Source organism: Lolium perenne, chromosome 6 (assembly GCF_019359855.2).
Source record: "Lolium perenne isolate Kyuss_39 chromosome 6, Kyuss_2.0, whole genome shotgun sequence".
Taxonomy (NCBI): Eukaryota; Viridiplantae; Streptophyta; class Magnoliopsida; order Poales; family Poaceae; genus Lolium; species Lolium perenne.
This window is the reverse complement of record NC_067249.2, coordinates 146,601,384-146,673,472: the sequence shown is the minus strand read 5'-3', so window position 1 is coordinate 146,673,472 and position 72,089 is coordinate 146,601,384. Positions and strand designations below refer to the sequence as shown.

Genomic DNA, 72,089 nt, shown 5'->3' with positions numbered 1-72,089 from the left:
AACGGGGAGAAGGACGTCGTCATCAACACCGAACGTGTGACCGAGTACGGAGGTGCTGCCCGATTGTGGCACCGTCAAGATCTTCTATGCGCTTTTGAAAGCGGCAAGTGATCGTCTACCGCAGCAACGAGAGCCTCCTCTCGTAGGCTTTGGAACTCTTCAAGGGTTAGTCTTGTTCATCCCCTCGTTGCTACCATCTTCTAGATTGCATCTTGGCTTGGATTGCGTTCTCGCGGTAGGAAATTTTTTGTTTTCTATGCTACGTATCCCTACAAATACGTCGGACCTGCAACGCGACAGATGGTGCAACTTTGGCAAGCGGTTTGGGACAGAGTCGCAAAAGCTATCGACGGCACAGAGCCAATGACTACAGCCGCCACAGCTGAAGAGTTGCGAGCATACCAATATAGACTCGCCCGTGCTGGACGAGAACTCGAAAAACAAAACGCTGAGCTTGATAGGAGGAGAGTCGCAGCTTCCGAGTCAAGCAGGCGAAGAGCTGAGCTGAGTCGACAATCAGGTACTTCGGGAGGAAATAGTCACAGAGCAGCTCGCAATAGGGCAAGGTCTCGGTTGCAGCATATACCTGAAGCTGAGAGGGAGAACCTAGTCCAAAACCTCGACATGTCCTTTATGTCGATAGATACAAGGGGGAATATTATTCCAAAGACACCAGAAGCTGGATATATGGTGACCCAGGCTTTCATCCTGGCGTCCAGGCCACCTCCCGGAGATCCAAGAAAAGCATTGTACAATATGGCCATGGCAGGAGTTGGAGCCATGGAAACAACGTTTGCGGGTACAAGCACGCCTCCTGAAGGCACTTCAAGGCAAAATAGTCCACGACCTACAGTAGTAGTGCAAGATCCTCCGAGAACGAGTGGTGCAAGAGATACAGTGACACAGGCAAGGGTCGACAGAGCGCGGCAAGAAAGAAGGGAACGTCGACATTCACCAGAGGTTGATGGGGAAGATATGTGCGGGCTCCCTTGTTTCACTCGAAGAGTTCGCAAAATGTGGGTTCCATCTGGTTTCAAGTTACCCGACAACTATAAAAAGTTCGATGGCCTGCAAGATCCCGAAGATTGGCTAGTTGACTACCTGGAGACAGTAAAACTAACGGGAGGAACCAAAACAACTGCCATGCAGAGCATCCAGGTGCATCTAAGTGGAGCAGCACGGTCATGGATAAAGATGTTACCACCTGGATCTATTGACAGCTGGGAAACCTTTGAGGACATGTTCGTGAAAAATTTCTTATCTACATGCAAGAAACCTGCGTGAATAGAGCAGCTACGAGCTTGTAGACAGAAGTATGACGAGTCGATGAGGACCTACATCCAGAGGTGGAACATTATCAAAAATTCGGCAGAGAACATATCTGATGAGCGGGCGATAGATGCGTTTATTGCTGGGATCCAAAGAAAGGATCTAGTCGAGGATTTGGGAAGAACTAATCCGAAAACAATAGCAACACTCATGGAAATAGCGAACCGCTGGGCAGATGGAGAGGATGCTGTTCACAACAAACGGCATAGGTCGCCTGAGGATGAGCGCAATCGAAACTTTCAAAATAGACGACGATTTTCTCGCCAGTTCTCAGATTATGACGCTCCCGGCCAAATATCGGCTGGTTTCCGAGGAAATAGCGGAGGTAATAGTCGGGATGATTAACAGAAAAGTGGTGAGCAGCGTAACGATTACAAGGATAGCTCCCGCCCCAACAGGCAAAATAATGGACCGAGGTTCCAAAGGGTCAAGAGAGGAGGATGATACAATATGATCAAGAAGAGTGAAGAGTTTAAGCTTGGGGATGCCCCCGTGGTTCATCCCTGCATATTTTAAGAAGACCCAAGCGTCTAAGCTTGGGGATGCCCAAGGCATCCCTTCTTCATCGACAACTTATCAGGTCACCTCTAGTGAAACTATATTTTTATTCCGTCACATCTTATGTGCTTTGCTTGGAGCGTCTGTTTGTTTTTGTTTTTGTTTTTGTTTGAATAAAATCGGATCCTAGCATTCTTTGTTTGGGAGAGAGACACGCTCCGCTGTTTCGTATGAACACATGTGTTCTTAGCTTTATTTTTAATGTTCATTGCGAAAGTTGGACTATTTCATTCATTGCTATATGGTTGGAAACGGAAAATGCCGCATGTGGTAAATGGTATAATGTCTTGAATAATTTGATACTTGGCAATTGTTGTGCTCATATAGATCATGTTTAAGCTCTTGCATCATGTACCTTGTACCTATTAATGAATAACTACATAGAGCTTGTTAAAATTTGGTTTGCATGATTGATCTCTAGAGTCTAGATATTTTCTGGTTAAGGTGTTTGAACAACAAGGAGACAATGTAAAGTCTTATAATAGTTACAATATGTTCATATGTGAGCTTTGTTGCACCTTTTATACTTGAGTTTGCTTCAAACAACCTTGCTAGCCTAGCCTTGTATTGAGAGGAATTCTTCTCGTGCATCCAAATCCTTGAGCCAAATACTATGCCATTTGTGTCCACCATACCTACCTACCACATGGTATTTCCCCGCCATTCCAAAGTACATTACTTGAGTGCTACCTTTAAATTTCTATTCTTTGCCTTTACAATATATAGCTCATGGGACAAATAGCCTTAAAAACTATTGTGGTGAAGAATATGTACTTATGTGTCTTATTTCTTAATAAGTTGCTTGTTGAGCGGTAACCATGTTTCTGGGGACGCCATCAACTTTTACCTTTGTTGAATATCATGTGAGTTGCTATGCATGTTCGTCTTGTCTGAAGTAAGGGCGATTTTCATGATCAAATGGTTTGAGTATGCATACTGTTAGAGAAGAACATTGGGCCGCTAACTAAAGCCATGATTCATGGTGGAAGTTTCAGTTTGGACAATTAATCCTCAATCTCTTATGAGAAAATTAACTGTTGTTGAATGCTTATGCATTAAAGAGGAGTCCATTATCTGCTGTCTATGTTGTCCCGGTATGGATGTCTAAGTTGAGAATAATCAAAAGCGAGAAATCCAATGCGAGCTTTCTCCTTAGACCTTTGTACAGGCGGCACAGAGGTACCCCTTTGTGACACTTGGTTGAAACATATGCTATGCAATGATAATCTGTGTTAATCCAAGCTAATTAGGACAAGGTGCGAGCACTATTAATATACTATGCATGAGGCTTGCAACTTATAAGATATGTTATACATAACACATATGCTTTATTACTACCGTTGACAAAATTGTTTCTTGTTTTCAAAATGAAAAGCTCTAGCACAAATATAGTAATCCATGCTTCCCTCTGCGAAGGGCCTATCTTTTACTTTATTGTTGAGTCAGTTTACCTATTCTTTCTATCTTAGAAGCAAACACTTGTATCAACTGTGTGCATTGATTCTTACATGTTTACCTATTGCACCTGTTATATTACTTTGTGTTGACAATTATCCATGAGATATACATGTTGAAGTTGAAAGCAACCGCTGAAACTTATATCTTCCTTTGTGTTGCTTCAATGCCTTTACTAAGAATTTATTGCTTTATGAGTAACTCTTATGCAAGTCTTATTGATGCTTGTCTGGAAAGTATTATTCATGAAAAGTCTTTGCTATATGATTCATTTGTTTACTCATTATCTTCATCATTGCTTCGAATCGCTGCATTCATATCATATGCTTACAATAGTATGATCAAGATTATGATAGCATGTCACTTCAGAAATTATCTTTGTTACCGTTTACCTACTCGAGGGCGAGTAGGAACTAAGCTTGGGGATGCTTGATACGTCCCAAACGTATCTATAATTTCTTATGTTCCATGCTACTTTTATGATGATACTCACATGTTTTATACACACTTTATGTCATTATTATGCATTTTCCGGCACTAACCTATTGACGAGATGCCGAAGAGCCAGTTGCTGTTTTCTGCTATTTTTTGTTTCAGAAATCCTAGTAAGGAAATATTCTCGGAATTGGACGAAATCAACGCCCAGGGTCCTATTTTTCCACGAAGCTTCCAGAAGTCCGAAGAGGAAACGAAGTGGGGCCACGGGGCGACGACACGCCAGGGCGGCGCGGCCTGGGCCCTGGTCGCGCGGCCCTGTTGTGTGGGTCCCCCGTGACGCCCCTGACCTACCCTTTCGCCTACATATAGTCTTCGTCGTGAAACCCCCAGTACCGAGAGCCACGATACGGAAAACCTTCCAGAGACGCAGCCGCCGCCAATCCCATCTCGGGGGATTCAGGAGATCGCCTCCGGCACCCTGCTGGAGAGGGGAATCATCTCCCGGAGGTCTCTTCATCGCCATGATCGCCTCCGGATTGATGTGTGAGTAGTCCACCCCTGGACTATGGGTCCATAGCAGTAGCTAGATGGTCGTCTTCTCCTCATTGTGCTATCATGTTAGATCTTGTGAGCTGCCTATCATGATCAAGATCATCTATTTGTAATGCTACATGTTGTGTTTGTTGGGATCCGATGAATATTGAATACCATGTCAAGTTGATTATCAATCTATCATATATGTTATTTATGTTCTTGCATGCTCTCCGTTGCTAGTAGAGGCTCTGGCCAAGTTGATACTTGTGACTCCAAGAGGGAGTATTTATGCTCGATAGTGGGTTCATGCCTCCATTAAATGCGGGACGATGTGAGAAAGTTCTAAGGTTGTGGATGTGTTGTTGCCACTAGGGATAAAACATCGATGCTTTGTCTAAGGATATTTGTGTTGATTACATTACGCACCATACTTAATGCAATTGTCTGTTGTTTACAACTTAATACCGGAAGGGGTTCGGATGATAACCTGAAGGTGGACTTTTTAGGCATAGATGCATGCTGGATAGCGGTCTATGTACTTTGTTGTAATGCCCTGATTAAATCACATAGTACTCATCATGATATATGTATGTGCATTGTTATGCCTTCTTTATTTGTCAATTGCCCAACTGTAATTTGTTCACCCAACATCTGTTTATATTATGGGAGAGACACCACTAGTGAACTGTGGACCCCGGTCCTATTCTTTACATCTGAAATACAATCTACTGCAATTGTTCTTCGCAAACAATCATCATCATCCACACAATACATCTAATCCTTTGTTTACAGCAAGCCGGTGAGATTGACAACCTCACTGTTACGTTGGGGCAAAGTACTGTGATTGTGTTGTGCAGGTTCCACGTTGGCGCCGGAATCCCTGGTGTTGCGCCGCACTACACTCCGCCACCAACAACCTTCAACGTGCTTCTTGGCTCCTACTGGTTCGATAAACCTTGGTTTCTTTCTGAGGGAAAACTTACTGCTGTGCACATCACACCTTCCTCTTGGGGTTCCCAACGGACGTGTGTCTCACGCGCATCAACCACCCACAGCAAGTCCCTCGACCAGGGCAATCAGCTTTGATCTTACCAGCGGTGATCGCAGGATTCGACGTTTCACGAGTATAGATGGAGGCAGCAGTTTAAACCTCATGTATGCAGATACATTGAGGAAGATGAATATATCTTTGGCAAACTTGAAACCAACCGACACACGTTTCCATGGTATCACACCGGACAAGCCAAGTTATCCACTGGGAAAGATCAATCTCGACGTTCAGTTTGGAACCCGATAGAATTACAGAATAGAGAGGCTGGAGTTCGAAGTCGTGGATTTCCCATCACAGTACCATGCTCTATTGGGACGACCCGCATATGCCAGATTTATGGCGGTACCACACTACACATACTTGTTGTGGAGACTCCCTGGACCCAAAGGTCCAATCACAGTAAAAGGCAGTTTCGCGCTAGTAGATAAGTGCGACAAGGATTTTCATCGACTGACCTTTGGGATGCAAGCAGAGTATATGGCGTCAAGGCTAACAACTGATTATGACTTGTTGCCTGATGGAGGGAGGCCGCTAAAGGAGCCAACCTTTGACACAACCAAAAACTCAAAGGAAGTGCAGATTCACCCGACAGATCCCAAGAAGACGATAGCTATCGCAACAAATATGGATATCGCATAGGAAAGCGCGCTCACCGAGTTCCTCCGTGAGCGCTGGGAAATCTTTGCATGATGTCCAGCAGACATGCCAGGAGTACCCAAGGAACTTGCCGAGCACCCTCTAAATTTGGATCCAATGGCTAGACCAATCAAACAACCTTTGCGGCGTTTTTCGGAACCAAACCACAAAGCTATGCTGTCGGAAATTAATCGACTCAGAGAAGCTGGATTTATCAAGGACTTACACACAGAGGCCACGTGGGTAGCTAACCCAGTGCTGGTCCTGAAGAAAAACACAGAGGTCCTTCGCATGTGCGTCGACTTCACGTGTCTCAATAAACATTGTCCAAAGGATTACTTTCCCCTCCAAAGGGTCGATCAAATTATCGACTCCACGACAGGCTGTGAACGTCTTTCCTTCCTGGACGCATATTCTGGTTACAACCAGATCCGATTAAAAGAAGAAGATGAGGTCAAAACAGCTTTTATAACACCCTATGGCGTGTTCTGCTACAGAACAATGCCTTTCGGGTTAAAAAAACGCGGGAGCAACATATCAACGGATGATGCAGAAGTGCCTGGCCACACAGATTGGCAAGAACGTTCAAGTGTACATTGACGATGTCGTCATAACAACAAAGAAGGAGTAAACTTTGATCGAGGATCTCAAGGAAACTTTCGACAATCTCGATAAATTTTGCCTCAAGCTGAACCCGACGAAATGCTCTTTTGGCGTCCCTGCGGGAGAACTTCTCGGGTTTTTGGTGTCAGCAAGAGGGATCGAGGCTAATCCGGAGAAAATTCAAGCAATCGTGACGATGCGGAACCCAACAAAGCTCAAGGAAATACAACAGTTAACTGGGCGAGTCGCAGCTTTGAGCAGATTCGTCGCCAGGCTGGGAGAAAAGGCGTTGTCGTTCTACGCCTTGATCAAGCAGGGAGAAAAGTTTGAGTGGAACGAAGAAGCAGACAGAGCTTTTGAGGACCTCAAGCGCACAATCTCGACACCACCAATATTGGTGGCGCCCAAGGAAAAGGAACCTCTTATGTTGTATATCGCGGCCACACCTCAGGTGGTTAGCACAGTACCTGTGGTTGAGAGAGAAGAAGAAGAAGGAAAACTCCATGGAGTCCAGCGGCCGGTATACTTCATCAGAGAAGTTCTATCGCCTACGTTGGGTCGGGCGTAGATGCAAACGCCGCCTATATTGTAGGTGACGTTGCAAGAGTTGTTTCGTCGAAGGGAAAAGATACGTTTCCACAAGCCCCAATGAGGATGGGACCTGAGGAAACATTCACAGAGGGTGACAAAGATAGAGATGTGGAGGATGGAGTTTGGGGTTAGCTGATGCAGCTGAATCCCATAAACGAAAAGCAATCCATGAAGGAATTCGTGGATAGGAGCAGAAAGACCGCGGATGAGATGGTTAACGAATGTTACCCGGTAGCCCATTGGCGATTTTGGAGTGCTCTCATCACCGGGGAAGATGAGGGAGTCCTTCTGCACCAGTCCAAGCTTCTTCAAGCTTTTCTTGTCTTGGCTGGAGAGCTTGGACCTCTCCCATCCATGGATCTGACCGTCCTCCATCGCAGCGTCTGTGCCGGCGGCGGTGTGTTTCGACAGCTTCGCGCGTGGAGACATTGAATGTATTCTTGAGCTAAAGGATAGGGCTAGGTATGTGAGGGTGCGCGACGACAATGGCGGTGGAAGAGAGAGATTGGAGATTTGAGCGGCGCAGCGAAGGGGATTTCTGAGGAGGAAGGTCATTTATAGCGAGCCAACGAATCGCCGCGCCGTTGGATGCAGAAGAAATGGATCAAGGACCTTACACGTGTCTCCAGGGGTAAAACAATATTTTTACTTGGAGGTAACTAAACAGGCGCCACAGTGCGCGTGCCAGAAAAAACGGAGGACATGTGTCCCCCACTTGCGTAACGTGTCAAATACCACAGAGTTTCGGGCCCACAAGTCAGTGCCAGGACAGAACTCGAGTCTTCCCGATACATTGATCGTGGCCATCGTCAGCGCTGATGTCACTTTAAGAAAAAACTTCGACTGCGGTGCTTCGAGGATTGGCGACAGAGGAGTATTAGTGATAATTTCGGGAGCCTTTGATCAAATACAAGTTTTTGTTTAAATGCTCGGGGGCTACTTTTTAAAGAGTTTTGATAAAGGAGTTGATTCAGAAGTACAAACATTAGTCTACAACCATCATCAACAACAACGTCATTGAAAGAGAACTTCGAGTAGTTTCATCAAAGATATCGACAGGGAAATTTCGAGTATTTCAACAAAGAAAAGGCGAGAGCCTATGATCAAATACAAGCATTTGTTAACATGCTCGGGGGCTACTCTTATCAGAAGTATTGTTTATACTTCTGATAAGAGGGTAACACGGATGATAAAATATAGAGTTGTTCCACAGTAAAGCAAGTTGAGCCTACAGCCAAGTATAAATACTCGACTGTAGCCTTGGGGGCTACTCCCATCGGGAGCGCTGGTCGTGCACCCGATAAAGATGGGAGAATTAGAAGAGATGACAATATAGCGACAAAGGTGCTAAAAAGGTGAGCCTACAACCAAGTACAAGCACTTAGTTGTAGCCTCGGGGGCTACTCCCATCGGGAACGCTGTTCGCGTACCCGATGAAATTAAAGAAGTCATGGTGAGCATATTTTGAGTTATAAAATAACTCTTCATGTACTCCCATCGGGAAGACAAGATAAAAATATACAAGTTATCCGTTGTCTCGAATAAATGTGCTATTCCAGCAGCCGAAAAAGGCACTTGACAATATATTCTCAGAGCGCCTGATACGTCTCCAACGTATCTATAATTTCTTATGTTCCATGCTAGTTTTATGACAATACCTACATGTTTTATTCATACTTTATAATGTTTTTATGCATTTTCTGGGACTAACCTATTAACAAGATGCCACAGTGCCAGTTCCTGTTTTCTGCTATTTTTGATTTCAGAAAAGCTAGTTTACAAATATTCTCGGAATTGGACGAAACAAAAGCCCACGGCCCTATTTTCCACGGAGTGTTCCAGAAGACCGAAGAAGAGTCGAGGAAGGCCAGCAGGGAGCCCACACCATAGGGCGGCGCGGCAGTGGGGCCCCCCGCGCCGACATGTGGGGAGGGAGCCAGGCTCCCTCGAAGCTGCCCCTTCGCCTATTTATTCCTTCATCCCCGAAAACCCTAACACGGAGAGCCAAAATACCAGAACAGTTCCAGAGACGCCGCCGCCGTCAACCCTATCTCGGGGGATTCAGAAGATCTCCTCCGACACCCTGCCAGAGAGGGGAATCATCACCGGAGGGCTCTACATCACCATGCCCACCTCCGGACTGATGCGTGAGTAGTTCATCCTTGGACTACGGGTCCATAGCAGTAGCTAGATGGTTGTCTTCTCCTATTGTGCCATCATGTTTAGATCTTGTGAGCTGCCTATCATGATCAAGATCATCTATTTGTAATGCTACATGTTGTGTTTGTTGGGATCCGATGAATATGGAATACTATGTCAAGTTGATTATTGATCTATCATATATGTGTTGTTTATGATCTTGCATGCTCTCTGTTGCTAGTAGAGGCTCTGGCCAAGTTGATACTTGTAACTCCAAGAGGGGGTATTTATGCTAGATAGTGGGTTCATGTCTCCATTGAATCTGGGGGAGTGACAGCAACCCCTAAGGTTGTGGATGTGCTGTTGCCACTAGGGATAAAACATCAATGTTTTGTCTAAGGATATTTGTATTGTTTACATTACGCACAGTACTTAATGCAATTGTCTGTTGTTTGCAACTTAATATTGGAAGGGGTGCGGATGCTAAGCCGAAGGTGGACTTTTTAGGCATAGATGCATGCTGGATGGCAGTCTATGTTCTTTGTCGTAATGCCCTAAGTAAATCTCATAGTAGTCATCATGATATGTATGTGCATTGTTATGCCCTCTCTATTTGTCAATTGCCCAACTGTAATTTGTTTACCCAACATGTTATTTATCTTATTGGAGAGACACCACTAGTGAACTGTGGACCCCGGTCCATTCTTTTACATCTAAAATACAACCTACTGCAATCGTTGTTCTCTTTTGTTTTCTGCAAGCAAACATCATTTTCCACACCATACGTTTAATCCTTTGTTTTCAGCAAGCCGGTGAGATTGACAACCTCACTGTTAAGTTGGGGCAAAGTAGTTTGATTGTGTTGTGTAGGTTCCATGTTGGCACCGGAATCCCTGCTGTTGCGCCGCACTACACTCCTTCACCAACAACCTTCACGTGATCTTCATCTCCTACTGGTTCGATAACCTTGGTTTCTTACTGAGGGAAAACTCGCTGCTGTACTCATCATACCTTCCTCTTGGGGTTCCCAACAGGCGTGTGCTTTACCGTCAAAAGCAGCTACTTTTCTGGCGCCGTTGCCGGGGAGATCAAGACACGCTGCAAGAAGAGTCTCTCACACCCAATCTCTTTACTTTGTTTATTGTCTTGCTTTATTTTATTTTTTGTCTTGTTTGCTTTGTTTATATCAAAAACACAAAAAAATTAGTTACTTGTTTTACTTTATTTAATTCGGTTTTGCTTTATTATTGCTAAAATGAGTAGTCCAGAAGTTGAAGTTCGTTCGTTTAAGCAACAAGGGGGACAAAGTTTTAAAGATGCTTGGTATAGAATTAGTGATGCTTATCATAGGTGCACTAAGAAACACTCCACTATTATCCTCCTTAGGAACTTTTATGTTGGTATCTCTAGCTGGAATAGGTATGTTCTTGATACTCTTACACGGGGTAATTTCCTAGGTACTCCTGCTTTAGAAGCTAGTTGCATCATTGAGAGTCTAGTTGGAATACCACCTGTTAATGAAGCTAAAATTGAAATCTCTCTTGAGGATGTCATGAAAAAGTTGGAGGCCATAGAGAAAAATCTTCCAAGTGTTGAGACTAAATTGGGAATATTACTTGATAATACTGATAAACTTGATAAATCCCTAGGAGGAATTAATGAAAGAATTGCTTTCTTAGAAACTTGTGCTATCCATGATAATCAAACCCATAGGATTGGTGAACTTGAAGAAGCTATGGGAACCTTGGGTTCAACTTTTTCTTCTCTTAAATTTAAGGAGAAAGCTTATGTGGGTAAGGAGCAAAAGTTCATCTATGTCCCTAAGATGCCTAAGCCAAAGAATCATTTATGAGCTTAAAATTGATAAAACCCTTAGTACCACTATGGGAAATTTAGATAATGAAGCATCTAAGATACCTTTTGCGACAAGTTGTGTTTTTAAGGAAAATTATGATGTTGATGTTTCTTCTCTTGATGTTACTTGATTATCACTTTCTGCGCTAGCTGAAAGGCGTTAAAGAAAAGCGCTTATGGGAGACAACCCATTATTTTATTTCTGCAATTTTTGTTTTATATTTGAGTCAAGGTGCTTCTTACTACTGTAGCAATACCTTTGTATCTTTACTTTATTGCATTGTTGTGCCAAGTAAAGTCTTTGATAGAAAGTTGATACTAGATTTGGATTTCTGCGCAGAAACAGATTTTTAGCTGTCACGAATTTGAGTTTTTCTCTCTGTAGAAAACTCGTAAAATCCTGAAACAATTCATGAGTAATCCTCAGATATGTACGCAACTTTCGTTCAACTAGAGCTTTTCCATATGAGCATGTTAAGTGCCTCGAAAAAATTCGTCTTTACGGACTGTTCTGTTTTGACAGATTCTGCCTTTTATTTCGCATTGCCTCATTTACTGTGTTTGAGTGGATTTCTTTGCTCCATTAAATTTCAGTAGCCTTCGGTAATGTCCAGAAGTGTTGGGAATGATTGTGTCCTTGCTGAACATGTGAATTTTTTATTATGCACTAACCCTCTAATGAGATTGCTTTGAGTTTGGTGTGAAGGAAGTTTTCAAGGATCAAGAGAGGAGGATGATATAATATGATCAAGAAGAGTGAAAAGTTTAAGCTTGGGGATGCCCCCGTGGTTCATCCCTGCATATTTCAAGAAGACTCAAGCGTCTAAGCTTGGGGATGCCCAAGGGATCCCCTTCTTCATCAACAACTTATCAGGTCACCTCTAGTGAAACTATATTTTAATTCTGTCACATCTTATGTGCTTTACTTGGAGCGTCTGTGTGCTTTTATTTTCGTTTGTTATTTTAAGTTTTCTTAACAAATCTGATCCTAACATGCTTGTGTGGGAGAGAGACACGCTCCGCTTTTTCATTTGAACACTTGTGTTCTTCATTTTATTTTTCATGTTCATGGCGAAAGCTGAAAGCCGCAGCACTTATTGATATTTTGTTGGAAACAGAAAATGCTTCATGTGGTAATTGGTATATTGTCTTGAATAATTTGATACTTGGCAATTGTTTTGAGCTCTCAAGTAGATCATGTTTAAGCTCTTGCATCATGTAGTTTAAACCTATTAGTGGAGAACTACCATAGAGCTTGTTGAAATCTGGTTTGCATGATTGGTCTCTCTAAGGTCTAGATATTTTCTGGTAAAAGTGTTTGAGCAACAAGGAAGACAGTGTAGAGTCTTATAATGCTTGCAGTATGTTCTTATGTAAGTTTTGATGTACCGATTTATACTTGTGTTTGCTTCAAACAACCTTGCTAGCCAAAGCCTTGTACTGAGAGGGAATGCTTCTCGTGCATCCAAAACCTTGAGCCAAAACCTATGCCATTTGTGTCCACCATAACTACCTACTATGTGGTATTTTTCTGCCATTCCAAGTAAATACTTCATGTGCTACCTTTAAACAATTCAAAACTTTATTACTCCTTATTTGTGTCAATATTTTATAGCTCATGAGGAAGTATGTGGTGTTTTATCTTTCAATCTTATTGGGCAGACTTTCACCAATGGACTAGTGGCATATACATCCGCTTATCCAATAATTTTGCAAAAAGAGCTGGCAACGGGGTGCCCAGCCCCAATTAATTAACTTTCATTAATAATTCTCTTCACATGTTTTGCCATGATTTATCAGTAAGCAACTTAATTTTGCAATAGACACTCCTCCATGGTATGTGAAATGTTGGAAGGCACCCGAGGATTCGGTTAGCCATGGATTGTGAAAGCAAAAGGTTGGGAGGAGTGTCGTCTATAAATAAAACTGAAATACATGTGTAAACAAAAGAGAAGAGGGATGATCTACCTTGCTAGTAGAGATAACGTCCTTCATGGGAGACGCTCTTTGAAAGTCTGTTTGACAAGGGGGTTAGAGTGCCCACTACCATTCGTTGACAACAACAAACACCTCTCAAAACGTTATTTTTATGCTCTCTATATGATATCAAAACTTAAAAAGCTCTAGCACATGATTTAATCCCTGCTTCCCTCTGCGAAGGGCCTTTCTTTTACTTTATGTTGAGTCAGTTTACCTACTTCTTTCTATCTTAGAAGCAAACACTTGTGTTAACTATGTGCACTGATTCTTACATGCTTACTTATTGCATTTATTATATTACTTTGTGTTGACAATTATCCATGAGATATGCATGTTGAAAGTTGAAAGCAATTGCTGAACTTAAATCTTCCTTTGTGTTGCTTCAAAACCTCTTATTAAGAATCTATTGCTTTATGAGTTAACTCTTATGCAAGACTTTTTGATACTTGTCTTGAAAGTACTATTCATGAAATTTTTTTGCTATATGATTCAGTTGTTTAGTCATTATCTTTTTGTTAGCAAACTATAGACCATTGCTTTGAGTCACTTCATTCATCTCATATGCTTTACAATAGTATTGATCAAGATTATGTTGGTAGCATGTCACTTCAGAAATTATTCTTTTTATCGTTTACCTACTCGAGGACGAGTAGGAACTAAGCTTGGGGATGCTTGATACGTCTCCAACGTATCTATAATTTCTTATGTTCCATGCTAGTTTTATGACAATACCTACATGTATTATTCATACTTTATAATGTTTTTATGCATTTTCTGGGACTAACCTATTAACAAGATGCCACTGTGCTAGTTCCTGTTTTCTGCTGTTTTTGATTTCAGAAAAGCTAGTTTACAAATATTCTCGGAATTGGACGAAACAAAAGCCCACGGCCCTATTTTCCACGGAGTGTTCCAGAAGACCGAAGAAGAGTCGAGGATGGCCAGCAGGGAGCCCACACCATAGGGCGGCACGGCAGTGGGGCCCCCCGCGCCGACATGTGGGGAGGGAGCCCCCTGGCTCCCCCCGACGCTGCCCCTTCGCCTATTTATTCCTTCGTCCCTGAAAACGGTAACACGGAGAGCCAAAATACCAGAACAGTTCCAGAGATGCCGCCGTCGTCAACCCTATCTCGAGGGTTCAGAAGATCTCCTTCGGCACCCTACCGGAGAGGGGAATCATCACCGGAGGGCTCTACATCACCATGCCCACCTCCGGACTGATGCGTGAGTAGTTCATCCTTGGACTACGGGTCCATAGCAGTAGCTAGGTGGTTGTCTTCTCCTATTGTGCCATCATGTTTAGATCTTGTGAGCTGCCTATCATGATCAAAATCATCTATTTATAATGCTACATGTTGTGTTCGTAGGATCCGATGAATATGGAATACTATGTCAAGTTGATTATTGATCTATCATATATGTGTTGTTTATGATCTTGCATGCTCTCCGTTGCTAGTAGAGGCTCTGGCCAAGTTGATACTTGTAACTCCAAGAGGGGGTATTTATGCTAGATAGTGGGTTCATGTCTCCATTGAATGCGGGAGTGACAAAGAACCCCTAAGGTTGTGGATGTGCTGTTGCCACTAGGGATAAAACATCAATGCTTTGTCTAAGGATATTTGTATTGTTTACATTACGCACAGTACTTAATGTAATTGTCTGTTGTTTGCAACTTAATACTGGAAGGGGTGCGGATGCTAACCCGAAGGTGGACTTTTTAGGCATAGATGCATGCTGGATGGCGGTCTATGTTCTTTGTCGTAATGCCCTAAGTAAATCTCATAGTAGTCATCATGATATGTATGTGCATTGTTATGCCCTCTCTATTTGTCAATTGCCCAACTGTAATTTGTTTACCCAACATGTTATTTATCTTATTGGAGAGACACCACTAGTGAACTGTGGACCCCGGTCCATTCTTTTACATCTGAAATACAACCTACTGCAATCATTGTTCTCTTTTGTTTTCTGCAAGCAAACATCATTTTTCCACACCATACGTTTAATCCTTTGTTTTCAGCAAGCCGGTGAGATTGACAACCTCACTGTTAAGTTGGGGCAAAGTAGTTTGATTGTGTTGTGCAGGTTCCACGTTGGCGCCGGAATCCCTGGTGTTGCGCCGCACTACACTCCTTCACCAACAACCTTCACGTGATCTTCATCTCCTACTGGTTCGATAACCTTGGTTTCTTACTGAGGGAAAACTCGCTGATGTACTCATCATACCTTCCTCTTGGGGTTCCCAACGGACGTGTGCTTTACCGTCACAAGCAGCGCCTCAGTCGCGATGTAATCTCTGAATGCCGCAATACTTTGCGAAGGTAAGACCCCACGATCCGTCCTGCGTGGCGTGGCATCGCCTCTGAATGCGCTCTGCTACTTTTTTCCGTATCAACAGATACGAAGAAAAATCCTAACGGACGCGTTAGGTACCCGATAAAACATAACTGGAATTTGGCATTTGGTAAGACCTTAAGCGGCACATGTCGAATTATGCCAGTATCCCGAGATCATGTCCAGGGACGTGATCTTGAAGTAGGTTTTTGCGGGATTGCCACAAGAGCAGTTAACTGGTACCTGATCCATCAGATGAACCAGCCCCAACTACTGCTATCCCTGTACAATATACGACTGTTTTATGAAAGTTATTTATTGACTCGAAGAAATCATATGATAATTGTAAAGATGGAGATTTTCCCTGATTCTTCGATTCAAGCAAAATCTCGGGGGCTACTGACATAGGCATCCCAATGTGCCTGCCGAAGATAGTACCCGGGGTTTACTGAAGGCCCATGACCCGAAGTTTATAAAGCCCGAAAGCCCAGTTACGAGATAGTTGGGAAAGATAGAGTTGTATTAGGAATAATGATTTCTAACTATTACGGGACGAACTCAAAGAGTCTCCCGGACTTTGTAACTTGTACATCACGAAACCCTCGGCTCCGCCTCCTATATAAGGGGGAGTCGAGGGAGAAAGAAGGGATCGATTTCATTGTCAACACAACCCTAGTTTCTTAGAAGTCGAGTACTTTTCCGGCTGAACCTTCGAGATCTACTTGCCCTTTACTTTCCTGAAAATCCTAGTCTACAATCTGTAGGCATTGACAAATCAATACCTTGTCAAGCGGGTTTGCTAACAAGCGAGCCTTCAAAGGTAAGTTTATTCCTGCCGCATTCGATATGCACCTACTTTATTTATGTGGTTATGTTATATGTATTGATTCTATCATGTTACATTATTTATTTTATCAATGTGTTGTTGAACTTGTTTCATTAATTATTTTTGGTCATGTGATTTGTTGATCTATTCGATTAATTTTGTTTCCGTCCCGATTAATTTTGTTTCCGTCTCAAATCTACTTTTGTTTCCATTCCAAATCTGCGGTCTCATATATCCTGTTCCAAATCTGAGGTCTCATATATTCGTATTCGAATCCGTAACCGGTCATTATTCAATCCGCTCCTAATCTATCAAAAAAATATTACACAAAACATGGTAACGATAAAATCACATGCCTAATAACAAGTACAATGCCAACTGAAAATTTCCATTATCTGAATAGACGGTGGCAACTTCACAGGAAAATATAACTAGTAGCAATACTAGAGCAGCGACATAACTTTGCGAAGGTTGCAGCGATACTCCAACGGAGTAATTATACAATATCAAGCTTGTGCAGCCCAGATCGAGCTTGCAAGAACGGTCATGGAGTTTTCCTGTTTCTAGACTACCAGCATCATACTACAGATGAATACAGATGATGTATCAGGCCAATGTGGTATATCTATGTGCACGCTCGTTTTGTACAAAATGCTACACTGAGGCTCCTCGGCAGCTTGCCCTGCCTCCACAGTGTCAGTTTACCATGGTGCCAGCCGCTGCTTGGCCTAGGCTGATTTTGCACGGTGAATGCTACCTGTGATAACTAGCGCAATAATTTCTTTCATTAACAGGTTTCAATGCATCCCTTTGAAAACGGGATTTGATCTGCAGATGCTTGCACCGTACTCTTCATATTCTGCTTTTGTGTCATTGTGTGGCAAGCCTGTAGGGGAACGAGCAATGATAGTTAGCTTAGCTCAGATTCATAAAATGGAAGTCTAAACAAATGGTAATTAAACTAATTATGCTTTAGTGTATTATTTACGCTTTTGAGTTTACTTGTAAAAGAGTTAAAACTTCACCGGATGGAAACCTTTGTTTTTTTTTTTTTGTTTCCATATGTTTCTGTTGGGTTTTATATTTATCCTACCCAACTTGCTTTGGATAAAAAGGCGTTGATGTTGTTTGTTGAGTCAACTTGCAGAACTACTCTAATAGAGGTTTAGTTCGATAAAACTTACAAATTTCAGTGCAAATCATGACCGAGATAAGAAAAAGCCCTTTAGTACTAGTGCTATAGTCTACTACTACTTGGTTACCTACCTGCTGACATTGGCCAGCCCTCTCAAACCCAATGGGGCGCGACTCTCTTGCTGTCCGTTTTGTGCGCGTTGGCCATATCAGTTTGAAGCGCGTTGGCCATATCAGTTTGAAGCGCATGACCACGCACAGAAAAGGACACACAGTTTGTGGGCACGATCGATGCCATGGCTACTACAGGTTGCAGGGGTATCATATATCTGTTTGATTTGCATGGATTGGATCTAATTTCTGTCAAAAAGGATTTAGCCTTTAAACAGCAAAAGATGTCCTCAAGTATGCCACATATATCTGGTTTTTATCCAAATAATTTAATTTTCATCCGAGACGTTGAAGCTAATAGAGGAGCATATTAAGTAGTTAGTGAGTTGTCAAGTTTATCTGTTAAACAATAGCCCACTTACGTAGTCGCTCTATCGAATATAAAGTCAAAACTTGTTAGTATAGTGGGTATTAAAGCATGTGACATGTGTTGTCCTAGCCCTTGTGTTTGCGCTACCACATTCGATTTGTGTTGTTCTAACCCTTGTGTTTGCGCTACCGCATTTTATATGAACCTACTTTATTTATGTGGTTTTGTCATATGTATTCATTCTAACATGTTATATGTATTTATTTTATCAATGCGTTGTTAAACTCATTTCATCAATTATTTTTGGTCATATGGTTTGTCGACCTATCCAATTAATTTTGTTTCTGGCAAAAATCTACCTTTGTTTCCGTTCCAAACCTGCGGTCTCGTATATTCCGTTCCAAATCCACAGTCTCATATATTCGTGTTCGAATCCGTAACCGGTCATTATTCAATCCACTCATGAAATATTGCACAAAATATGGCAACAACAAAAACCAATCCGATTACATGCCTAATAACAAGTACGATGCCAACTGAAAAAATCCATTATCTGAATAGACGGTGGCAACTTCACAGGAAAATATGAGTAGCAATACTAGAGCACCGACAAAACTTTGCAAAGGTTACAGCAATACTCTAACGGAGTAATTATACAACATCAAGCTTGTGCAGCCCAGATCGAGCTTGCAAGAACGGTCATGGAGTTTCCCTGTTTCTAGACTACCAGCATCATACTACAGATGAATACAGTTATACAGATGATGTATCAGGCCAATGTGGTCTATCTATGTGCACGCTGGTTTTGTACAAAATGCTACACTGAGGCTCCTCGACAGCCTGCGTCCACAGTGTCAGTTTACCATGCTACCAGCCTGCTACAGCTAGGCCCAGGCTGATTGCACGGTGAATGCTACCTGTGATAACTAGCGCAATAATTTCTTTCATTAGCAGGTTTCAATACATTCCTTTAAAAACGGGATTTGATCTGCAGATGCTTGCACCGTACTCTTCATACTCTGCTTTTGTGTGGCAAGCCTGTAGGGGAACGAGCAATGATAGTTAGCTTAGCTCAGATTCAGAAAACGGAAGTCTAAACAAATGGTAATTATACACTTTTGAGTCTACTTGTAAAACTTCACCAGAAACCTTTCTCTTTTTGGTTTCCATATGTGTTTCTGTTGGGTTTCATATGTAGCCTACCCAACTTGCTTCGGACAAAAAGGCTTTGATGTTGTTGTTGATGTTGTTTGTTGAGTCAACTTGCAGAACTACTCTAACAGAGGTTTTAATTCGGTAAAACTTACAAATTTCAGTGCAAATCATGACTGAGATTTTAAAAAAAAGCCCTTTAATACTAGTGCTATAGTCTAATTGGTCACCTACCTGCTGACATCGGCCAGCTCACTCAAACCCAATGGGGCTCGATTCTCTTGCTGTCTGTTTTGTGCGGCCATATCAGTTTGAACCACGCGGCCACGCACAGAACAAGACACACAGTTTGTGGGCACAATGCCATGGCTGCTACAGGTTGCAGGTTTGATTAGATTTTTTTTTTCGAAATGGGGGGGAATCACCCCAGTCTCTGCATCCAAGGGATGCACACAGCTTTTTTTTTATTAGATTATCCACAACACCTTACAATAAGAATTACAAAGATCGACCCGAAGCCACCAAACTAGCGACAGCTCGCTAATCCTACATCACCGATGAAGGGGGAGTCAATGAATAGAGCCAATACCCTGACATCACACCAACACGCATCATCAAAAACCCGAAGGCCACAACAAGTCGCCTAATGGCGAGCAGGTGGCATAACCGGTCCGGCAAACCCTCAGCGCGTACCATCATACACGCTTCAGAAGTCCTCGCCGCCACCGTCTTCCGCATACACATCTTCAAGAGAGATCAATGCAATGACCTTGCGAGGCCTGCCACCAACACCACCCTGACGCCAGAAAGCTCCACCATCCTGTGCACGTCGAACATGACGTATCCGAAGATGAGACCCCGCTGCACCACGCCGCCAAGACTCGCCATCTTCAACACGAAAGAAAAACGCTGCTCCACCTCAGGACCCCTCCAGCTTGCATCTGCTCCATAGACGATGCCCCCAGGAGGGAGAACGACGCCGTACGCCGCCATCGTCTGATCCGAGATCGGATCTAGGATTTCTCCCGGAGCAGTACGGGCTAGGAGACGATATGCACGACAAGACCTCCAAGGGGGGTATGACACGATGTGCCACCATCGACTGATCCGAAGGATCTAGGGTTTCCCCCGGAGACTCTTGGCCGCAGACGGATGACAACCGTCCCGCAAGCTCGACGCCCTCTTTGCCTGGCCACGCCCTCTCGCGGCGGCGAGGGGGGATGGGGGACGAGAGGTGGGAGTTCGGTGGTGGAGGCGGCTAGGGTTCTCTCCCTGGCGGAGGGAGAGGTTCTCTGGTGTATTGTCATTTGGGTATCATGTATCTGTTTGATTTGCATCGATTGGATCTAATTCTGTCAAAAAGGATTTAGCCTTAAAACAGCAAAATATGTCCTCAAGTATGCCACATATATATCTAGTTCTACTTGCCTCTCTGATCAACGAGAGCGATCAGCTCGGCTTCACCGTGTTTCACAGAGCTGTCACTTCCTCAAACGGCTTCATACGAGATTGAAGGGGGACGCAGATGGAGATAGATGTTTGTGGTTGAACATCTTAGTATGGACTCTAGGCCTAGCTGTCCCTGGATATGGACTTAATTATTCATATAATATCTTTAGTGACTCACAATCAGTTAAATAATGGAAATTAAATGGGCTGTACCAAAGGAATTTCCATTTAATATTCATTTATTGTCTCATAATCAGTTAATTTTCAAGTGATTTTTAGTGGGCTGTACCGAAGAAATTTTCAGGTGATAAAGAGTTTTCTTATTACTGTATAGAGACAAAATTTGAATACCTCATAGAATTCAGTTGTAGAAGCAAGTACAGATCCGCCAAACCAAACTGCATATCTTTGGATTGGATGACTAACCACATTGACTTCTACAGGCTGGGCCTGAAACCAATAGATTTAGCTTAATTTCCAAGTTCCCAAACCATAAGAAAGATTCAGGTGAGTTGCTTTTGCTGCAAGAAACAAAGGGTAAGAGCAAATAGGGAAGGTATGTACCTTCGCATCTCCACCAAGTCGAGCATTAGATGCACGAACCCGTACATCCACAATCTTTTTCAGGTCCCGTTGTAATCTTCTGTGGAAATCCTTAAACATAGTCGATCCCCCAGACAAGACAATATTCTGTGACATTGACATTGAGAACAGACTCAAACACTGTGATGTCAGAGAAAAACAAGACTTTGATGTACAAACCTTATATAGAGACCTCCTTGTGTCAATTGGGGAAGATTGGATGCACATGTCGATAACATCTTGCAAAGGTGTCGTAAAGTCACTGTTGTAAATCTCAGGGTGGAAGAAAATCTGCAAATGTTATGCAGCACTCTGAGAAGACTGAACTCAAACGAGCATTGAAATTGAAACAAACCACAATAAAGGTTCAAGATCCTCCAAAATACAATGTGTTGCAGCTATTATATCAAAACCATTAAGGGCTTAAAATCAAATTAATCTGCATTTTTTCTATCCATGAAGTCGTGTTTTACTTTTGACCCTGAACTTTGCGTCAGGTTAACTTATGGTCCTAAAAAATTTAAGAGGTTCAAAAGAACCCTGACAACCCTGTTTATCAGGAAAAAAGTCACTTTTGGGCTCTCTGCTGACTTCAAAGCAGTTTTTATTGACGAGGCGCCCAAGTGAAGCCGGTTTTACTGGTGTGCTTTCCGCATAGATATGAGGTGCAACTTTGCTAACTGTGGGAGGTGATGGGTGTGAATGGAGGGCAGAAGGAGAAGATGATTAACGTTTCAGCCGAAGCCCCACTTTTTATTTCTTTTTCGTTTCATGTTTTGCTGAATTAGGGAGCCACAATGGCACATGTTGCCTCATAGGAATCCATGTGCGTCAAAACCAGTCTAGCAGCAGAAACCGCTCTAAAACCATATGAGTGTCTAAAGTGAACTGTTTCGCAAGTTTAGTGCCCGTGACCGTTTGAAAGTTTTAGAAACAAAAGCAGACTCGGGGCAAAGTCCAGGGTTCAGAAGTGAGCTTTTTTTCTATCATGGCAATTAATTGGTAAAAGACATGCCTAGATAAGACACGACACTGAAGAATTAACTAGAGGACACAACGAAGTATTAACCTCGGGGCCCATGAAGCGCTCGTATCCAATGTCACAGGTGTATGGAGCGCCAGTTTTTGGTTTGATGCCAGTCAAGCGTTTTGTGTACTTAGAGGGCTCCCTGTCATGCTTATTAAATTCCTGAAACAAAACAAGCACAAAGTTATGATATGATTCATCCTTTTTGGGGGTTACCTCTTCCGAAAAAGGGAAGTTTAAAGCAGACTAGGAAAAAATAGATGATATTAACAATCACGAGTGGCAGGAAATGGTAAGAGATTGACATAGCATCTTAAGAGCAGGGATTTACACAATTAAGCCCTTGCCAGTAAGGTGTTAAAAATATAATGCCTAAGCGGCTAAGCAGAGTGGCTTGCTGCTAGACTAGGATTGTAGAGAACTTATTGCTTTCTTTTTATACCGACCTGCTATTTTCTGGAAAACAACATAACAGATAGTCTGCAGACATTCAACATGCCAGACATACTTAATACCTTCACAATGTCCGAACATGTATAGCAGTACATTTCCTTCGCCCTCCTTGCTACGTCAAAAGACTCTTCCGGAGGAATGTGCTCACCTCTTTCCTGCATTCATGATTGGAATTTTAGTAACTTGTACAGTGTGGTCATTCAGTATTACTCGACTATTTGAAAACTAAAAGAGCAAATTCCATTTGTCCTTCCTATACACCAAACTGAAGATTAACTGCCAATAGGCAATAGGTAATCAGTTTTTCTCACTAGCCAGCCCACAGGTGAGGATAACAACGTAAGTTTCATTCTGGCATGTCTTATTATGTTGATTAATCTTTTGTGCTCATTCTTTTCAGAATGCGCGTGACTGAGAACATTATTCACAATATGTTAATGCAGTTCAAGGAATCTAAGAGATGTATACAGATAACATCCTGGTCTAAGAATTCTAGTGTTGATTCAACTGCTCTAGGTCCCGAGAAGATAAGCATAAATAATACCTTTGTCACTGAATTGTCTTGTTGCCACATATTTCAAATTTCCAAGTTATATTAACTATGTGAAATGTCATTACATGAGGAATAACTGTTAAGAGTAATTCTTGCTTAAGAGTTAAGCTAGTACTAGTAGGTTCTAGTAGGACTGGTAGGGTCTAGTAGCATCCTTCAGTGTGTAAACCTGAGGCACTAAGCTAGGTAGCAGCTCTAGAACTCTCTGGTTGGGCTGTCAGGAGCAAACCCACCTGCCCTTTGTTCTCCTATAATATACCCTATGCAATACAAAATGAAGTAGCTTCTGGCAGCCACACATAGACTACTTCCTACACACTACCTGTGAACTAACAAGACTAAACAATAACATGCTGGACACTCTTTGTACAATTCTACTCTATTTCAATCGTTCGTATTATTTTTGTGCGCCTTTTTTAAATTATGTTCAATTCTACAGGTCCGCAAGTAGCAAAGCATCACTTAATTCTGAAGTTGTGATGTGAATAAAACAAATTTAAGTAGTATCTTGTGATTGTGGAAACTACCTTGATAAGTTGCTGAATAAACTGGGTAACATCCTTGCCTGTAAGTGGAATAGATCTGATACTGCTCCCAATGACATACCCATCAGCAACAGGAACAATGTGGGTAGCTCCGTCGCCCACATCAACTACAACACCTGTCATTTCGCACTGAAAACACAGCATGAAGTCCCACCATAATTACCCAGTCTGATGATAGGAGTAGGTATTAAAATGAAACTGAAATGGCGTATTCAGCAGTGACATCCAGTAGTTCCAGAGTAGAGGGTTGAGAGAATCGTAAAAGCTGTGACGACTGACGTACCTTGGTTGTGGTGTACCCTGCAGCGAGGGCAAGGACGGGCTGGACCGCAATGTAGAGACCAGGCACATTGAAGGTCTCGAACATGATCTCCCCGGTGTACTCCCTAGTTTCAGGAGGTGTGAGTGGGCTCTCGGTGAGCAGGAAGTAGTGGTCCTCCGGATCGCAGCGGAGGTAATTGAAAATGCACTGCTGCCAGAACTTCTCCATGGTGTCCCAGTTGTCCACCTGAGCAGTTGATTTTCAGCTGAAATCAGCGAAGATCGCACACCAAGGCACGTACATTGCGGTGGCAAAACATGAGCATTCGGCACCGTGGAAGAAAAAAAAGGCACCCACCTGACCATTGCGGATGGGGTGGCTGAGGCTGTAGGTGGTGCTGGCGCGGGACCGCGCCACGGCCTCCTCCCCGATGAGGAAGTCGAGGTCCGCCATGACCCCCGCGCTGTGCTGCGCCTGCCAGGTGCCCTTGGCGGCGGCTCTGGTCGGGTCGGCGAAGGAGTCGTTGACGGCGACGGCCGTCGGGGTTATGAAGCAGGGCTCCACGTTCCCCGCGAACCCCATCTTCGTGTAGCTGGCATGGTTAGTTAATTGGATCAGCGTCGTGCGTGCGTGTCGTGCGTTGAACGCGCGCGGCATTGCGCGAGCGCGCAGATCTGGGGAGGGTGGAGGAGAGAGATGCGTACCCGGTGCCGTTGTCGATGACGACGGCGGGGCGCGAGGTGGGGTTCATCGCGCGCGGAGAGGGAAGGGGCGACGTCTGCGGCGGCGCACCACACCACCGGGTCGCGCCTGGCGAGAGGCGAGTCTCCGCTGATTTCGGCGGAGGCTGCGACGGGAGGAAACGGCAGCGGGCGGCGGCGGGCAACCACGGCACCCGGCTGGACCGAGCACCACCAGTAGCAAGTAGCACCGATTGGGGGCGAGCTTGGGCTGGTTGGCCTGCGCGGATGGGGGAGCGGGAGGCGGCGCTGGCTAGAAGCTTGGGGAAGAAGGGAGATGACCGAGGGAGGAACCGTGGTGGAGAGTGGAAGCTGGATGGAGCGAGGCTCGCTCGTGCTTGCTTGAGCTTTGGGTTGCTTTGGCTTTGGCTTTGGGTTTCTCGGGGTGGAGATGTGCAGTGTTGTTGTTGTTGTTTCTCGGGTTGGTGCGGCGGTGCGGTGTGGCGTAGAGTGGGGGCGTGCAATTGCAGTGCGGGATGATTGCGACGCCGCCACCGACGCCCTCCTCCTCGTTCTCCGGTACTACTCACAGCAGTGGGCACCACCCGTTGCTGGCTGGCAGGTGGGCCTTCGTGACACTGGAAGGCGTTTTCACTCAACCCTCACGCGTGGGACCCATCCGGTAGTGGAGAATATTTTGCGTCGATAGGTGGGCTCCATGCGGTCGGGTGCCTCTTTTTACGCTCCGATACGATGCTGATTGCCCTTTTTGTCCGACTCTGTAATTTCCTAGGGTTGTCTTAACATTTCGTGTCAGTTTTTACGGTTACTGCAACTGGCCAAAGTCTATATACTTCAAAATGGAGTGTTCGAATCATTCATCAACCAAAATAGGCTGAAATTTCACCACTTCAAATGTTTTTTTCACCATGTAGCCTATATAATAAAGATAGTTCTGAAAACATCACAAATGTTCATGACCATATACCATAGCCTACAAAATCACAAATAACAAATAAAATAACACGAAGATAGTTCATCAAATTGCTCACATAAGAATCACACACCACCAACGTACGAAGCCAATGTATCTGAACGAGTGATCTCCCAAGATGCTTCTCCCTTCTCATCCGTATCCCTTGGATCCATCATCGTGGACATGGTTTTCCTTGCTTCTTTTGCACCACATCTCCATGTCGGACAAAACAAGGCGTCATGAATAACTCTATCGGGAAACTGCACATGGCGCTTTTTCTGGCAGTGTATAGCGATACGTCGAGCTTTTTCTAGCGCGGTGGATAGAACTAACGCGACGCTGCAACTCACACAATACATCGACCACCAGGAAACTCATTTTGTTCAATGTAACAAGTGCTACAATGAACAACTATTGATTTCTTGGCCTTCAGTTGTTCATTCGGCGGCGAACTCCTGATGAACAAGGAATAAAATGAAGTGTAAATCACTTTGCTGCAATGAAAGAAATGTATGTGTGGTGTACGTTCTAGCTTGAGGCTCATGCTTACGTTTCCCTAATATGCATTCTTGTAAGTCAACGTATATACATACTCCAACAAGCACAGATATAATTTAAACTACAATGCACATCGAATACATACATACCTAAATTACATAATTAGTCAAACTCAAACACTTGACAACTTCATCTCGGGCCTTAGCCTATAAACTTGTAGAGATCAACAATTTTAATTGTAAGAATGCGTTGCCCCTATGTGTGGTTCTGGTAATTAGTGACAATCCCTATGGACTAATGTTTCATTTAGCTTATATGAATAAATACTCCATCGGTGATGTTTGTAGTCCATGTGTTGGATTCAAGTATGGATGTCATTAATATAAAGATTTACCTTGAGTCTTGACATCAAGATCGTCAATTTGAATAGAATAAATTAAGATGAAGTTCTTGTGTGGAACTCAATTTAGCCATGCTCTAGCTCATGTGTTAAGCAATGGATGATCAAGGTATAATGATAGAGTATGAGAAGATACAAGGTTGACACGGACTAAGAGCGAAGATTGGATTCAAGTTGATCAACACATGAATCATAAAGAATGTACCACGTGAGATCATGTGATCTTGTGATATGGTAAGCCTTATCAATTGTGCTTCATGAACTAACCCAATATATATGTGTATTTTTTGTCTATGTGGTTTACGTATATTTCCATGGGCATGTATCAAAAGTGAATATTTCATATAGCCCATGAGAGGATGTCAATCAAGTGGTGATCGTCATCAAGGTTGAGAAGGCAAGTTCAACATGAGAATCCCGAGAAGATCATATGCTTGAACCTTATCGTCCATTTGGTGATAATGGACATGTGAAGATGCGCTTAAATGAAGCTATCACATAGTTGTATATGGAGGAGCAATTATTGTGAGTCTTAACAAAGCAACATTTATCAAGTGAAGCATTCCAACTTGAATGGACCTTGAAGAGTTGTCATGAAGATCAAGCGGGATGCGCAAGGCAAAGGTATGGCCTTGTTAGGTTTTTATTTTACATGTCTCGATGTTGTTGTTGGGAGATCAGGTAATAGGATAGATAGGCGCACTATCAAGAGGGGCTTTCGTTTGGGTAAATTGATCGCATGTCTTAGGAGATAGATCCTTTGCATACTTTGCATCCCTAGTTCCTTTTGATTATTGGTGTTTCTCTGTGTTAAGTTCTTGAGCTTGTTTCTACCTTCTCAAAAAGCCCAAATTCATCAAAAACGGAATTTGTATGCATCTCCTATAATGTTTTCGAGGTTGGAAGTTTCATCAGTTCTTCGTTTTAGGAGGTTTCACATATCCCGAAGTTTGGTATTTAATCTCTTGATCCTTCTTGGGTTTTATAGCCTTTATTAGATATATTTTGTTCTTAGCTTTTCAAAAAGCCAAAGTTTGCTAAAATCAAAGTCTGGGCGCAAAAGTTGTTGGAGATATGCCCAAGAGGCAATAATAAAAGTGGTTATTATATATATCTTTATGTTTATGATAAATGTTTATATACCATGCTATAATTGTATTAACCGAAACATTAGTACATGTGTGATATATAGACAACAAGAAGTCCCTAGTATGCCTCTTAAACTAGCTTGTTGATTAATGGATGATTAGTTTCATAATCATGAACATTGGATGTTATTAATAACAAGGTTATATCATTATATGAATGATGTAATGGACACACCCAATTAAGCATAGCATAAGATCTCGTCATTAAGTTATTTGCTATAAGCTTTCGATACATAGTTACCTAGTCCTTATGACCATGAGATCATGTAAATCACTTATATCGGAAAGGTACTTTGATTACACCAAACGCCACTGCGTAAATGGGTGGTTATAAAGGTGGGATTAAGTATCCGGAAAGTATGAGTTGAGGCATATGGATCAACAGTGGGATTTGTCCATCCCGATGATGGATAGATATACTCTGGGCCCTCTCGGTGGAATGTCGTCTAATGTCTTGCAAGCATATGAATAAGTTCATAAGAGACCACATACCACGGTACGAGTAAAGAGTACTTGTCAGGAGACGAGGTTGAACAAGGTATAGAGTGATACCGAAGATCAAACCTCGGACAAGTAAAATATCGCGTGACAAAGGGAATTGGTATTGTATGTGAATGGTTCATTCGAACACTAAAGTCATCGTTGAATATGTGGGAGCCATTATGGATCTCCAGATCCCGCTATTGGTTATTGGTCGGAGTGAGTACTCAACCATGTCCGCATAGTTCGCGAACCGTAGGGTGACACACTTAAAGTTGGATGTTGAAATGGTAGAACTTGAATATGGAATGGAGTTCGAATATTTGTTCGGAGTCCCGGATGAGATCCTGGACATCACGAGGAGTTCCGGAATGGTCCGGAGAATAAGATTCATATATAGGATGTCATTTTATGTGAATTAAAATGATGCGGAAGGTTCTATGGAAGGTTCTAGAAGGTTCTAGAAAAGTCTGGAAGAAACCACCAAGGAAGGTGGAGTCCCGGAGGGACTCCACCTCCATGGCCGGCCAATCCTAGTGGGGGAGGAGTCCCAAGTGGACTCCCCCTATGGGGGCCGGCCACCCCCCCACATGGAAGGGGGGAATCCCACCCAAGTGGGATTCCCACCTTGGGTAGGTTTCCCTATCACATGGAAGGTTTTGGGTTCGGGTCTTATTCGGAGACTTGTAGTCCAACACTTGGGGCTTCCACCTATATAATGAGGGGCCAAGGGGAGGGGGCCGGCCACCCTAAGACCACAACCTGGTCGCCCCCCTTGAGTGGCCGGCCACCCCCTCCCAAACCCTAGCCGCCCCCCTCTCCTCCATAGCTCCCGCGTGCTTTAGCGAAGCTCCGCCGGAGTTCTCCACCGCCACCGACACCACGCCGTCGTGCTGTCGGATTCAAGAGGAGCTACTACTTCCGCTGTCCGCTGGAACGGGAGGTGGACGTCGTCTTCATCAACAACCGAACGTGTGACCAAGTACGGAGGTGCTGCCCGTTCGTGGCGCCGTGATCAAGATCTTCTACGCGCTTTTGCAAGCGGCAAGTGAACGTCTACCGCAGCAACAAGAGCCTCATCTTGTACGCTTTGGAATCTCTTCAAGGGTGAGACTCGATAATCCCCTCGTTGCTACCGTCTTCTAGATTGCATCTTGGCTTGGATTTCGTGTTCGCGGTAGGAAAATTTTGTTTTCTATGCAACGTTATCCTACAGTGGTATCAGAGCCGTGTCTATGCATAGATGGTTGCACGAGTAGAACACAATGGTTTTGTGGGCGTTGATGCTCTTGTTATCTTTAGTTGAGTACTTTGCATCTTTATGGCATAGTGGGATGAAGCGGCTCGGACTAACTTTACATGACCGCGTTCATGAGACTTGTTCCTCGTTCGACATGCAACTTGTATTGCATAAGAGGCTTTGCGGGTGTCTGTCTCTCCTACTATAGTAAAGATTCAATTTACTCTTCTATTGACAACACTAGTATCACCGTTGTGGTTCATGTTCGTAGGTAGATTGGATCTCACTCGAAAACCCTAAACCACGTAAAATATGCAAACCAAATTAGAGAACGTCTAACTTGTTTTTGCAGGGTTTGGTGATGTGATATGACCATAATGTGATGATGACTATGTATGAGATGATCATTATTGTATTGTGGCAACCGGCAGGAGCCTTATGGTTGTCTTTAAATTTCATGTTGAGTAGTATTTCAAAGTAGTTGTAATAGTTGCTACATGGAGGACAATCATGAAGACGGCGTCATTGACCTTGGTGCTTCGCCGACGATGATGGAGATCATGCCCGTTGATGATGGAGATCATGTTCGTGCTTTGGAGATGAAGATCAAAGGCGCAAAGACAAAAGGGCCATATCATATCACATATGAACTGCATGTGATGTTAATCCTTTTATGCATCTTATTTTGCTTAGATCGCGACGGTAGCATTATAAGATGATCCCTCTCACTAAAATCTCAAGATAATAAAGTGTTCATCCTTAGTAGCACCGTTGCCAAGACTTGTCGTTTCGAAGCATCTCGTGATGATCGGGTGTGATAGAATCAACAAGTGCATACAACGGGTGCAAGCCAGTTTTGCACATGCGAATACTAAGGTGGACTTGACGAGCCTAGCATGTACAGACATGGTCTCGGAACACGTGATACCGAAAGGTAGAGCATGAATCATATGATTGATATGATGAACACTTTGAGTGTTCGCCATTGAAGTTACATCTTGTCTCGTGATGATCGGACTTGGTGTGGTGGATTTGGTTCGTGTGATCACTAAGACAATGCGAGGGATATTGTTTTGAGTGGGAGTTCACCTAGTTTTTTTTTAATTATATTGAATTAAAATTTGAACTCAATTTGTCATAAACATTAGTCTAAACTATTGCAAATATGTTGTAGATATGGCGTCCTCAATCAATTTTAACCAGTTCCTAGAGAAAGAAAAGCTTAAGAGCAACGGTAGCAACTTCACCGACTGGTTCCGTCATGTGAGGATTTTCCTCAATGGCGGAAATCTGCAATATGTGCTTGATGCACCGCTAGGTGACCCTCCTGCAGAAACTGAAACCGATGAAGTAAAAGTTGTTTACGCAACTCGGAAAACTCGGTACTCTCAAGTTCAGTGTGCCATCTTATGCAGTCTGGAAGCCGATCTTCAAAAACGTTTTGAGCACAACGATCCACATGAGTTAATCAATGAGTTGAAGACTATATTTGAGACTCATGCGGCCGTGGAATGCTATGAAGCATCGAAACACTTCTTCAGCTGCATGATGGAAGAAGGCAGCTCCGTTAGTGAGCACATGCTCGCCATGACCGGGCATGCGAAGAAACTCAGTGACTTGGGAATAGTGATTCCTAATAGACTGGGGATTAATCGTGTCCTTCAATCACTGCCACCTAGTTACAAGAACTTTGTGATGAACTACAATATGCAGAACATGAATAAAGAGTTACCTGAACTTTTCTCCATGCTGAAATCTGCTGAGATTGAAATTAAGAAAGAACACCAAGTGTTGATGGTCAACAAGACCACCAGTTTCAAGAAACAGGGCAAGTCTAAAGGCAAGAACAAGAAGAGTGGCAAGAAAGCTGCCACGCCTCCTGTAATAACCCAGAACATAGGAACAACGAAGGGTAGATTTAGAAATGGGATGTGCATTTCATTGCAAAACGGGGGAAATTTTCGCGCCTTATTGCAACTAAACCTAAGAGGGATCGAGGTTCTCTCTCATTTTGCACTTAGGGTTAGGCAATGTGAGTTAGGGAAATTTCGACATGATCTCTTTTGTATCTTATTGATTTGGGGAATGATTTCATTTGACAAGTGTTAATACATTTAACAATAAGCATTGAACAATATAAATATGAATTCTCAATACAAACACAACTTATGAATTCAAATAACTTTGAATTTCACAATTGAATATTAAATACAATATTTAATTCAGAATATAAACATTACATAAAGCAAAAGCTCATAAACAAAAACTTGAGCTTTATTGATAATCAACACAGAATACATTGACTTTACAATGTTCTTAATACAAGAATTGATCAATAATAAACAGAAATGAAAAAGGAAAATTACAAGGTTGTTCTAAACTAAAACCTAAACTAAATGCCTTGATGAATATCTTCTGGTCATATTCATCTTCAAAACCTGCAAAACAAAGAACAAATACTAACCAGAATACAAGTGTTAACCAGATTCAGTTTGGACAGTTAGTAGAAATAACACAAAGTTCAGTTTGGACAGTGAAACTGTCACAGTACACTTGTGCTTGTCCAAAACCTGGACAGCACAAGATAAGGGCAGCAGCAGACCAAACCTGAGCACCACCAGGGGCTCAAGTTTCAGCATATGAGAGCACACAGCTCATGTGTGCTGGGCAGGCCACAGCAAGGCAATGCATAAGCTTAGTCACCAAAGCAAGCCAGGCTTGTGTGTCATTGCAAGAACAGAAGTAGAGTTCATATAAAAGGGGCACAAACCCTAGAAACAGTAACCAGTCGACCAGATAAGGATTCACCAGGTAAGGGTGAAGCAAGAACAAGCACAGTTCATCCAGGCTTGCTCAAGAACAGAACCAACACACACACACCCACTCAACCACCAGAAATCATGGTGACCTGAGAAGATCATCCAAGACCTGGAGGTGAAGGGCTGTGACACAAACCACAAGTCTGCATCAACAAAACATTTCTTTCTAGGAGCTGGAACAAGGTATACCTAGTTCCTGGAAAAGATCCAAGGGATCTGATCCATCATATGCATGAAATAAGCATGGGATGAGCAGATGCTCATATGGGTAGATCATCACTTGGTTTTCACCAAGGAATACTGCCAGTCAAAAGCCACTAAAATAAAAAGCATCTAGGTACAGATCTTATACACAGAAACTAGCACATATGTGCAGATGCACACACTAGCCAGATTAGATGCATAGATAGCACCAGTAGATGGCAAAGATTAGCAGCTAAGACTACACAGTAAATCCTAAGCATACAACCATCAGGAAACCCTAGATTTCTTCACAGGCAAGCATATTGGCATTCATATTTATTATGATCCCCAAATATGCAAGCAAAGATGAGTAGCCAACAAGATCCAACCAACCATGTGAGCAACCAGTCAGTAGCAAGGCTACTGAGGTCACATCACACTTAGAACCATCCCAAGGCCAAGCCAAATACAAAGCATCACTATCCAGAAATGGATTCAGACTCTATTTGCTTGTAAAAGAATCATGAACAGCAAATTCATATATAAGCAAGTAATTTAATCATCACTGCATAAGCAGTTCATCATAATTTAAATAATGCAAGCATGAATTTATCACAAATCCATGCTAAGCACTGACAGTAGCATACTATTAAGCAACACAGTTAATCTATAGCCACTAGAGCAAGTCTAGGTAGCTAAGATGAGCAACAACACAAGTAAGCAACAGCATAGTGATGCTTGAGCATCAGCATCACAAGATAATTGAATCATTTAGTCACAGTATTAACCAGTAAGCTATCACTGATAATTGAATTGATCCAATGGATCAATTATAGCAAGCCAAGCTACACAGGGAAGTTAGCCAACAAGCAAGGAATGATCCAATGGATCATTGGCTTGCAGAGGAAGCACTGAAGCATATCACAGGCACCACTGGCACACACACAAGTGTCATAGATGCATAACAGTACACCTAGACAAGCAAGTGTAACATGCCAGTAAGCACAAGCAAGCCCATAAGCAAGTACAGCATGACATAGCAAGTTCATAAGCAAGCACAACAGAGCATAGCCAAATTAGAGCAGGCTAGGAGCAACAGTTAAGCAAACAGAGCATGTACAGCAAGCAAGGCAACACTGGCCAGTACCAGAAACTGGTGACTGGGCCATGAGCTTGCAGCAAAGGGAAGCATAGGAGGATTAAGCAACCATGGCAGAGTTCTATGTGATCACAGGATCACCAGAAAGCAACAGAGCATAAGGAAGAAGAAGCACAGTAGCTTGGAGAGGCGCACAGGTATGGAGAGGAGAAGGAGAAGGAGCAGAGCAACTTACACGCGCCTGGTGGCAGAGGCTATGGCATGGCGAGGCAGTGCTCGCGCGGCCATAGCAGCTGCAAAGCCAGGGAAGGCGCCGGCGTTACGCCGACGAACACCACCACAGCAGCACGGCACGGAGACGACGGCACAGGTACTGCAAGCAGCACCCGCGCCAGGTCGGTCTCGGAGGCGCACACGTCGACGGCGAGGGCGAGAGCTCGTCGGAGATCACCCAGTCGCCCAAGGCGATTCTCCACGAGATCCAGAGAGGAGGCGATTCGCCAGGAGAGGAAGCAATCGAGGAAACCACGCGGACAGATCGATAGATCGTCTCGCGGCGGTCCAGATCAGGTAGGTGGCGAGGTCAGGGAAGCACGGCGATGGCCGGAGCGAGGCGGCGGCCATGGCGGCGACGCCATCGCCAGGGCGTCGCGAGAGAGATTAGGGTTAGGTCGAGCGAGTGAGAGGGCCGAGTGAGTGAGAGTGCGGTGGGCCGTTCGGCTCCACCGAGCCGCTATGGGGCAAGCCTTAGTGGGCTGTCCCATGGGCCTAAGTTATTGGGCTGGGCCCAATATGGGTCCAGGGGGGTATATTGGTCTTTTTACATTTAATAAAAGGCCAGAACTTTACCAAATTTTAATAAATCAAACACAACTCTAAAAATCCATTAAAAATTGGATTAATGAATGAAAAATAAATCTTAACAAGAATAAAATATGAAATGGAATTTATGAAACAAATTCAAAATTATGAATTTTAAGAATTTAAATAATAACTTGGAATTTAAAATTATTATTTCCTTGTAATTACAATTCAAGGAAAAATCTCAAATAAGTGCAAATACTTATTTTCAAACATTTCAAAATGAAATTCTATTATTCCAAGTCATTTCTTTTGAAAAAGGGTATTTTTCCCAGAAAAATACTATACTCCTTTTTATTCCAAAAACTATAGAGGTAACTCTATAATTTTCAATTATTTTTGGAATGATTAAGGGGATTACCAAGTAAATAGTTTTACTTTGAATTATTGTACTTTGTGTGAATTAAAATGGTTTATACTTTTAAATCAACTGTAAATTACCGTCAAAGACATAAATCTTAAATACAACCCTAAATGGCTATAACTCAACGGGGTAAAGGGATTCAACATAAAATAATCCATCCATGATTGCATTATTTGGATTTTATAACATTGTCCTTACCGGACAATGATGCTTCTTACAGAACCCGAGGTCCAGGTTCCATCAACTGCATTGAACTGCACTATCTCGCAGTCCACAGGCAAGTTCACCCTTGCTCATGTCAACTTGATTATTTTCTAATACTTTAATGCAAAGCTATATACTTATCATTCCTGCATCGCAAATAAAATGTTACTTTCCAACTATGAATATGACTATGTGGCTGGCAATGGAACCATGGTATGTGTTGATATGGTGGAGGTTCCATTGCAATGGGTTATATCACCCTAGGATTAAATTACCAATGCCGTCCAGTGATTCTAGCGCCGTACAAACCGCGTTGACCATGAGATCTATAATGGCTCTGGGGAAGCCAGTCGTATCTTTTCCCTTCTGCACGCCAACGGATTGGTAGAGCCGGCGGGGTGTTGGAGGCACTGCCGTAGGTTGGGATGGCCTTTTAAATCCCCATCCATTAGTGATGATGGCTCTACGATCTATGAAGGATTGTCCGGAGTACACCATGAGTAAAGCCGTATTATCGGGGGAAGTCTACTGGAGGTGTACGGTTGGACAAAAGGGTGGGTTTGCAGTCGCGGAGAAGGCGGTGTGGGCTTGGATCTTTATACCTAGCCTCACACCAAAGGAAGTGTGAACGGGGGCAAGTCCCTGCGGATGGCAAAAAGGGTGAGATCTCTTGTGGGAAAAGTAACGCACCTCTGCAGAGTGTATCAAATTGTGGCTGTCACTCCTTGTTCCGGGAAGGGAACTGACAGCAGCGAGGAAAGGAACTCCGTGAAGTTCTAGTCAACTTTGTGAAGACCGACGGGCATAGTTTTCATAATAAAAGCAACCTTTTGAAGAAATGTTTTCAAAACATGCATTGACCTGCGATTTCCTGATCAATGGTCGTAGCTAGTGCATCAAACACCTTTTATTCTTTTAGAACTTGCTGAGTACCTCTGTACTCACTTTCTTTCGACACCCTTGCTAGACTGTGATCCGGAAGTGGAGGCTATCAACGATGGAGCACCAGAAGGAAGTTACGAGCTGGTCTACGAAGAACCCGATCTTACCGGCGGAGGGGAAGGCGTAGACTATGGGATAGTCTACGGATCAGATGACACGGAGGTGGAGGAGTAGTGATATACCTAGCATCATAGAGCCGAGCAGCGTAGAACTTACCTAAATAAGCTGTTGAGCTCTTTCATCTATAGTATGAGTTGTAATCGTACTTTAGTAGTATCTTAGGGTGTTCTCATAGGACCTGTGAGAATACCAACTTGTTAAGACAATGTTTGTAATAAAGTATGGAGTGTTATGACCTGCAATGTTTCTGTTGTACCACTCTGAGGGATATGGCAAATTGTGAAGAAGTCCCTTCGCAAAGATCATATCAACGACTTGTATACTACAACATGCAGTGGTATGCTGGGTCACCGCAGCTGGTATCAGAGCAAATGTTGCGACCTTAGGTTGGAAAAACCTAGTATAGGGAAGAAACCTGTAGGAGTCTAGTAGAAATAGTAAAGGATTCTCTAGAAATATGGTGATTATTCACTTGAGAATAGCAAAACCATATATTTTAGTGCGATAATTCTTTATTATAGCTATTATGATGCATTATCACTACTAATATTCTGCTTTTGTATACAACCATAATGGCGTACACGTTTCCTAAGAGGACTTTGAGGAAGGTTGAGGGTTGGCTCGGTGATTATGATGGACCAATAACAGCTCTCCTGTGTGGGATGCTGAAGGAACTTCATTGTGATTCACGGATACCTGTTATCAAGTATACCTACTATGATGGGGAAATCCTAGCCAAGTGCAGAGTATCGGTCCAACTACCGAAAAAACTGCTGATGAGTCGTATAATGCCATACGGAGAAGCCAAAACTATCACCACAGCCTACCACATGGGCCTATTCAAGGCAATCCTTGAGATAAGGCAGCATAAGTCAGTAGAACTGCTATGTTCAGAATTTTCTCATATACCTCATGCCGAGGAAGATGAGGATCCCACTCTAGCTGAATCATTTGGTGTTAGCACACAGAAGTTCTGAAGCTGCAGCACAGCACATGGATAGCTGTAAGTCTTTATTGACCACGATGTACCTTTTACACATGAAGATGAGAGGTGAGATTGACCACATGCTAGCTGAGTTCACGGACCCTGATAAAGTCCAAGCTCGGATGCATGATTTGAGGGCACAACCACAACATACTACACCTTTCTTTAGCCTAGACAGCTATGTAGATTTGAGTGACCAGTTGCCCAAGAGAGATCCACTTACACCCAACTTTGTCCCACACTATCCCCACGTGTCAGCATCGTATGATACTGGATATGGGGGAGATCATTCAAGGAACTTAAACTGCTCGGAGTCACCGATCGAGAACTCGACGGGTTGGCGTTTCGGGGAACCTTTCGGAGACGAGGAGGAGCCGATTCCATGTGATACAGAAGATGAAAGTGGTGGGGTTAACCAATACGTTGACCAACACTACGGGCAGGAAGAGAAAGGTACTGATTCCATTTCTTTAGATTTGGAGATGGGATTATCTAAACCATCACAGTACGAAGAAGGTGAGAGCTCTGGAGTCAAGAAGAAGAAGAAGAAGAAGATGAGGGGTCAGGTGAATAGAAACCCTTCATGGATGACGGAAGAAGGAGGTATGTATCCTACTGGGGATACATACGAGTCATTGTCTAGCTACTTAGGCATGACTGATCTCTGTCTCGGCACTTCGTCCGATTCAGATTACATACCTACTGGAAGGACCTTTGTTCCGGACGGTGTCCGGAAGACAAACCGCTGTACCGGATGGACCCCAGGGATGTACGCGGAGGCGAGCTATGATGACGAGGAGTAGAGTTCCAAGGAAGAATAAAGTAATCTAGGTGGTATTGTAATAGAACGTATTTTAAATTCCGTTGGCTTGGGCTTTAAGCCAAATAAGTGGTTTATATATACCACATGTAATATAAGTTTGTGAGTGTGTTATGTATTATACGGTGTATATACATAATAAATGTTTGTTTTGGATTTGCTTCTTGATTTTATTGTGTGACTAGTTCTGGGCAATGAGTTGAGCTCAGAAAACATTCGCATGGTGTAATTATGAGTAATCGCTCTTTGTTACAGGACTAGGGGGAAATGGCGTTAGTAGAAACCGAAGAGGCTCGCAGAGAGCGGGAAGCAAGAGAAAAAGAGGAGGCAGATGCAGCAGCTAGAGCAGAGAACGCACCACCACCACCACACCCAATGATGCACCCAGACTTCCAATAGTATATGAGGTCAATGGAGGAAGATAGGAGGCGTTACCAGGAAAGCCAGAGTAAGAACATGCAAGATTTATTTACCCATGTCATCAATGATAGGGGTAATGAAGGCAAGGGAGTAACTCTATCGGACTTCCAAAATGCAAGACCACTACCATTTACATCAGCTCCAGAACCAATGGATGCTGAAGACTGGCTCATGGATACGGAACGGAAGTTGAAGACCGTTGGTTGCAACGATGAGGAGAAGATTAGATACACCACTTATCTGTTGTCAGGACCAACAACGTCATGGTGGGAGAACCTTGTAGCAGTACACCCTCCAGATAAGGTATTCACCTGGGAGGAGTTCAAGAAGAAGTTTCGGGATGCTCATGTTCCGGACAGTGTGGTGGAGCTGAAGAAGAGGGAGTTTGAAGAACTAAGACAGAATATTGCACCCATCATGCAGTATGTTCGGGATTTCAACAGGTTATCCAGGTATGCACCTGAGGATGTAGATACAGAGGAAAAGCGGAAGAAGCGGTTCATGAAAGGCATGAATCCATACATGAAGATGCAACTGAGGTTGGCAAGGACTGCCGAATTCCAGGAACTGATTGACTCGGCAATCACTTTCGAGGATGACTACAGGCAAGTCCAAGAGGACAGGAGGAAGAGGGCTCGTATAGAGCCAAGGAAGTACCCAATCAGTAAACCAACACCTGATCGGAGTTTCAAACCCCGATACCGACCTGCTACTGGTAATCAATACAACCGGGGAGGTCAGAATCAGAACCCAATCAGCCAAATCATCTGCAACAATTGTGGCCTAAAGGGTCATTTGCAGAAGGATTGTCAGAAACCCAGAATCATTTGTTATGGTTGTGGGAAGGAGGGACACATCAAGCCGGAGTGTCCAAACAAGGCGTCTTGGAGCGGACAGAGCTCTGGAGGACGAGGTGGAAACAAAAATAACAACAACAACCGCAACAACAACAACAACAACAACAACAGCAACCGCAACTACAACAACAACAATAACAACAAGAGGGGAAAGCCTTATGGAAAGCTGAATTGCACATCTTTGGAACAAGCGGAAGAGTCGGATCAAACAGTCTTAGGTACGCTCAGCATTCTTACTCATCCTGGCAAAGTATTATTTGATACTGGAGCAACTACATCATTTCTTGCACGGGAATTTGTGGAAAAATTCGGGCTTAGATGTTCTAAGTTAGAAACCCCTATAACTGTTCTATCCGCGGGGGGAACGATCTTAGTAACCCACGTGAAAGAAGCACAAGTCCTAACCATATGTGACTGTGTGTATTTCGCGGACCTATTCATCATACCCATGAAGGACATATCAGTCATCCTAGGGATGGATTGGTTGACAGAAAATGGAGCGGTGATTAACTGTGGAGACAAAACAGTATCACTTCGCAACTCCATCGGAGGTCGAATAGTGTTCCAAGGAGATAAGTACAGTGAGATGGAGATCGGATTGGAACTCAATAGTCTGAAGGAGGTGAGAATTGAAGATATTCCTGTAGTGAATGAGTTTAAGGATGTATTTCCTAAGGAACTACCGGGAATGCCACCCGATAGAGAGATAGAATTCACAATCGATCTGATTCCAGGCACAGCACCAATAGCACAACCACCATATAAGATGGGGCCGAAGGAATTAGTGGAACTGAAAGCTCAGATTGATGAGTTAGAACAGAAGGGATTCATTCAAGAAAGTGTGTCACCATGGGGTACACCAGTTATTTTTGTGGATAAAAGAGATGGAGGAAAGAGAATGTGTGGAGATTACAGAAATTTGAACAATGTAACTATCAAGAACAAGTATCCTTTACCTAGAATCCAAGACCTTTTTGATCAAGTTCAAGGAGCGGGAGTCTTCTCGAAGATAGATTTAAGGTCAGGATACCATCAAATCAAGATCAAGAAGGAGGATGTACCAAAAACAGCATTCGTATCAAGGTATGGACACCATGAATACTTGGTTGTACCATTTGGACTAACAAATGCACCAGCAATTTTCATGAATTTGATGAACAAGATATTCATGAAGTACTTGGACAAGTTTGTGATAGTGTTCATAGATGATATTCTAATCTATTCCAAAGATAAAGAAGAACATGCCAAGCATTTAAAGATAGTTCTGCAAACTTTGAGGGAACATCAGCTATATGCGAAGTTCAGCAAGTGCAAATTTTGGTTAGATAGTGTTGAATTTCTTGGACATGTCATAACCAAAGAAGGCATAGCGGTGAATCCAAGCAAGGTTCAGTCCGTATTGGAATGGAAATCACCTAAAAATGCTAAGGAGATACGAGGATTTCTTGGTATGGCAGGCTACTATCGGAGATTCATAGAGGGATTTTCCAAGATTGCAGGACCAATGACCAAGTTACTCAAGAAAAATACTCCATTTGTGTGGACAGATGAGTGTGAAGCCAGCTTCCAAACACTCAAAGATAAGTTAACCACAGCACCGGTGTTAGCAGTTCCTGAACCTGGAAAGGATTACACGGTGTATTGTGATGCTTCCAAGAATGGACTTGGATGTGTTCTTATGCAAGATCGGAAGGTCATAGCTTATGGATCAAGGCAGTTGAAACCACATGAACACAACTACCCAGTACATGATCTCGAGTTAGCGGCAGTTGTGTATGCTCTGAAGAGTTGGAGACAATTTCTATATGGATCCAAGTGTGAGTTATACACCGATCACAAAAGTTTGAAATATTTCTTCACCCAGAAGGAATTAAACATGAGGCAGAAGAGATGGTTAGAGTTGATTAAGGATTACGACCTTAAGATCAACTATACACCAGGCAAAGCTAATGTAGTAGCAGATGCCCTAAGTAGGAAAAGTACGGAGAATCAACCTACGGAATGGGAGATTCCAAAGGAACTTCGGAAAGAGTTAGAGGATGCTCAGATTTTATTTATTCAAGGTGATGTCAAAGGAAGTATAGCAACCATGAGGATTATGGATGAGATGTACTCAGACTTGAAATATGAGATTATCCGAAAGCAAGCGGATGATTTGTTCATACAAGAGGAAATCAAGAGGATTGGTGAAGGAAGACCATCGGAATTCCATCTAGGGGATTTTGATTCATTATACTTCCAGAAAAGGATCTGTGTACCAGATGATCCAGAAGTAAAGTCAATCATCTTAAAGGAAGCACATGAAACCCCTTATTCAATACATCCGGGAAGTACTAAGATGTATATGGATTTGAAGGAGATGTTCTCGTGGAACAACATGAAAAGAGAAATAGCACAATATGTCTCGGAATGTCATACATGTCAACGAGTGAAGGCAGAACATCAAAGTCCTGCGGGATTACTCAAACCACTAGAGATACCGGAATGGAAATGGGATGAAATAGGAATGGATTTTGTTACTGGTTTACCAATGACTAGTAAGAAGAAGGATATGATTTGGGTAATAGTGGACAGACTTACCAAGAGTGCTCATTTCATAGCCGTAAACACAAAAGATACTGCAGAAAAGCTGGTGGATATATATGTTAAGGAGATTGTGAGTAAGCATGGAGTACCAAAGAAGATAGTCTCAGATAGAGGTTCAATTTTCACATCAGCATTCTGGAAACGACTACAAGAAGCTTTGGGATCCAAGTTGGATTTCAGTACAACATATCATCCACAAACCGGAGGACAAACCGAAAGAACCAATCAGATACTTGAAGACATGCTTAGAGCTTGTGCTCTGAACTTTGGAGGCTCATGGGAGGACCATTTACCTTTAGCAGAGTTTTCATATAACAATAGTTATCAGAGTAGCATCCAGATGGCACCGTACGAAGCATTGTACGGAAGAAAGTGTCGATCACCAATTTGTTGGTTTGAAACCGGAGAAAACAAGGAGTTTACACCGGACTACATCAAGGAGAGACAAGAAGTCATCGAGGTGATCCGAGATAGACTCAAAATAGCTCAGAGTCGTCAGAAGAGTTACGCCGACTTAAAGAGAAGAGATTGGGAACCGAAAGTGGGAGACATGGTATATTTAAAGGTTAGCCCAATGAAAGGACTTAAGAGGTTCGGAGTGAAAGGAAAGTTAAGTCCTCGATATATAGGACCATTTAAGATACTCAATCAGAATCGAGGAACAGCTTTTGAGTTGGAGTTACCGGCACAACTAAGTCAAGTTCATAATGTGTTCCATGTATCACAACTCAGGAAATGTTTGAAGGCACCGGATGATCCCATCACATATGAAGAAATAGAATTGCAATCTGATCTAACTTATGTGGAAAAGCCTGAAAAGATCTTAGAAGTACAATGGAAGAAGTTAAGAAACAGGGCAATCAAATACTGCAAAGTGCAATGGCAACATCATCCTGAGCGAGAAGCCACTTGGGAGACAGAAGAAGAACTCAGGAAGTCTTACCCCGAGATGTTCAGGTACCAATCTTAACTTCGGGACGAAGTTTCTGTTAAGGGGGAGAGGCTGTAATAACCCAGAACATAGGAACAACGAAGGGTAGATTTAGAAATGGGATGTGCATTTCATTGCAAAACGGGGGAAATTTTCGCGCCTTATTGCAACTAAACCTAAGTGGGATCGAGGTTCTCTCTCATTTTGCACTTAGGGTTAGGCAATGTGAGTTAGGGAAATTTCGACATGATCTCTTTTGTATCTTATTGATTTGGGGAATGATTTCATTTGACAAGTGTTAATACATTTAACAATAAGCATTGAACAATATAAATATGAATTCTCAATACAAACACAACTTATGAATTCAAATAACTTTGAATTTCACAATTGAATATTAAATACAATATTTAATTCAGAATATAAACATTACATAAAGCAAAAGCTCATAAACAAAAACTTGAGCTTTATTGATAATCAACACAGAATACATTATCTTTACAATATTCTTAATAAAAGAATTGATCAATAATAAACAGAAATGAAAAAGGAAAATTACAAGGTTGTTCTAAACTAAAACCTAAACTAAATGCCTTGATGAATATCTTCTGGTCATATTCATCTTCAAAACCTGCAAAACAAAGAACAAATACTAACCAGAATACAAGTGTTAACCAGATTCAGTTTGGACAGTTAGTAGAAATAACACAAAGTTCAGTTTGGACAAGTGAAAGCATCACGATACACTTGTGCTTGTCCAAAACACAGACGGCACAAGATAAGGGCAGCAGAGACCAAACCTGAGCACCACCAGGGGCTCAAGTTTCAGCATATGAGAGCACACAGCTCATGTGTGCTGGGCAGGCCACAGCAAGGCAATGCATAAGCTTAGTCACCAAAGCAAGCCAGGCTTGTGTGTCATTGCAAGAACAGAAGTAGAGTTCATATAAAAGGGGCACAAACCCTAGAAACAAGAATCGACCAGATAAGGATTCACCAGGTAAGGGTGAAGCAAGAACAAGCACAGTTCATCCAGGCTTGCTCAAGAACAGAACCAACACACACACACCCACTCAACCACCAGAAATCATGGTGACCTGAGAAGATCATCCAAGACCTGGAGGTGAAGGGCTGTGACACAAACCACAAGTCTGCATCAACAAAACATTTCTTTCTAGGAGCTGGAACAAGGTATACCTAGTTCCTGGAAAAGATCCAAGGGATCTGATCCATCATATGCATGAAATAAGCATGGGATGAGCAGATGCTCATATGGGTAGATCATCACTTGGTTTTCACCAAGGAATACTGCCAGTCAAAAGCCACTAAAATAAAAAGCATCTAGGTACAGATCTTATACACAGAAACTAGCACATATGTGCAGATGCACACACTAGCCAGATTAGATGCATAGATAGCACCAGTAGATGGCAAAGATTAGCAGCTAAGACTACACAGTAAATCCTAAGCATACAACCATCAGGAAACCCTAGATTTCTTCACAGGCAAGCATATTGGTATTCATATTTATTATGATCCCCAAATATGCAAGCAAAGATGAGTAGCCAACAAGATCCAACCAACCATGTGAGCAACCAGTCAGTAGCAAGGCTACTGAGGTCACAGCACACTTAGAGCCATCCCAAGGCCAAGCCAAATACAAAGCATCACTATCCAGAAATGGATTCAGACACTATTTGCTTGTAAAAGAATCATGAACAGCAAATTCATATATAAGCAAGTAATTTAATCATCACTGCATAAGCAGTTCATCATAATTTAAATAATGCAAGCATGAATTTATCACAGATCCATGCTAAGCACTGACAGTAGCATACTATTAAGCAACACAGTAAATCTATAGCCACTAGAGCAAGTCTAGGTAGCTAAGATGAGCAACAGCACAAGTAAGCAACAGCATAGTGATGCTTGAGCATCAGCATCACAAGATAATTGAATCATTTAGTCACAGTATTAACCGATGGCTATCACTGATAATTGAATTGATCCAATGGATCAATTATAGCAAGCCAAGCTACACAGGGAAGTTAGCCAACAAGCAAGGAATGATCCAATGGATCATTGGCTTGCAGAGGAAGCACTGAAGCATATCACAGGCACCACTGGCACACACACAAGTGTCACAGATGCATAACAGTACACCTAGACAAGCAAGTGTAACATGCCAGTAAGCACAAGCAAGCCCATAAGCAAGTACAGCATGACATAGCAAGTTCATAAGCAAGCACAACAGAGCATAGCCAAATTAGAGCAGGCTAGGAGCAACAGTTAAGCAAACAGAGCATGTACAGCAAGCAAGGCAACAGGCCGCACTGCAAACCGGTGATCGGGCCATGAGCTTGCAGCAAAGGGAAGCATAGGAGGATTAAGCAACCATGGCAGAGTTCTGTGTGATCACAGGATCACCAGAAAGCAACAGAGCATAAGGAAGAAGAAGCACAGTAGCTTGGAGAGGCGCACAGGTATGGAGAGGAGAAGGAGAAGGAGCAGAGCAACTTACACGCGCCTGGTGGCAGAGGCTATGCCATGGCGAGGCAGTGCTCCCGCGGCCATAGCAGCTGCAAAGCCAGGGAAGGCGCCGACGTTACGCCGACGAACACCACCACAGCAGCACGGCACGGAGACGACGGCACAGGTACTGCAAGCAGCACCCGCGCCAGGTCGGTCTCGGAGGCGCACACGTCGACGGCGAGGGCGAGAGCTCGTCGGAGATCACCCAGTCGCCCAAGGCGATTCTCCACGAGATCCAGAGAGGAGGCGATTCGCCAGGAGAGGAAGCAATCGAGGAAACCACGCGGACAGATTGATAGATCGTCTCGCAGCGGTCCAGATCAGGTAGGTGGCGAGGTCAGGGAAGCACGGCGATGGCCGGAGCGAGGCGGCGGCCATGGCGGCGACGCCATCGCCAGGGCGTCGCGAGAGAGATTAGGGTTAGGTCGAGCGAGTGAGAGGGCCGAGTGAGTGAGAGTGCGGTGAGCCGTTCGACTCCACCGAGCCGCTATGGGGCAAGCCTTAGTGGGCTGTCCCATGGGCCTAAGTTATTGGGCTGGGCCCAATATGGGTCCAGGGGGGTATATTGGTCTTTTTACATTTAATAAAAGGCCAGAACTTTACCAAATTTTAATAAATCAAACACAACTCTAAAAATCCATTAAAAATTGGATTAATGAATGAAAAATAAATCTTAACAAGAATAAAATATGAAATGGAATTTATGAAACAAATTCAAAATTATGAATTTTAAGAATTTAAATAATAACTTGGAATTTAAAATTATTATTTCCTTGTAATTAAAATTCAAGGAAAAATCTCAAATAAGTGCAAATACTTATTTTCAAACATTTCAAAATGAAATTCTATTATTCCAAGTCATTTCTTTTGAAAAAGGGTATTTTTCCCAGAAAAATACTATACTCCTTTTTATTCCAAAAACTATAGAGGTAACTCTATAATTTTCAATTATTTTTGGAATGATTAAGGGGATTACCAAGTAAATAGTTTTACTTTGAATTATTGTACTTTGTGTGAATTAAAATGGTTTATACTTTTAAATCAACTGTAAATTACCGTCAAAGACATAAATCTTAAATACAACCCTAAATGGCTATAACTCAACGGGATAAAGGGATTCAACATAAAATAATCCATCCATGATTGCATTATTTGGATTTTATAACATTGTCCTTACCGGACAATGATGCTTCTTACAGAACCCGAGGTCCAGGTTCCATCAACTGCATTGAACTGCACTATCTCGCAGTCCACAGGCAAGTTCACCCTTGCTCATGTCAACTTGATTATTTTCTAATACTTTAATGCAAAGCTATATACTTATCATTCCTGCATCGCAAATAAAATGTTACTTTCCAACTATGAATATGACTATGTGGCTGGCAATGGAACCATGGTATGTGTTGATATGGTGGAGGTTCCATTGCAATGGGTTATATCACCCTAGGATTAAATTACCAATGCCGTCCAGTGATTCTAGCGCCGTACAAACCGCGTTGACCATGAGATCTATAATGGCTCTGGGGAAGCCAGTCGTATCTTTTTCCTTCTGCACGCCAACGGATTGGTAGAGCCGGCGGGGTCTTGGAGGCACTGCCGTAGGTTGGGATGGCCTTTTAAATCCCCATCCATTAGTGATGATGGCTCTACGATCTATGAAGGATTGTCCGGAGTACACCATGAGTAAAGCCGTATTATCGGGGGAAGTCTACTGGAGGTGTACGGTTGGACAAAAGGGTGGGTTTGCAGTCGCGGAGAAGGCAGTGTGGGCTTGGATCTTTATACCTGGCCTCACACCAAAGGAAGTGTGAACGGGGGCAAGTCCCTGCGGATGGCAAAAAGGGTGAGATCTCTTGTGGAAAAAGTAACGCACCTCTGCAGAGTGTATCAAATTGTGGCTGTCACTCCTTGTTAGGGAAGGAATCGCGAACGCAGCAGAAAGGAACTCCGTGAAGTTCTAGTCAACCTGTGAAGACTGGCGGGCATAGTTTTCATAATAAAAGCAACCTTTTGAAGAAATGTTTTCAAAACATGCATTGACCTGCGATTTCCTGATCAATGGTCATAGCTAGTGCATCAAACACCTTTTATTCTTTTAGAACTTGCTGAGTACCTCTGTACTCACTTTCTTTCGACACCCTTGCTAGACTGCGATCCGGAAGTGGAGGCTATCAACGATGGAGCACCAGAAGGAAGTTACGAGCTGGTCTACGAAGAACCCGATCTTACCGGCGGAGGGGAAGGCGTAGACTATGGGATAGTCTACGGATCAGATGACACGGAGGTGGAGGAGTAGTGATATACCTAGCATCATAGAGCCGAGCAGCGTAGAACTTACCTAAATAAGCTGTTGAGCTCTTTCATCTATAGTATGAGTTGTAATCGTACTTTAGTAGTATCTTAGGGTGTTCTCATAGGACCTGTGAGAATACTAACTTGTTAAGACAATGTTTGTAATAAAGTATGGAGTGTTATGACCTGCAATGTTTCTGTTGTACCACTCTGAGGGATATGGCAAATTGTGAAGAAGTCCCTTCGCAAAGATCATATCAACGACTTGTATACTACAACATGCAGTGGTATGCTGGGTCACCGCACCTCCTGTGAAACCTAAGACTGGCCCTAAGCCTGATGCTGAGTGCTATTACTGCAAGGAAAAGGGACACTGGAAGCGTAATTGCTCCAAGTATTTGGCGGATCTGAAGAGCGGCCTTGTCAAGAAAAAGAAAGAAGGTATATCTAATATACATGTTATAGATGTTTATCTTACTGGTTCTCGTACTAGTACCTGGGTATTTGATACTGGTTCGGTTGCTCATATTTGTAACTCGAAACAGGAACTAAAGAATAAACGAAGACTACTAAAGGATGAAGTGACCATGCGCGTTGGAAATGGATCCAAAGTCGATGTGATCGCTGTCGGCACACTTCCTCTACATCTACCTTCGGGATTAGTTTTAAGCCTCAATAATTGTTATTTTGTACCCGCGTTGAGCATGAACATTATATCTGGATCTTGTTTAATGCAAGACGGTTATTCATTCAAGTCTGAGAATAATGGTTGTTCTATTTTTATGAATAATATCTTTTATGGTCGAGCACCTGAAAAGAATGGCTTATTTCTGTTAGATCTCGATAGTAGTGATACACATATACATAACATTGATGCTAAGCGAATTAAATTGAATGATAATTCTACTTATATGTGGCACTGTCGTCTTGGTCATATTGGAGTGAAACGCATGAAGAAACTCCATACCGATGGGTTACTTGAATCACTTGACTTTGAGTCACTTGATAGATGCGAAGCATGTCTAATGGGAAAAATGACTAAGACTCCATTCTCTGGTATTATGGAGCGAGCTACTGACTTATTGGAAATCATACATACCGATGTGTGCGGACCAATGAGTGTAGCATCGCGCGGTGGTTATCGTTATGTTCTAACCTTCACAGATGATCTGAGAAGATATGGGTATATCTATTTCATGAAACATAAATCCGAAACTTTTGAGAAGTTTAAGAAATTCCAAAGTGAAGTAGAAAATCAACGTAACAAGAAGATTAAATTTCTACGATCTGATCGCGGAGGTGAATATCTGAGTTATGAGTTTGGCATGCATTTAAAGAAATGCGGAATACTTTCACAATTGACACCATGGGAACACCTCAACGAAACGGTGTGTCCGAACGTCGTAATCGAACTCTCTTAGATATGGTTCGTTCTATGATGTCTCTTACTGATTTACCTTTATCATTTTGGAGTTATGCATTAGAGACAGCCGCATTCACTTTAAATAGAGCACCATCAAAATCCGTTGAAACGACACTGTATGAATTATGGTTTAATAAGAAACCTAAGCTGTCGTTCCTAAAAGTTTGGGGTTACGAAGCCTATGTAAAAAAGTTACAACCGGACAAGCTAGAACCCAAAGCGGAGAAATGCGTCTTCATAGGATACCCTAAGGAAACTATAGGGTACACTTTCTATCACAGATCCGAAGGCAAGATCTTTGTTGCTAAGAACGGAACCTTTCTTGAGAAAGAATTTCTCACTAAAGAAGTGACTGGAAGAAAAGTAGAAATCGATGAGATTGAAGAATCTCTGCTCATTGATCAGAGTAGCGCAATACCGGAAGATGTTCCTGTGCCGCCTACACCGGCAACAGAGGAAGCTAATGATAATGATCATGAAACTTCAAACGAGATAGCTACTGAACCTCGCAGATCGACAAGGGAACGTGCCACTCCTGATTGGTATGAGCCTTGTCTAAATGTCATGATTGTGGATAGCAATGATGAGGACCCTGCGACATATGAAGAAGCGATGATGAGCCCAGATTCGAACAAATGGCAAGAAGCCATGAAATCCGAAATGGGATCCATGTATGATAACAAAGTATGGACTTTGGTAGACTTACCTGATAGCCGCAAGGCTGTCGAGAATAATTGGATCTTCAAGAGAAAAACAGATGCTGATGGTAATATTACTGTCTATAAAGCTCGACTTGTCGCAAAGGGTTTCCGACAAATTCAAGGAGTTGACTACGATGAGACCTTCTCACCTGTAGCGAAGCTAAAATCTGCGAGGATTTTGTTAGCAATAGCTGCATTTTTCGATTATGAGATTTGGCAGATGGATGTCAAAATGGCATTCCTTAATGGAGACATTGAGGAAGAGTTGTATATGGTACAACCCAAAGGTTTTGTCGATCCTAAAAATGCTGACAAAGTATGCAAACTTCAGCGTTCAATCTATGGACTGAAGCAAGCATCAAGAAGTTGGAACCGACGCTTTGATAAGGTGATCAAAGACTTCGGGTTTATACAGTGTCATGGAGAGGCCTGTATTTACAAGAAAGTGAGTGGGAGCTCTGTAGCATTCCTGATATTATATGTAGATGACATATTATTGATTGGGAATGATATAGAACTATTAAGCAGTGTAAAAGGTTATTTGAATAATAGTTTTTCAATGAAAGACCTTGGTGAAGCATCGTATATATTAGGCATCAAGATTTATAGAGATAGATCAAGACGCCTAATAGGGCTATCACAGAGTACATACCTGCACAAGATTCTAAAGAAGTTTAGAATGGACGAAAGTAAGAAAGGTTTCTTACCTATGTTACCAGGCAAGGTCTTGAGTAAGACTCAAGGACCGGCTACGGCAGAAGAAAGAGAAAGGATGAGTAATATCCCCTATGCCTCGGCAGTAGGATCTATCATGTATGCCATGCTATGTACTAGACCGGATATAGCACATGCTGTTAGTTTGACTAGCAGATATCAAAGTGATCCAGGAATGGAACACTGGACAGCGGTCAAGAATATCCTGAAGTACTTGAAAAGAATTAAGGATATGTTTCTTTGTTATGGAGGTGACCAAGAGCTCGTTGTAACAAGTTACACCGATGCAAGTTGGAACACTGATCCTGATGACTCTAAGTCACAATCTGGGTACGTGTTTATATTGAATGGTGCCGCGAAGCTGGGCAAGCTCGAAGCAGTGCACGGTGGCGAAATCCTCAACATAATCGGAGTACATAGCGGCTTCAGAGGCTTCATCAGAAGCGGTATGGATGAAGAGGTTCATTGTAGAGCTCGGTGTGGTTCCTAGTGCATTGGACCCACTAGTCATCTATTGTGACAACATGGGTGCCATCGCCAATGCACAAGAACCAAGGTCACACAAGAGGCTGAAGCATATCAAGCTGCGTTATCATTCGATTCGCGAGTACATCGAAGATGGAGAACTAAAGATTTGCAAAGTACACACTGATCTAAATGTAGCAGATCCGTTGACTAAAGCTCTCCCTAGGGCAAAGCATGACCAACACCAGAATGCCATGGGTGTTAGGTACCTTACAATGTAATCTAGATTATTGACTCTAGTGCAAGTGGGAGACTGTTGGAGATATGCCCAAGAGGCAATAATAAAAGTGGTTATTATATATATCTTTATGTTTATGATAAATGTTTATATACCATGCTATAATTGTATTAACCGAAACATTAGTACATGTGTGATATGTAGACAACAAGAAGTCCCTAGTATGCCTCTTAAACTAGCTTGTTGATTAATGGATGATTAGTTTCATAATCATGAACATTGGATGTTATTAATAACAAGGTTATATCATTATATGAATGATGTAATGGACACACCCAATTAAGCGTAGCATAAGATCTCGTCATTAAGTTATTTGCTATAAGCTTTCGATACATAGTTACCTAGTCCTTATGACCATGAGATCATGTAAATCACTTATATCGGAAAGGTACTTTGATTACACCAAACGCCACTGCGTAAATGGGTGGTTATAAAGGTGGGATTAAGTATCCGGAAAGTATGAGTTGAGGCATATGGATCAACAGTGGGATTTGTCCATCCCGATGACGGATAGATATACTCTGGGCCCTCTCGGTGGAATGTCGTCTAATGTCTTGCAAGCATATGAATAAGTTCATAAGAGACCACATACCACGGTACGAGTAAAGAGTACTTGTCAGGAGACGAGGTTGAACAAGGTATAGAGTGATACCGAAGATCAAACCTCGGACAAGTAAAATATCGCGTGACAAAGGGAATTGGTATTGTATGTGAATGGTTCATTCGATCACTAAAGTCATCATTGAATATGTGGGAGCCATTATGGATCTCCAGATCCCGCTATTGGTTATTGGTCGGAGTGAGTACTCAACCATGTCCGCATAGTTCGCGAACCGTAGGGTGACACACTTAAAGTTGGATGTTGAAATGGTAGAACTTGAATATGGAATGGAGTTCGAATATTTGTTCGGAGTCCCGGATGAGATCCCGGACATCACGAGGAGTTCCGGAATGGTCCGGAGAATAAGATTCATATATAGGATGTCATTTTATGTGAATTAAAATGATGCGGAAGGTTCTATGGAAGGTTCTAGAAGGTTCTAGAAAAGTCCGGAAGAAACCACCAAGGAAGGTGGAGTCCCGGAGGGACTCCACCTCCATGGCCGGCCACCCCCCCACATGGAAGGGGGGAATCCCACCCAAGTGGGATTCCCACCTTGGGTAGGTTTCCCTATCACATGGAAGGTTTTGGGTTCGGGTCTTATTCGGAGACTTGTAGTCCAACACTTGGGGCTTCCACCTATATAATGAGGGGCCAAGGGGAGGGGGCCGGCCACCCTAAGACCACAACCTGGCCGCCCCCCTTGAGTGGCCGGCCACCCCCTCCCAAACCCTAGCCGCCCCCCTCTCCTCCATAGCTCCCGCGTGCTTTAGCGAAGCTCCGCCGGAGTTCTCCACCGCCACCGATACCACGCCGTCGTGCTGTCGGATTCAAGAGGAGCTACTACTTCCGCTGCCCGCTGGAACGGGAGGTGGACGTCGTCTTCATCAACAACCGAACGTGTGACCAAGTACGGAGGTGCTGCCCGTTCGTGGCGCCGTGATCAAGATCTTCTACGCGCTTTTGCAAGCGGCAAGTGAACGTCTACCGCAGCAACAAGAGCCTCATCTTGTAGGCTTTGGAATCTCTTCAAGGGTGAGACTCGATAATCCCCTCGTTGCTACCATCTTCTAGATTGCATCTTGGCTTGGATTTCGTGTTCGCGGTAGGAAATTTTTTGTTTTCTATGCAACGTTATCCTACAAAAGTTGCCCCCGTTTTGGTTTGCTCAGTTTTTCGTCAGCGGCAAATCCGGTCTACCGGACCATCACCAGGTTGGGTGCCGGATGATCTAGTTTTCACTAGATTCTACGCCGGACCACACCAGAATGCTTGCTAGGAGCCATTCAGTGAGGTTTCGATGGGCATTCCGGTGTGGGAGTCAGTGCACCGGGATGGGGACTAGAAAAGTCAGTGTAGGAGCCGATTTGACCAGCCCTGGTGCCAACTTTTGTCGGGATTCACCCAAGTCATATTTGCTTTTCCTATAGAGGGTGCTTCTTCCCCAACAATTCTCTAGGGTTTGAAAGGACACGGATGCCGCCTAGAGGGGGGTGAATAGGCGGTTTAAAACTTTTACGAATATGGCTTAACAAATGTGGAATAAAACTAGCGTTTAATTTGTCAAGCACAAAACCTATATAACTAGGGTTCACCTATGTGCATCAACAACTTATGCTAAGAAATTCAAGCAACTATGTGATAGCAAGATATATAACTTCAAGCACGAAGGCTATCACAAAGTAAAGTGCATAAGTAAAGAGCTCGGGTATAGAAATAACCGAAGTGACGTGGAGACAACGATGTATCCCGAAGTTCACACTCTTGCGAGTGCTACTCTCCGTTGGAGCGGTGTGGAGGACAAGTCACACGAAATGCTCGAATGCCACCGTATTTGCTTGTGACGGTAAAGCACACGTCCGTTGGGAACCCCAAGAGGAAGGTATGATGAGTACAGCAGCGAGTTTTCCCTCAGTAAGAAACCAAGGTTATCGAACCAGTAGGAGATGAAGATCACGTGAAGGTTGTTGGTGAAGGAGTGTAGTGCGGCGCAACACCGGGGATTCCGATGCCAACGTGGAACCTGCACAACACAATCAAACTACTTTGCCCCAACTTAACAGTGAGGTTGTCAATCTCACCGGCTTGCTGAAAACAAAGGATTAAACGTATGGTGTGGAAAATGATGTTTGTTTGCAGAAAACAAAAGAGAACAATGATTGCAGTAGGTTGTATTTCAGATGTAAAAGAATGGACCGGGGTCCACAGTTCACTAGTGGTGTCTCTCCAATCTATTCTATTATATACTAAAAGCAAAATGAGGGTGTTTTTCGAGGCATAGGGTTAATCCACATATACTTTAAAAATATAAACCGATGATTTTAATCTTAACGTCTGAGATTAAAAGATAATAAGTGTTACGTATAATAATATATGTGTACAAAATAGACTTATGACACGTAAACATATTATGCCTTTGGCAGCCGCACACGGCCACACCCATGAGTTCGTAATCTCCTTGGTCTCTATCAGTTTCCGTCAACATAAAAATACAAACAACAAAATACAAGCATCCTCTCCTCCAAGATGTATCCATCATTGACTCTAGACATGTTCTTTGTCGTCAGCATCGTCCCATCTTCTCTCTGGTGTTATCGAGATCAAAGCTCCATTAATGTTGTAACCGATTAAAAGTTTGTATGATCCGATCAGCCTCTCGTCGATTCCCTGCAGGCCTGCAGCTCTCCAACTTTCGAATCTCACGAGCCTCCAAATTTGGCCAGGCTGCAATGCAGCTGCTCATCTTGATCTTAGATGATTCAATTACCACAATAGTTGAAGGAGTATGGAGAGATATCCGATGGCAATTGACGTAGATTGGTTGTCTCTCATCCTCAACGAACTACATCGGACTCCTCCAACAATCATCATGCCCCTCCAACCATCAGCACAGTACTATCCATTACATCAAAGCAGTGTGTAGTTCTTACGGTCGATGACCCATGAGGAGGCCTAACGCAAGCGATCCCCTTCTTCAGTTTTCGTTGGATTCACTCTGGATAGTTCCGACGCCGTCGATACGCATCGTCTTCCCCTGCTGCTGTAGCTTTCTCCGTTGTGATGATGTCCATGTAAAAGATAGTTAAACCGGCAAGATCTCAGATGAGGTGCGGAGCAGCGGATGCATTGGAGGCGTACAGTGAGTACGAAGATGTTCAGTACATGGAGCGCTTGGAGCTGATGAGCAAGTAAATTCTTTATCTATTCTTAATTTTTCTAACTTGCGATGGTAGGTGCTAATTAGGTTTGAACATCTTCCGGTTATTAACCCAGTTTCTCTTCTCACAAACGAAGTACTTACATACCTGTACATTATACTTTCTGGCTCAAACTGCTAGCTCAGATCCTCTGACTTAGTGCATAAAACTGCAGAGGGACGTTGATCAGCTTCGTTCGTTCGATTCGCATCTGACGGTAACAGTCCGAACTGCTGGAAACCCAGCGAAACAGGCCAGCCCAAAGCCCAGGTCGGGGAAGAGGCTCGTGCTGCTGCTGAGAAAAGGCACGAGAGGGGAAAAAAGACGCGAGAATCAGAGGAAAGAAACGGCGCGAAAAATAGATCGAGAAGGAGGTCGCTAGAAGGAGATCGAGATGGAGATCGCTAAACCTCGCCAATGCGATGCTCTGCTCGTCGCACATGTAAACCTCTGCCTTTCTCTGTTTTCTCTCTGTAGCTAGCTGATCTGTCCTTAATCAGTGCTTAAATTCAGTTCAGACCTCAGAGTTGAACAAAGCTCAGTTGTGGCCTGCCAGTTAGTTCAATTCCTTTGTGCCCAGCCATTTAGTTCAATTCAGAATTTGCACACAGTTTAGTTGTGGCCTACCATTTAGTTCAATTCAGTCAGAAGCAACTTGCACAAAATTTACTGGAAGAAGAACAATCGCTGAACACACATTTATTCATAACATTTTTCCTTTACAAATTACAATCAGTGCAGTTCTTCATATATGCAGGAACATGTACAGCAACTTGACTTCTTATTCAGCACAACAGCACCAACTAGGAAGACGCGGGCAGCACGCACAATGGTGGTGGAAATAGAGGATGAGGTCCGCGACCAGGACGACACTCCTTCTCCTCCGCTTGGAGGACGCAGCCGGCGTGCGCCTAGCAAGAGGCAGCGCTGAGGTCGAGCGCCGTGACCTGAGCGATACAGGCTTCTACTCCTCCTTTTGGAGGACGCGGCCGTCGCGCGCCGGGCAGCGGCAACGCAGAGGTCGAGCACCGCGACCAGGAAGGCACGGGCACTGGTTGGGAGTGGCGTCGTCGGCGTGCCGGTGAGCTTCTGCGAGCGAATCGCGATGGCGAACGAAAGGGGAATTTCTAGACGTGTTATTTCCTTTCTGAGAGCTGTTTTCCGTCTTCTCTTCCCCGATCTGGGTTTTGGGCCGGCCTGTTTCGCTGGGTTTCCAGCAGTTCGGACTGTTACCTTTAGATGGGAATCGAACGAACGAAGCTGATCAACGTCCCTCTGCAGTTTTGTGCACTAAGTCAGAGGATCTCGTTCCCCCGTACAACCCTCCCCAAACTCAGTTTGGACTTTCGGGTAATTAGCAAAATTAATTAATAGTTAACCGTGAGCCCTCCAAAGCCCATGTCTAAATCCGGTATACCCATACGTGGATATACCGTATACAGAGAGCAGACACGATCTCCATCAAAGGTTGCACGATCTGAACGCCCTCTACTAGCTGAGACGTCATTGCCGATCACGTCCACCACTGTCGATCACGTCCGCCGCCGCGGGACTAGCCGTCGGACAAGTCAGGCACTATGCTCCTTCTTCCCTAACGTCCCGGACTGGCCGGCTGGAATATGGCCGGACTGTCCGTCCGAACGCCGCGCCGCCGACCTGGCTTCACGCCGCCGCCACCAGAGAATCCCTGCTGAGGCTCTTTCTGGCCAGTGCCTCGTGGCAGGCATGTCGCCGCCTTGACGTGCATCCTGCCCGCCGGCCTCGACCGCCACCGCCCGGCAAAGTTGTCGCCGATGAGTCGACAATGGCGTACGTACACTCAACCGTACCTATATATATGCTCCATATGTGTATACATAAGTTGAGTCATACGGGTTTTGTACAGGGCTACGTATACCCGTTTAGTTTTCTAAAAACCATCATGGCATTAATTATAAAGGGGTATCGAACGATGTCAGTCGTCCTTGTGTTTGAGCTCAAACTGAATTTGGGGAGGAGGTTGTACTGGAGCAAAGCCCTAAATTACATTGTCTAGGCAAGGTTCAGGACATGCACGTATGAGGGCAAGGGTAGAGCGGATTGCCATTGGCTGGAACAAGGTCGCCTTCAAAATTCTGCAGATTTCACTTACCTCCTGTTTTTTCTGCAACTTTTACGTGTTTGCTGACTTATTCATTACTGAAATTACTTTATTGTGTACGAATAAGCCTAGCATGAAAATAGTTAGGCGTATGTTGATTTTTTTTTCAAACCTCCGGGTGAGTGCCGTAGTATTTTTCTTTGCAAAAATGATCTTTGCACTAAAAAACATCGAACAGTGCAAAGCATCAGAATGAAAACGAAAAATATAACAAAATCATTGAGATGCCCTTCGTCTTCAACCTCAGACCCACGTGGATGGCGCGTCACCGCTGCCGCACTTCCATGAACCGGCCTGACATTGTTGATTGTGGACAGAAAATCAGCGAACAGGTCAAGAAAACCACATCTGTTACAGAAACAAAGAACAAGAAATAGCCATCGATGGTTATTCTTTGGTTATAAGTTATGCATGCATTCCATACTCCCTAATTGTTTGGTTTCATACTAACACGCGTCACATGTATCATGACCTATCGTACACGCCTGTAAGGCTATACCACCTCCAGGAATATAGGGTCAATGTAAGAATATTGTCTATACAAAACAGGCATAAGCTGAAAATTGTAGATCGATCTTATGATTTTCGTCGTCCTTTCTGATGTTAGATATTATTTGTGTTGTCACCATTTTCAATATAAGTAGCATTATATAATTTCACCCTAAATTGAAAAGTGTGATGGATAAGTAAATCGAGAACAACTGATCTAGAATAATGGCTACTTCTTCTATCACAGATACGGGAGGTATGAGATTTTACGATATTTTCTTGATGGCATGTACGAGTACTCATGAGTAACATGAGGATTGAACCAAATAAAACCGGTGTTGTCTTAGAATGGTTTTGTTGATTTCACATTGAGTTTTCTACAAACTAAATCGAGATCAACATTTAAATTCTTACAATGAGTATCGTCCATCATTAGACTCCAGTGAGACTCTAGGTTAAAACAGATAACAAGCGTCTGTGCGTATGATTTTAACTCAGAAGAGTCATTCCTCCAATCCTCCGCATCATAAATGCAACCACAGGAGTTTATTTTATTATATCTCTCGATGACACAACACCATTATATTGCTAATGCGAGGCAATTAGATGATCGCTGTCACAGGAAAAAATCTCACAGCCCTAACGTCCTTGGTAGGTCTAATATCAGGTCCAGCATAATATTAAATAAATATGAAAATTGAGACAGGGTTTGCTACTGTCAACACTGCTACTGTCAACCGAGCTTCGACCAAGGTCTTGGCGGGCGATGGCGGCGTCACGCGTCGCTCCCTTCCTGAAGGCATCGCTGACGCAGTCTACGGTTTCTCACTCGTGCTGCTCCGGGGGAAACCCTAGGTCCGGGTCTCCCGGATCGGACGATGACGGCGCGTCCTGCGTCGTTCTACCTCTTGGGGCATCGTTTTTGGAGCAGCTGCTGGATGTTGGCGGACTTCGGTGGAGTGGTGTTCATCTACCACATTGTTGGCGCTGAGTCTCAGTGGTATGGTGCTGCAGGGTATCAACGACAGATGCGGGTGATGTATACGTGCAGGAGGGTGGAGCTGTTTGGCGTCATGGTGGCATCGACGGCAGGTCTTGCAAGGTTAATGCGTTGATCTCTCTTGAAGATGGAGTCGAGGAAGACGGCGGGAGCAACTCCTGTGGCGTGTGCGTTGGCGTGCGCTGAGAGTCTGCTTGACTGGATGTGTTTCTCACCTGCTATTGGGCGGTCTGAGAAGGCATTTAGTTTTGGATGATTTGAGTTGGTGTATTGTCACCCTCTTCATCCCACTGTAGGTATAGTAAGGTTGCTTTGAGTTTGATCTTTTGTATTTTTTCTTGTAAGGTTTCGTGAATAATCTAATAAAAAAAGCCGTGTGCATCCTTTGGATGCAGAAGCTGGGGCGATATTTCCCCCATTTCGAAAAAAAAATATAGAAAAATATGTTGACTTACGTACACTAAACATATGCAGATCTCAGTATTCTCTTTTTTTCCTATATATCAGTTGACAAAAGGTGGGTATTTGCTATTGACATTCCATGTCATGTTATCTGCGATTTCTAGGGTTCTTCTATGTGGGCCTGGACGAGATAAGGAAGAACATCAGGTCGGCACACCATCTCACATGGTATTACTTTGGATTGTGTGGTTGTATGTGCGTTTAAGTAGCTACGTAACAACTGTGTATATCAATTCGCAAAAGAAAACAAATGTATATATCTATGCAATCAGCTAATGTCATAAAAATTTAAGTATTAGTAAGTGTAACCACCTAAAATAACTAGCTTAGACAGGCCCATAGGCTGGCGACTAGAATAATGCTCTTAAAGAAGATGATTTTGGTTCATTAAGCTACCCGAAATGGGGAGGATTCATATGTCACTTGAACTCTTCTGTTAAGCACAACATTTCACCCTAACTATGTAACCCTATTACTCTTATCTTGCATAGTGAATTATTTATCGCCACATTCATAATGGTATAGACGATGCCCTCGCATTTGCGAGGGCCACCTTGCTAGTAATATAAATAACATGTTGGGTAAACAAATTACAGTTGGGCAATTGACAAATAGAGAGGGCATAACAATGCACATACATATCATGATGACTACTATGAGATTTACTTAGGGCATTACGACAAAGAACATAGACCGCCATCCAGCATGTATCTATGCCTAAAAAGTCCACCTTCGGGTTAGCATCCGCACCCCTTCCAGTATTAAGTTGCAAACAACAGACAATTGCATTAAGTACTGTGTGTAATGTAAACAATACAAATATCCTTAGACAAAGCATTGATGTTTTATTCCTAGTGGCAACAACACATTCACAACCTTAGGGGTTGCTGTCACTCCCCCGGATTCAATGGAGACATGAACCCACTATCTAGCATAAATACTCCCTCTTGGAGTCACAAGTATCAACTTGGCCAGAGCCTCTACTAGCAACGGAGAGCATGCAAGATCATAAATAACATATATGATAGATCAATAATCAACTTGACATAGTATTTCATATTCATCGGATCCCAACAAACACAACATGTAGCATTACAAATAGATGATCTTGATCATGATAGGCAGCTCACAAGATCTAAACATGATGGCACAAGAGGAGAAGACAACCATCTAGTACTGCTATGGACCCATAGTCTAAGGATGAACTACTCACGCATCAGTCCAGAGGCGGGCATGGTGATGTAGAGCCCTCCGGTGATGATTCCCCTCTCTGGCAGGGTGCCGGAGGAGATCTTATGAACCCCCCGAGTTAGGGTTGACGGCGGCGGCGTCTCTGGAACTGTTCTGGTATTATGGCTCTCGGTGCTAGGGTTTTTGGGGACGAAGGAATAAATAGGCGAAGGGGCAGAGTCGGGGGAGCCAGGAGGCTCCCTCCCCACATGTCGGCGCGGGGGGCCCACGGCCGCGCCACCCTATGGTGTGGGCCCCCTGCTGACCTTCCTCGACTCTTCTTCAGTCTTCTGGAACGCTCCGTGGAAAATAGGGCCGTGGGCTTTTGTTTCGTCCAATTCCGAGAATATTTGTAAACTAGCTTTTCTGAAATCAAAAACAGCAGAAAACAGGAACTGGCACTGCGGCATCTTGTTAACAGGTTAGTCCCAGAAAATGCATAAAAACATTATAAAGTGTGAATAAAACATGTAGGTATTGTCATAAAACTAGCTTGGAACATAAGAAATTATAGATACGTTGGAGATGTATCAAGCATCCCCAAGCTTAGTTCCTACTCGCCCTCGAGTAGGTAAACGATAAAAAGAATAATTTCTGAAGTGACATGCTACCAACATAATCTTGATCAACACTATTGTAAAGCATATGAGATGAATGAAGTGACTCAAAGCAATGGTCTATAGTTTGCTAACAAAAAGATAATGACTAAACAACTGAATCATATAGCAAAAACTTTTCATGAATAGTACTTTCAAGACAAGCATCGAAAAGTCTTGCATAAGAGTTAACTCATAAAGCAATAGATTCTTAATAAGAGGTTTTGAAGCAACACAAAGGAAGATTTAAGTTTCAGCAATTGCTTTCAACTTTCAACATGCATATCTCATGGATAATTGTCAACACAAAGTAATATAATAAGTGCAATAAGTAAGCATGTAAGAATCAGTGCACACAGTTGATACAAGTGTTTGCTTCTAAGATAGAAAGAAGTAGGTAAACTGACTCAACATAAAGTAAAAGAAAGGCCCTTCGCAGAGGGAAGCAGGGATTACTCATGTGCTAGAGCTTTTTATTTTGAAAGCATGGAAACAATTGTGTCAACGGTAGTAATAATTCATATGGATTATGTATAAAACTTCCTATAAGTTGCAAGCCTCATGCATCGAATACTAATAGTGCCCGCACCTTGTCCTAATTAGCTCGGATTTCCATGGATTATCATCGCATTACATATGTTTCAACCAAGTGTCACAAAGGGATACCTCTATGCTACCTGTACAAAGGTCCAAGGAGATAAATCGCATTTGATTTCTCGATTTTGATAGATCTCAACTTGAGGACATCCATACCGGGACAACATAGAAAACAGATAATGGACTCCTCTTTTATGCTTTAAGTATTCAACAACAGATAATATTCTCATAAGAGATTCGAGGATTAATGTCCAAGCTGAAACTTCCACCATGATACATGGCTTTGGTTGGCGGCCCAATGTTCTTCTCTAACAATATGCATACTCAAACCATTTCAACTCATGGAAAATCTCCCTTACTTCAGACAAGACGAGCATGCATAGCAACTCACATGATATTCAACAAAGGTGTGACAGGTTGATGGCGTCCCCAGATAACATGGTTACCGCTTAACAAGCAACTTATAAGAACTAAGATACACAAGCGACATATTACTTACCACAATAGTTTTTTAGGCTACTTTCCCATGAGCTATATATTGCAAAAACAAGGAATGAATTTTTGAAAGGTTTTAAAGGTAGCACGCAAGCAATTTACTTTGGGGTGGCAAGAAAAATACCACATAGTAGGTAGTTATGGTGGACACAATTGGCATAGGTTTTGGCTCAAGGTTTTGGATGCACGAGAAGTATTTCCTCTCATTACAAGGCTTTGGCTAGCAAGGTTGTTTGAAGCAAACACAAGTATAAACCGGTACAGCAAAACTTACATAAGAACATATTGCAAGCATTATAAGACTCTATACTGTCTTCCTTGTTGCTCAAACACTTTTACCAGAAAATATCTAGACCTTAGAGAGACCAATCATGCAAACCAAATTTCAACAAGCTCTACGGTAGTTCTTCACTAATAGGTTTAAACTACATGATGCAAGAGCTTAAACATGATCTACTTGAGAGCTCAAAACAATTGCCAAGTATCAAATTATTCAAGACAATATACCAATTACCACATGAATCATTTTTTGTTTCCAACAAAATAACAATAAGTGATGCGGCTTTCAGCTTTCGCCATGAACATGAAAAATAAAACGAAGAACACAAGCGTTCAAATGAAAAGGCGGAGCGTGTCTCTTTCCCACACAAGCATGTTAGGATCCGATTTATTTAGAGAATGAAAATAACAAAACGAAAATAAAAGCATACAGACGCTACAAGTAAAGCACATAAGATGTGACAGAATTAAAATATAGTTTCACTAGAGGTGACCTGATAAGTTGTTGATGAAGAAGGGGATGCCTTGGGCATCCCCAAGCTTAGACGCTTGAGTCTTCTTGAAATATGCATGGATGAACCACGGGGGCATCTCCAAACTTAGACTTTTCACTCTTCTTGATCATATTATATCATCCTCCTCTCTTGATCCTTGAAAACTTTCTTCACACCAAACTCAAAGCAATCTCATTAGAGGGTTAGTGCATAATCAAAAATTCACATGTTCAGCAAGGACACAATCATTCCCAACACTTCTGGACATTACCCAAGGCTACTTAAATTTAATGGAGCAAAGAAATCCATTCAAACACAGTAAAAGAGGCAATGCGAAATAAAAGGCAGAATCTGTCAAAACAGAACAGTCCGTAAAGATGAATTTTTTCGAGGCACTTAACATGCTCAAATGGAAAAGCTCCAGTTGAACGAAAGTTGCGTACATATCTGAGGATTACGCATGAATTTTTTCAGGATTTTACGAGTTTTCTACAGAGAGAAAAGCTCGAATTCGTGACAGCTAAAAATTTGTTTCTGCGCAGAAATCCAAATCTAGTATCAACTTTCTATCAAATATTTTACTTGGCACAACAATGCAAGAAAATAAAGATACAAAGGTATTGCTACAGTAGTAACAAGCACCTTGACTTAAATATAAAACAAAAATTGCAGAAATAAAATAATGGGTTGTCTCCCATAAGCGCTTTTCTTTAACGCCTTTCAGCTAGGCGCAGAAAGTGTAAATCAAGTAACATCAAGAGAAGAAACATCAACATCATAATTTTTCTTAAAAACACAACTTGTCACAAAAGGTATCTTAGATGCTCTATTATCTAAATTTCCCATAGTGGTACTAAGGGTTTTATCAATTTTAAGCTCATAATGATTCTTTGGCTTTGACATCTTAGGGACATACATGAACTTTTGCTCCTTACCCACATAAGCTTTCTTCTTAAACTTAAGCGAAGAAAAAGTTGAACCCAAGGTTCCCATAGCTTCTTCAAGTTCACCAATCCTATGGGTTTAATTATCATGGATAGCACAAGTTTCTAAGACAACAATTCTTTCATTAATTCCTCCTAGGGATTTATCAAGTTTATCAGTATTATCAAGTAATATTCCCAATTTAGTCTCAACACTTGGAAGATTTTTCTCTATGGCCTCTAACTTTTTCATGACGTCCTCAAGAGAGATTTCAATTTTAGCTTCATTAACAGGTGGTATTCCAACTAGACTCCCAATGATGCAACTAGCTTCTGAAGCAGGAGTACCTAGGAAATTACCCCTGTAAGAGTATCAAGAACATACCTATTCCAGCTAGAGATACCAACATAAAAGTTCCTAAGGAGGATAATAGTGGAGTGTTTCTTAGTGCACCTATGATGAGCATCACTAATTCTATACCAAGCATCTTTAAAACTTTCTCCCCCTTGTTGCTTAAACGAACGAACTTCAACTTCTGGACTACTCATTTTAGCAAAACCGAATTAAATAAAGTAAAGCAAGTAACTAATTTTTTTGTGTTTTTGATATAAAGAAAGCAAACAAGACAAAAAATAAAATAAAGCAAGACAATAAACAAAGTAAAGAGATTGGGTGTGAGAGACTCCCCTTGCAGCGTGTCTTGATCTCCCCGGCAACGGCGCCAGAAAAGTAGCTGCTTGTGACGGTAAAGCACACGTCCGTTGGGAACCCCAAGAGGAAGGTATGATGAGTACAGCAGCGAGTTTTCCCTCAGTAAGAAACCAAGGTTATCGAACCAGTAGGAGATGAAGATCACGTGAAGGTTGTTGGTGAAGGAGTGTAGTGCGGCGCAACACCAGGGATTCCGATACCAACGTGGAACCTGCACAACACAATCAAACTACTTTCCCCAACTTAACAGTGAGGTTGTCAATCTCACCGGCTTGCTAAAAACAAAGGATTAAACGTATGGTGTGGAAAATGATATTTGTTTGCAGAAAACAAAAGAGAACAATGATTGCAGTAGGTTGTATTTCAGATGTAAAAGAATGGACCGGGGTCCACAGTTCACTAGTGGTGTCTCTCCAATAAGATAAATAACATGTTGGGTAAACAAATTACAGTTGGGCAATTGACAAATAGAGAGGGCATAACAATGCACATACATATCATGATGACTACTATGAGATTTACTTAGGGCATTACGACAAAGAACATAGACCGCCATCCAACATGCATCTATGCCTAAAAAGTCCACCTTCGGGTTAGCATTCGCACTCCTTACAGTATTAAGTTGCAAATAACAGACAATTGCATTAAGTATTGTGTGTAATGTAAACAATAAAAATATCCTTAGACAAAGCATTGATGTTTTATCCCTAGTGGCGACAGCACATCCACAACCTTAGGGGTTGCTGTCACTCCCCCAGATTCAATGGAGACATGAACCCACTATCTAGCATAAATACTCCCTCTTGGAGTCACAAGTATCAACTTGGCCAGAGCCTCTACTAGCAACAGAGAGCATGCAAGATCATAAATAACATATATGATAGATCAATAATCAACTTGGCATAGTATTCCATATTCATCGGATCGCAACAAACACAACATGTAGCATTACAAATAGATGATCCTGATCATGATAGGCAGCTCACAAGATCTAAACATGATGGCACAAGAGGAGAAGACAACCATCTAGCTACTGCAATGGACCCATAGTCCAAGGATGAACTACTCACGCATCAGTCCGGAGGCGGGCATGGTGATGTAGAGCCCTCCGGTGATGGTTCTCCTCTCCGTCAGGGTGCCGGAGGAGATCTTATGATCCCCCCGAGTTAGGGTTGACGGCGGCGGCGTCTCTGGAACTGTTCTGGTATTATGGCTCTCGGTGCTAGGGTTTTCGGGGACGAAGGAATAAATAGGCGAAGGGGCAGAGTCGGGGGAGCCAGGAGGCTCCCTCCCCACATGTCGGCGCGGGGGGCCCCACGGCCGCGTCGCCCTATGGTGTGGTCCCCCTGCTGACCTTCCTCGACTCTTCTTCGGTCTTCTGGAACACTCTGTGGAAAATAGGGCTGTGGGCTTTTGTTTCGTCCAATTCCGAGAATATTTGTAAACTAGCTTTTCTAAAATCAAAAACAGCAGAAAACAGGAACTGGCACTGCGGCATCTTGTTAGTAGGTTAGTCCCAAAAAATGCATAAAAACATTATTAAGTGTGAATAAAACATGTCGGTATTGTCATAAAACTAGCATGGAACATAAGAAATTATAGATACGTTGGAGACGTATCAGTATTCTCCTCGAGAATTCCCACCAAAAGGGATGTCCTCGATCCACTATGGAACCTTAGGGTGGTCACCAAACCCGCACAAAGCTTGGGGCTATCTCCACAACTTAATTGGAGGCTCCCAATAAATCGCCACAAAGGTCTTGCCCTTGAAGAATCTCCACAACTTAATTGGAGTCTCCAAGAGCACCACAAAGACCACTAAGACCACTAAGCCGTCTAGGGTCCAAAGACCCAAGAGGAACAAGCTCCGGGAACAAACTCCCGAAGTGAATATCTCACGAACTTTCACCTCCACGTATCACCGCGGAGAAGTCAAATCGATGCACCAAATGCAATGGCAAGAACACCACAAAGATGATCCAATCATTCACTCTCAAATTCCAACAAAGCTACTAAAGCTATTATGGGAATAAGAGAGGAAGAACAAAAGAAGAGGAACACCAAATTTCTCTCCAAGATCTAGATCTAGTGATTCCCTCATAAAGAGGGGAATTTGATTGGTGCAAATATAGATCTAGACCACCTCTCTCTTTTCCTCAAATTTGAGCAAGAATCGTGGAGGGATTGGGGGAGAGGAGGAGCTCTCAAGATGCAACAATGGTGGAGAGCAAGAGGTTGAAGAAGAAGTGCCAAGGGAGAGAGAGAGAGAGAGGAAAGAAGGCTTAAATAAGGGGCACATTTTTCTGCCCGTTGGGGCTGCCTCGACCTGGGGCCGGTAGGGGGAGGCCGGAGCCTCCGGCCGAGGTACCGGCCGGGGTACCGCCGAGCGCCCCAAACTCCCTGGGAACCGTCTGTGAGGCTCAGTCACTTTTCCGGTACCGTGGGCGGTACCTCGGGCGGTACTACCGGTCGTGCTCGGGCGGTACTACCGGCCGTGCTCGGGCGGTACTACCGGCCAGCCCAAACTCCTCTCTTTGGGCAAACTTAGAAAATCAATAACTAGAGTTTGGAAACTCCGATCGACATGAAACCAATTTTGTTGGAAAGAGGACAACAAGAGCTACCAGAACAAAGAGTGAAAATATGGAAACTAGTTGGGGATGATTTTCTATTATTTTTAGAGTGAAACCTCTCAATACGAGAAACCAGGAAAATCACCGATATCGAAAACGCAACAAGTGATAAACCCAAAATCCATTTTCGATGAACTAGAGCTTGTCATGAAAATAACCACAAGCTCTAAAACACCACATGGATAAGATCCAAATACTACCAAGAAAGATAATGCAAGTATGCAAAGGTTTGACCGCACTCCTAACGATACGATCGAGTTACTCACTCGAGAGCCCCTTGATAGTACGACCACTATCCTATCAACCGGTCTCCCAACTAAACCACGAGACCGGTAAGAAAGAAACCCTATCAAGAGCAAACCTTAACATTGCGCCTTCCACTTTAGCTCGATGATGATGATCTTGACCGCAACAAGATGAAATGTCGTTCTTGATTTTGCTTGCTCGATGAAGATGAGGTCTTGCGGATTTCTCCCCCCATACTCCACTATGGATGAGCTTATTCTTCGGTGCAACTTCACATATCCATGAACACATATGAATGGAAAGCTTCAAGCATGTGAGCTCTTCGAGTTGACTCATCTTGAACTTGCCTCATTTCTTCATATTGCAACCTTGACGCCAACTCATGGTTCAAGCATTGCCTATGGACAACTCCTACACATATAACTTAATGCAAACATTAGTCCATAGGGATTGTCATTAATTACCAAAACCACACATGGGGGCTCTATGCACTTTCAGGGTTCTTAGGCAATTTTTTAACCACCGTCGTTGACCTCTTGAGCTTACTTCCTCTCCCTTCCCTCATATTATTCTTGCATCTTTTTGAGGGCTTTGTAAGAGAGGAGATTTAGATCTACAGTCCCACCAAACAAATCCTTCTCTAAGTGAGGGGAACCCCTTAAATCTAGATCTTGGAGTCATTGGTTGAGCTCCACCATTGTTCTTTCTATCTAGTTCATATGTAGCATTTGTTGCTTTGGTGGTATTTTAGAGAAAATGATTTGAGCACTTTTCTTTGTGAGCCTACTTTGTTGCATAGTGTTGAGCTCTCCATTACGATTAGTTCAAGTGAGAAACCGTGAGCTCGTTAATCTTAGAGGGTGACCTCCTAGTTGGCTTGGCGGTTGGTGCTCCGGGGACCTCTTCTTGGAAGATTATGAAGAGGCCCAGGCTTATCATTCGTGGAGCGTGTGAAGCGGTTGTGGAGCTTGCCATCTGAGTGGAGGAAAACCTAGCCAGAAGGAAAAGGCCTTTTGTTCTTTGTGGAATTGTCTTGGAGAAGAAGGTGAGCCTTTGTGGCGCTCAGAAGACCTTCGTGGTAGCCCGCATCTATCCGACGTGATGTGCCTTACTTCGTGTGAGGGAAGATGCCCCCGTTATCACTATACCCAAGTTCACTTCCTTGTGAAAGAATTCGTGTTGGAAGTGTTATATATTGGCATCACTTGATTTATATATATCTTGTGCCTATCTTGCTTATTTTAAGTTATTGTTGTGTTGCACTTAGTTGAGTCTAGCTTATTTAGATTTTGTGCTTGTAAAATAAACGTTAGTTTAATTCTGCGTCCTCGCAAACTAAATTTGTAATTGTTTTTAAACGCCTATTCACCCCTCCCCTTTTGGCGACATCTCTTCCTTTCAATTTGTATCAGTGCAAGGTCTCTTCCTGTTTAGGCTTCATCGCCTTGAAAGTAAAGATGTAGGCTAGCAGTATAGTGCACAATGACATAGTTATGTGTGATGCCACATATTATCTTTTGTGGAGAAATCGCATGCTTTGTAATCTTCAGACCTCGTGTCCAAATATAAAGCAATTTCTAGATGTAGGTTTTTATTCTTCAATAGATCCTCAAAATCTATCTTTAGAGGGAGAGAAAAATTTACATCTCGAAGCTCAAGTATCTAATGATTTTTCATCCTCTTTATGTCCAAAAGTTCATTTGCTCCTAGTGATGCTAAAGTGCAAGTCATCTCATGATATGTGGATCAAGCTTCAAAAATCATTTGGTACGCCCACACTAGTAGGAAACTAGCTATAGGTGGAATGCCTTTTTGTGGCGCAACAAATAACCATGCGCCACTAAACAAAATTCGGTGGCGCACCCAGGCACGTGCGCCACTAAATAATTGCATTTCTGTGGCGCACCAACTCTCCATGCGCCACAGAATTTGACATTTCTGTGGCCCCAACTCTTCATGCGCCACAGAATTCTGGTGGGGCCCGCGGCCAATTATTGGGTTGACAAATTCTGAGTATTTTTGTGGCGCATGGAGCTGGATGCGCCATAGAAATGTCGCCTTTCTGTGGCGCATGTGACTAAATGCGCCATAGAAAGAAGCATTTCTGTGGCAGAAGATTTTTCAACCATCCACGCACCCCACCCCCGTGGATCGCCTTTTTACTGTTCAAAAATCACAAAAAATTATAAAAAATTCAAAAAAAATCCTTTGAACTGTACTTATACTAAGTGGTATACTTGTACGGAAAATTGAAAACATGAATTTCGATGTATTTTGCAAAAAAAAATGAAATCTTCAAACTAGATTTTTGGTTGCATACGAACTCGAAAAAAAAGGGACAATATATCAAAATGACCGGAAATTCTACATCCAAATTCAACGGCCTTCGGCCGTTCTGAAATTTACAGAATCAGAAAATTCGAAAAGAGTAAAAAGTTACGGCAAAGTCAAGATTTTTTTCCTGCAAAAATAAAAAATTCGAAAAAAAATTCTATGGCGCACCAAATGCACATGCGCCACAAAATTATTAGGCTGAAATTTTGAAATTCGGTGGCGCCTCCTCCTTCTCTCCTCCACTTCTCCTCCTCACTTCCACTTTCCCTTCTCCTTCACTTCTCCTTCTCTCCTTCTCCTCCCTTTTCTCCTCCACCTGGTGACCTGCTCCTCCGGCGACCTCCTGCTCCTCCTCTGTTGACATCCCACAGCTTCGGCAGATCGCTTAGTCCCGTTCATCTTCAGCGCTAGGAATAGTACATTGACCCGGATTTTACTGTGCAAAAAATACAAAGATCTATTTTCTATTTTTTTGTAGAGCACATATAATCTTATTTTTTGTTCAAATTTTGCATGAGTAAGCATCAAAGTAATATGTACGCACACGATTTATTTCGATTTTTCTGAAACTCTGAACTATAATTTTTTAGATTTTTTGAATTCGGGGTTATGTGTACCCATGTTCTACTGGTTTTTTTTAGCTAGGTCACATATTTATTAAATTAAAAAACAGGACAATGCTAGTGATCAGTTGATCACACACTTTTTCGTTAATCGAAAATTGACTAGAAGTCACAGCCTTCCTGGCTAGTACTACTGCAACTGAACATCCGAGTGCGTGTACGACATCAATTTAAATGCCATGTGGTTCTGCTTGGTTGAGCGAAATCGAGTTTACATTGTCGAGCATTAAACTAATTCTGCAGCAACTCTTGTACCCAAAAGGAGAGTGCGGCAACTGCAAGAAAGAAAGACTCGGAGTTTGGTAACCGATGGGCTAAGCTCCAGAAACAAGAGATTCTTCTCGTAGCTAGGACGTGCAGTTCTTGGAAGACTAGTTAATCATGCCAAGGGGAAAAAACGTCGATTATCTTTTTGACAAGACAGAGGCACTGTGCTCGGAATTCTACTGAAACACAAACCGAAATTTCCTGCCGCTTGACCTGCCAACTCTGTACAACTCTTGTTGAAATGCTCTGACCAGAGGCCTGGCCTATTTATACACACAGCACCTTCTCTGGTTGCTCAGAGCGAAGATTGTGATCTAGTAGAGCACAAAGGCGAGAAAGGCAGAAATGAGGGTCCTAGGCCTTGTGAGCCTGGTTGCTGTGATCTTCCTCTTAAGCTTCAGGTTTTTGCTTCACCAGCAAGTGCTTGTTGGTAAGTACAGTTACCATTAGTTGCTACATGTTATACCTTATTACTAGCTCTTACTATTAAATCTTGCTACATGACCATTCACAGATTCACATTCTTCTACTGAAGAAACCGAAGTTTTCCCCCCTTTCGTGCAAGGAGAAGGTGCGGCGAGGAATGGTGACGACAGGAGGCAGCACGCCAAGGAATGGGCCGAGGAGAGGAAGAAGATGAGGTGGTTCATGACCAAGGACTACAGCCCTCCGAAGCGCCACAGGCCCAAGCATAACCGGCTGATGTAGAACCTCGCAAGATGCATGAGAAGATCATCAATAGTAGCTAGCTAGCTAGCTGATCTCTTAGTTAATTTGGTCTCTAGTGTGAAGTTCTGATCTGCACACAAATTTTGTCCCCCCTGACCAATATATATTAGAGTTATATGAGCTTATGATCATATGATAGTACGCAGTTATAGGAGTACAAATGGTGTCTGTTTAGGTATATTCTGTAAGGAGTGTCTTCTAAATTCATGGTCCATTAGGCTGTTTGTACTGTCTTTGCTGGTTCGTGAAAAGAAGTCGCTTTGCTATGTCGGCTCCGGTCTGAACTCTTCTGAAAGTGATACAGCAACAATCTGAAAGTCCAGAGCAGCGTACGAGCTGTTTCATACTGACCATTAGCTATGTGTAATTGATCCATGGCAATGTAAACCCAAAAGATGGGTTTTTGGTGTTATTACTCTTGTAGCGGTGCAGAGTGTCGTACGTTTAACATCAATAATCTTCATAGCGACAGTTAGTCTTTGCAACTGGGACACCGGGAGGAAGTCGGTGATATTTTGGGGTCTTAAGTCCATAGCACGAGGTTTGTGCTCACGAAGCTCTCACATGGATGTGGTCCTTTCACTCTGTGGTATCGAAGTGTTTTGGAGTTCGCAGAGTAGGATATCTTTAACCCCACCATGGTCGTTCAAGTCAAACGAGGCGATCAGCCGATCACTGCGTTACCTTGGGCCAAATCAACGTCTCAACTCTTCAACTGACATAACCACTACTAGTACATTCCCTTCATTTTTATTTACTTCGCGTTGTGGGTTTATTCAAAATCAAATTTTCAAAATTTGACCAAAAATATGAGAAAAATATTAATATAAAATCATGTAATATGAAAATAGACAGAGCTGAAGACATTAGTGATTTTAGACCAATAAGCCTCATACATGCCATTGCCAAGATCATTGCAAAGATGATGGCCACCTGTCTTGCTCCTCTCATTAATGAGCTTGTCTCCAATGCGCAAAGCGCCTTCCTAAAAAAGAGAAGTATCCACGAGAATTTCTTGTATGCGCGAATCTAGTCAGA

General features: G+C 42.9%; 1 protein-coding gene across 2 annotated transcripts; it reads right to left on the bottom strand.

The window, feature by feature from the left end:
• Nucleotides 1-18,468: 18,468 nt before the first annotated feature.
• Nucleotides 18,469-25,138, bottom strand: LOC127307296 (actin-related protein 3). Of its 2 annotated transcripts, XM_051338027.2 has the most exons (10): nucleotides 24,671-25,135; nucleotides 24,324-24,558; nucleotides 23,988-24,212; nucleotides 23,687-23,833; nucleotides 22,669-22,761; nucleotides 22,196-22,315; nucleotides 21,307-21,417; nucleotides 21,109-21,234; nucleotides 20,896-20,994; nucleotides 18,469-18,981 (listed from the first exon to the last, which is right to left on the bottom strand). In XM_051338027.2, the coding sequence occupies exons 1-10, from the start codon at nucleotides 24,715-24,717 to the stop codon at nucleotides 18,901-18,903; spliced, it is 1,284 nt and encodes a 427-aa protein (XP_051193987.1). In that variant the 5' UTR covers nucleotides 24,718-25,135; the 3' UTR covers nucleotides 18,469-18,900. The 2 variants fall into 2 exon arrangements, with proteins under 2 accessions (XP_051193987.1, XP_071678841.1); XM_071822740.1 differs by having other exon boundaries at nucleotides 21,109-21,417; nucleotides 24,671-25,138.
• Between the last annotated feature and the right edge of the window lie 46,951 nt (nucleotides 25,139-72,089).

Bases quoted from the DNA above. Each gene is read 5' to 3' on its own strand.
- LOC127307296 (XM_071822740.1), bottom strand. From the start codon at position 24,717: ATGAACCCCACCTCGCGCCCCGCCGTCGTCATCGACAACGGCACCGG. The intron at 24,559-24,670 runs GTACGCATCTCT...TAACCATGCCAG, and splicing joins GTCATCGACAACGGCACCGG to CTACACGAAGATGGGGTTCG. The intron at 21,418-22,195 runs GTTAATACTTCG...TAACATTTGCAG, and splicing joins AGCGCTTCATGGGCCCCGAG to ATTTTCTTCCACCCTGAGAT.